Source organism: Nyctibius grandis, chromosome 4 (genome assembly GCF_013368605.1).
Source record: "Nyctibius grandis isolate bNycGra1 chromosome 4, bNycGra1.pri, whole genome shotgun sequence".
NCBI lineage: Eukaryota > Metazoa > Chordata > Aves > Nyctibiiformes > Nyctibiidae > Nyctibius > Nyctibius grandis.
In genome coordinates this window covers 6,268,290-6,340,378 of record NC_090661.1, presented here as the reverse complement: position 1 = coordinate 6,340,378, position 72,089 = coordinate 6,268,290, and the positions used below count along the sequence as shown (strand labels likewise).

The window sequence follows — 72,089 nt, the reverse complement described above, 5'->3', positions numbered from 1 at the left end:
ATGTGCTTGATCGCTCTACTTTCCAAATTCAGAACAGGTTTATAAACAAACAAGAAGCTTTTATAACCATAAGCCAAAACCCAAAGAAGGGCTTGAATACCACCACGGTGCTGACCCTGATGCGCCTGTTTGCTGAAGTGGCTTCCCCAGCCTGCAGATACCTCCTGGTGCCCAGCACAGGGGAACTCCAGGGCATGTGCAGCAGGGCCAAACAGCCATGTTTATGTCAAAAAGTCCATAATACTTCGGTGTTGTTTTAGGACAAACAATAATCTATGGGTTCATTAGAGAAAGCAAACCCATAAGCTGTTAGCTCCGTTGTTCCTGTGTCCCAGGTTCACGTATGGGAATGCATCCATCTGATTGCACTGTTTGTTGGTGGGGCATTTTTCTTGTTCCATGTTTTAGCTTGTTTTGATAGCCAGGCATCTAGTGCGCAGCCTGCTCCCAGTATAGGCCGATAGCCTGGAAGCGGAAAATGGGCCTCAAGGACCGAGTCCTGCCCAGCGTATTTTCACTCTGAGTTGACCTGGAGTTTAAGCATCTGGAACTCACATTACCATGAGCATCTTTAAAAACAAAATTAAGCAGTGCATTTTTTTTTTTCCATGTGAAGCACAGCCCTTACAAATGTTCTGGAAATATGCACCTTGGAAAGGGCTGATGCTAATGTGTCTTTTCTCTCTGGTTGCCCTCTGCCATGTCTGGTCTGGCACCATGCTTGATTGCTCTGTGGTGAGAAGACAGTGGTCTTGATCGAGACCTTTTCAGTTGTCTTTGATAACTTTACCTTGTTATTTGCAACAGTTACAGTGAGTCTTCACTCAAAACAAAAAGATCACGCCCTGAGCTCTAAAGTAATATTTTTGGGTGACGCAGAGGCTGCCCTTTTGGAAAAGAGATTAAGTTGCGCTGTGTGTAGTATGTGAATATCGGCACAGGTAAAAGAAGTAATTTATACTCTAAATGACCCTGGATGTGGTCTCTGGAAATATTGCTTTTCCAGAAAGAATTTTCTGGGTTCATCATCATTTGGTGATGGCCCAGGGAAGAGTGAGATCAGAAACTAATGCAAGCATTAGTGCAAGACGCATGAGTCTGTTGTAAACTGTGGCTGTGAGCTTAGTACATGTTGTTTAGAATTTCCCACATCTCCTTGGGTGTCACTGTACAACCAACTACCTAGAGGTTTACTATTGAACCATGCATCACTCATGAGGAATACACTTAACGTATCTGTATGAAAGAGACTTATACCATTCATGTTATTTACGTTAGTTCTCAAGTGCGCTAAGAGGTCTTCTTTCCTTCCTGATTTTGACAGTTCATTGATTTTACACTTCTGCAAATATTTTGCTCAGTTCAGCAAGCAAGTATAAAGAGACATTTTTTATTTTAGGAAATGCAATAATCTATTGGATTAAAAAAAAGCATTACCAGAGATGATAATTGAAAAGAACTGGTTATCCTGCTTTTGATTTAAATGACTTAGCAAAGTTGATAAAGATACTAAGAGTTGTATAGACCTAATCAGAGCAAAAAAAATTTTTTTAAAAGAATAATTTATTATTACTTTTTCTTTTTTTTTCTTTGAGGCTACTATTATAATACTTACAGCACATACATAAATGTATATGAACACACATAATATTACTAGAAATTCAAGACCAGAAGAAAAGAAAAACATATTTTTCTGCTTTCTTCAGATTGGTTTCCAAAGGCAATTTCCACCTTGATCCAAATGATATTTGTCTGCTGTTGAAGGCTCTCATGTTAGAAGTCAAAAAATGTTCTTCACAGGGTGCTCTGACGGAGCCCATTTCACGCTTATGGATTACAGCTGAATGGTAAGTTTTCAGTTTTCAAAGACAAGTTATAAAAGCGTGTTCATTCTGCACAACTCAAATAATACAAGTGTCAAAGAAGTAACTCCTGTTGACTTTCCTGTTGAAAACTCGTTCTCAAACTTCATCAGTCAATATTGTCTTGTGTGCCTTTGTGTGTATTGACAGTGTGTCGGGCTAAGAGGAAAACGTGAGCTCGTGTTGACACAGTGTTACTCGGAGGAAAAGATACATATCTGCTGGGCAAGTCGTCTTTAACAAGAGAAGTGGCATTCGACACCATAACTCATTTGAAATCAAGCACCGCAGTTAATTTGTTCAAACAGCAGATCCACAGCCTTATGTAAAGCCTTGCTGCACCATCAGCCTGATCTGGCTGGGCTGGGTGAAGTAGTAAAAGTAGTAAAACCAGGAATCTCTGCCTTGTGTGGTCCCAATAACCCTGTCCAGGGCCTGGCTCTGGCAGAGACATGGTGCAAAGCTTTCAGGCGGTGGCATCCCTGGAGGTCTGGACCGAGAGCCGAGCACATTTTGGCATTAACCTGTTGAGTCCCGGCTCCCAGAGCTAAGGGCTGCTCCTCTAGCAGCAATGTCCTGGTGACAGGGTTGTCCTCTCACAGATACACCTATTGCTCAGCAACACAAAGTTGCTGCAGCTGCCCGTCTTCAAATATACTGTATTCTTGTGTTCCCTGCAATGGTGATCACTGGGATTGGTAACGTCTAAGCAAGTTTTAGTGAGCACTTATCTGTATATCTAGCCAGCTTCAGGGTCGTGCTGGTACCCTGATGCCAAAGGTTATGTTGACCCAGAAAGGAACTGGAGTACATCCAAACTCCTCCGCACTGAGCTCACTGATGTATTCAAATTAATAGAGCAGCTGCGGCAATGCTGAGTTTTGAACGCAGGGCTTTTCATTCCTGGTTTAATGTTTGTGTTTAACACCGTGATAGCCATCTCTCACACAGTTTTGTCGTTGATGATGTTTCCCTTGCCCTTTACTGAGCAGTGTTGTGGCCCTTGCACAAGTCCTTGGGTCAGCGTCTACGGGCAATAGCATGCAGGGGATCTCAAGTGGCGAGAGGAGGCCTTGGTGTTTCAGGTCTTTCTTGTCCTTCATTTCTTCTCTTTTTTTTATATTCTGAAACATGCCCTGTGAAGGAAAGGAATCCATGAGCTCATGCCACTTCTACGTTCAACAACACTTTTTGAAGGCGTGCTTTTCCCCCTCCAGAAGGAGCAGCGAGGGATGTGTTTATGGGTGAGGATGGTCGTGCATGGCAGCAGAAAATCTGAGCTCATCCTGTCTCTCCTTTCCTAAACAAGAGCCCAAAAATACTGCCAAAATCACTCGCTGCAAAACATAGAATATGGCTCCTTGGCCACGTAAAAGCTGACTGGAGCTATGCCTCTGTTCAAAATGCTTTCAGATTTATAGGCCTTGTGGGCTAAATGAAAATACTTGGAAGGAAAAAGGAAGCTTTCAAGGATTATTGATTCTTCGCATTGTTCTGGACAAATAAACCTATGGGTAAAAAGAGAATAGAAATGTGTTTATAAGACATATGATCTGATAGGGAGAGGCAGTTGCAGAGCCAAACTCGCCCTACGTGCTGCCTAATCTCCAGGAGATCTGGGCTGCAGATCAAATCTATTAGTCAGTCCATAACCCCAGCGAAACCTCCTGTAGAAGGTAAAAAAGGTTGGAGAAGACTGTGGCAATGCTTACTAATCCTTAGCCTATGGTGATTTTTTTTCAAGTTGGGTTCATGATTTGGAAACCCCGTTTCTAACCTACTTAAGCCAATGCTGGTACATACCAGGTCATCAGCATCTTCAGCGGCTCTGGGCTTCTGTGTGCCCCGCAGTGGGGACCGGAGTTCTACATGGCTGAAAGGCACCAAGAGCAGAGCAACGCCGAGATGGATGCCAGAGCTCCCCCCACTTTTAATGAGAGACGGTTAGTGCCTAACATGGGTTTCTTCTCGCTGCTGGGGAGGCAGCAGCAGGTGTGGACGGCACTTTGAACATCTGCATGGGTGCCTGGTGCAGCACCTGATCCTGTTGGTGTGCACCAAGATGCTAGGGAGGTGTCCGCTGGCTTTGGCCCCTGGGATAATGCTGGTACCGCTCTGCTCAGCTCTGGGATGCTGGTGAGTCAGGAGGGGTATGGTGCCAGGGTTGCAGGCAAAAGTGGTCCTGGGCATGCAGGGGAGCTGACCTTGGGAGTTCAGCACTTGCAGGTGCCTTGGGAGTTTTGAAGTCAAACAGTGGGATGGGCGCGCCGTGGGTCTGGGCACCTTCCTGTATAGGCAGAGGTGGGGAGGTGGTTAACCAAAGCTCTGGAGTGAGATGCTGAAGGTTTCTGGTGGATTCATCTCTGGATGACACCTCGCAGTCTGTCCCCTGGTGCGTGTTTCCTGCAACTCTATGCATGGGGCTGTGCTGCAGCCCTCCAGGCACTGCATAGATGTCATTACAAGTCATGTTTGTAATGACTGAACCAGGATTGCTGTGTTAGGTCCTGGGCTGTTTGACTTTATACGTCACTTTCCCAGGATGAATAATGTTAAAAGTGGATAGTTTGATGAGGAATTGCATCCATGACATAGAATATTATTCCTGAGGTACCTAGTGCTGGGTTTCAAAGGGAGTATTTCAGTGCAGAGAAAGACACGTAGTTGTGCTTGTTCATGCGAACGAATTGCACGTGTAGAAAGCAAAGACTGATTTCTTTGCTGATCTTATGACCATTCAGTTTGGAGCTTGAGTGTGGACTAGGGCTTCCTCAGACAGCTGATGCTCAGGCGAGGTTTGATCATGCACCAGAGCATCGCGTGCAGATGTTGTGTGTTTGGCTGCTGGCGCCAGCTCAGCACAGAGCTCTCCCACAAGCAGGTGGGTGAGTAAATGTACGGGCACTGAAACCACCCTCACTGAGATGGAGATGAGCCTAGCCAAGTCTCTCTTTATCTAGCTCACAAAAATCCGGTTGCAAATGAACCGCTTGCTGTACGGGCAACAGGGTAACATAAGAGAAGTGGAATACGCTTACAGCTCCTCAGCTGCTCTGCTATGACCTGTGCCATGTGTGGAAAGAGAAATACTCTAAGTGGGCATTTGCAGTGATGTTTAAACAAGGACATAGCTGGGATAAAGAGCCCAGTGGGAACATGGGATTCTTGGATACATGCTCAAGCTGGAAGCAAGTCTCATCCTCACTGAGCGTGCTGTTTCTGAATGCCCTCCTGTGTCACACGTGAAGGAAGGCCACGCTTTCTGCTGTGGCTAACTCTGTATCTGGTTCCCCTGAGGAGCAAGCAGCACCGTGCACAGCCATTACCTTCCCCTCCAGAGCAGGGAGTGAATTGCTGGGGGAGCTCAGAGTGTAGGAGCTCCAGGAAATCAAGGACTGCAAAATGAAGCATCAGGTTGGGACCATGGTGCCAACACCCATGGGCCCAACCTCCCTATAATTCATGTTCAAGAATTATCTCAAGGGGAAATCCCTATTTGTACCCATATTCAAGCTGAGAGTGGCACTGAGCAAGCTTGGTGCACACCCCAAATCGCTACCAGAGTAGGCAGGTAACTTTGCTGCTGATGCAGCAGGTATGACCAAAGCCAACCTGCAGAGCTTGGCTCCGCAACAGAAACTGCATCCTTCATCATACTGTGATTTGGTTGACTCCTTCCAGCTATAGGTTCCTTAAAATATTAGTGGCTGAGGTTGCCTGCAGCGAGGTAATGGAGTTTCTCAACTCAAACGCATCTGGGTTGCCAAGGCTGTGGGCTTTCCCTGGAGCAGCTAGATGGAGGTCCTGTCTCATCAGCTGTAGCTAAAGCTGAGGAGGCCACCTTAGTATAGGGGAAACGAAACAAAACGGGTACTCGGACCTTGGCACATGATCCAAGCGGTATATAATATTAGTGGGAGCTTTCTCCTGGCACCGGTGGCTTTGGGTTCGGCCCCACGCAGAGGAAGTCCAAGGGTACCGGTGGGTCCTTTTTTTTTTTTTTTGTCTAATGCGTTGGTCCCAGGAGGTCTTTAAACGCGTGGTCTGGTGAAAGAATAGACTTTCAGTGCTGTGGGTAGTCCTTCCTATCAGCCAAAATAGGCCACTCCACTGCATTTTTCAGGAAAAACAAAAAGTCAAAGCTACTGAAAGCACGCATATTTCTAAGTGGCTACAGGCTTTTCATTCTTCTTTAGCTATTTTTAAGCATTTTCCCATGAGGTCATCAATAGCACTTCTTACTGATTTCTACAGTAGGTACTAAAGGCTGGTCCTGGGCTGGGCAGCCCTTTCCCTGTGGGGTAAGGGAGTGCTCCTGCTGCAGGGAGAAGCTGCTGGGAGCCGCAGCCTCTTGCTGGTCATCCCTGTCAGCAAGCAATCCTGCAAAGAGCTGTCGGTGCTAATTTGATTAAAAATCATAGCGTTATGATTAAATCAACCTGTATCCCTTCCTAACTTGGGCCTCTGCTGTTTCTGAGCTCCTTCCACCATCACAGTATGCAGCAATGATAATGGGAGGGAGACCAACCATTAGGAGGATCCTAGACCAGAGACCCAGCTGGTTGCAAAGAGATGTGCAGGACAAACTGCTCCTAAAGGGCGGCTCCCTGGGAACGCTCTAGTCATCGTTAGTTACCCCAAAGTAATTTTGCAATTTCTCTGGCTTAATCCTGTCCTTGTGATGGCAGCTGATGCCAGGAGACTTGCTCACCTGCAGAAGGCAGGATCCTGCGAGCACCTCGGGAGCTGCATTGCTGCCCGCACACCTGGGCAGCTGCATGGAGAACCCCTCACCCCGTGCGGTGTTCAGCTCTGAGGCTCTGCAGAGGATATGCACGTTGGCAGCCAGGATAAACCATCCTTTCCCCAGTGATATTTTCCATAAATGGAAAAAACCTGAGGGGAACGCAACAAATCTGTCCTAAACTTTGCTTGGTGTTCTGGCTGCCTGGATGTCCTGGGTCTGTCTCCGAGGGTACCGCCGGCAAGCCAGGGGACCGTGAAGGTTTCCCCCCCTCTGTGAACTGCTTTGAACAGTAATGTAGAAAATGTTAGGGAGGATCCCCCAGCTGGGAACATTAGTATCAAGTGGAAAACTTTCAGGGGGCTTTTCAGCTCCTTGGCACAGTAATGTGATAAATCATCCGTAAAGTGCTTTTCCAGCAGACGTGGCTGTGCAGTGTGCGATGCATCTGACAGCAAACATCTGTCCAGGCAGCAGCAACAATGTGCTCTGTTTTTCCTATCATATTGGTTTACCTTACTCATCTGATGGAGATGAAATTCCCCTGAACCTTGGCTCCCCCTTGGCTGCTCTGCTTCCCAGCTGAGCACCCTCCCTCCCATACACCGCAGCAAGGGTGGTGAGCAGACTGAGGGCCACTGCGGCCGCGTCGCTGGTCTGCTGCCGAAAGAGCCGCTGGCCGGGGCTGGCACACGGCTCCCAGCCTCGGGGGGGATTTGAAGATTAAACCTTAGTTATGAAATTTAACTTGGCTTGACTTGAATTGGGTTGCGGGCTGCATCCACAAAAGGAACGGGGCTTACTGTCTGCCTCCGGCTGGGCTAAAGCTGTAATCTCACCAGCCATGCTTATTCTCGCTGGACCTTAGTGGACCTCTCACAAGATGTTGATCTCACTACATTTCCACAAATTTCATTTGAATTCCCATAAAAGCGTCTGAACACCTGATACCCAAGGCCTCAGTTTAACCGCAGGCGTAATCCTGCACATTAGCTTTTGGCCTTCACTCAGTTCCCATACAAAGAAGATGGCTTTGTGCTTCAGCCGGTGTTTGTGTTGCTGCTGCTATGAGGTTGCAAACGCTAAAGAAATTCAAACAACCAAGTAGAAACTTGCTAGGTGGGTTAAGAGCTCCAGACTGGGAAAGGAGCTCTTCCCGCAGCCAGGTGTATCCAGAAACGAACTCTGATATATGTGGGGTTACCCCTCGGCTGCATTTTCTTATGCAGAAAGAATTAGTCTGACTGGAAAAAAAAACCCCTCAGCTCTGGAGATGAGTGAAGTGCACTAGAGGAGACCATGTTTTGCCCTCTGACACCAATGGTTCCTTTAGCTTTGACAGCTGCTCATTATGAAACAACAAATTCTGCTTTTTAAATCAATAACAATGGAAATCATGGCAATGGATAAAAAGTAAATAGTACATAAAGCATATAACTTATAAATAACAATATCCAGAGTTAAAGAATCTAGCGGATTGCATGCCTCTGGGCAAAGGGACGACGTTGTGAGGGCAGGGGAGTAATGAAGTCACAGAATCACAGAATCAACCAGGTTGGAAGAGACCTCAGGGATCATCGAGTCCAACCGTTGCCCTGATACCACCCTGTCAACTAGACCAGGGCACTAAGTGCCATGTCCACTCTTTTCTTAAACACATCCAGAGATGGTGGCTCCACCACCTCCCTGGGCAGCCCATTCCAATGTCTAATAACCCTTTCTGAAAAGAAATTCTTCCTAATGTCCAACCTGAACCTCCCCTGGCGAAGCTTGAGGCTGTGTCCTCTTGTCCTATCGCTAGTTGCCCGGGAGAAGAGGCCAACTCCCACTTCACTACAACCTCCCTTCAGGTAGTAGTAGACTGCAATAAGGTCACCTCTGAGCCTCCTCTTCTCCAGGCTAAACAACCCCAGCTCCCTCAGCCATTCCTCGTAGGTCAGACCCTCCAGACCCTTCACCGGCTTGGTCGCCCTCCTCTGGACTCGCTCCAACACCTCAACATCTTTCTTGAAGTGCGGGGCCCAGAACTGAACACAGTACTCAAGGTGCGGCCTCGCCAGTGCCGAGTACAGAGGGGCGATCACTTCCCTAGACCGGCTGGCTACGCTATTCCTAATAGAGGCCAGGATGCCATTGGCCTTCCTGGCCACCTGGGCACACTGCTGGCTCATGTTTAGCCGGCTGTCGATCAGCACCCCCAGGTCTCTTTCCGCCGGGCCGCTTTCTAACCACTCCTCCCCCAGCCTGTAGCGCTGCATGGGGTTGTTGTGGCTGAAGTGTAAGACCCGGCACTTGTTCTTGTTGAACCTCATGCCGTTGGTCTCGGCCCATCTATCTAACCTGTCCAAATCCCTCTGTAGGGCCTTCCTACCCTCCAGCAGATCGACACTCCCACCCAGCTTGGTGTCATCTGCAAATTTGCTGAGGGTGCACTCAATCCCTATGTCTAGATCGTCTATAAAGATATTGAACAGCACCGGCCCCAGAACTGAGCCCTGGGGAACACCGCTAGTGACCGGCCACCAGTTGGACTTTGCTCCATTTACCACCACTCTCTGGGCTCGGCCATCCAGCCATTTTTTAACCCATTGAAGAGTCCATCCATCCAAGCCCTGGGCAGACAGTTTGTCTAGGAGGATGCTGTGGGAGACAGTGTCGAATGCCTTACTGAAGTCTAGATAGACTACATCCACAGCCCTGCCCTCATCTACTAAGCGGGTCACTTGGTCATTGAAGGAGATCAGGTTGGTCAAGCAGGACCTGCCTTTCATGAATCCGTGTTGGCTGGCCCCGATACCCCCATTGTCCTGCATGTGCCGTGTAATGGCACTCAGGATGATCTGTTCCATCACCTTGCCTGGCACCGAGGTCAGGCTGACAGGCCTATAGTTCCCTGGATCATCCTTCCGGCCCTTCTTGTAGATGGGAGTTACATTTGCTAATTTCCAGTCAGCTGGAACTTCTCCAGTTAACCAGGACTGCCGGTAGATAATCGAGAGTGGTTTGGCAAGTTCATTTGCCAGTTCCTTCATTACTCTGGGGTGAATCCCATCCGGGCCCATAGCCTTGTGGGTGTCCAACTGGCACAGCAGGTCACTAACCATCTCCTCCTGGATTACGGGGGGTTCACACAGCCCCCCTTCCCTAACTTCAGGCTTTGGGGGCCGAGTCTCCTGAAGTCAAGGAGAAGCTGCAAACACAGCGCACAAAACTGCCTGCATTTCCTTGCAGGGCATGCCTGTAAGAGAACAGCCCCACATGGTGTTGGAAAAATGCAAAAAGATGAGGAAAGGCTCTCTCTAAATCTTTGCAGCTGCCAAAAAAAACCCCAAAAACATGTGATCTGGCTGCGTAGTGTTTGTTTTGCTTGGCAATCTTGTAGAGGAGCCAAGAAAATGAATGGGTAGTGATTTCCTCCTGCCTACCCTGGTCTGATGTGTTTACTTGTCAAAGTGAAAACAAAATTGCAAGGGAGCAGTGTGGGAAAACTCGGTGCTGAACAGGGCATTAAAGACAGCGAAGGACTGGAGACAGCTATGGACTCGGGTGGTTAGAAGCGAGAGAAGGTGTCCTGCTGATTTCCAGACGTGCTGTAGGAGTTAATCAGCTCCTCCAGCACGAGCAGCGTTTCAAAGGTACGCTGCCGCAGAGCTCGCCGCAGCAGCCTGCTCCTCGCCCACTTCCTTTCAAGGGCATTACATGGCCCTTAGCACAGTTTTGTAACAACATTCCTGTTTGGTTAAAGAAAAAAAGCAGGCCAAGATTTCAGAAATTGAGTGTGACATACCCTGAAAATTGCTCTATCTTCTCCATGTCCACTGCTCTGTGATCTTTGCTGCTTTGAATGCTTCCAAAAATAACTTGAAAGAGATGCATGGCTTGATTATTGCCAACACGAGTAGTCACTGATCTAAATGACTGCTTGGAAAGAAAGGATGATAGAGAAACCACGCTCTGCCATCCACATGTTTAGACCTCCTGTCTCATTTTGCTTGAGCTAATGGGGAGAGAGGTGTATTGTGGTATGGCAACAAAGAAAACCCTCTGCCTGCTTTAAAGATATTGGGCACTTTCACATGTTAAAGAAAAGTCATTAAAATTCATAAAACATTTTACTTTAAATGTATTTTGCTAAATAAACCAGCTCATATCCTACAAAACACCCCAAAAGCAGCTCCTAATCCTTTGGTTGACCCAGATGCCCTTGACGCAATGAGGAGCAGCCTTGGGGCCGCTCTGAATTGCTGTGGGTCTGCTGAAGATCCTTTTAAGAAGCTGGGAAAAACAGCAGCTCGTTGGTTGCTCCAGACGCTCTTCCTGTTCCCCAGCACTGTTCTGCAGGAGATGTTCCAGAGGACTGGGAGATGCGCATCTCCCCTCTCCTGTGCTCCCCGGACGAGCAGGACCGCCCTCCTGCCCACACCTTGGTCCAGCACCAGGGGGGAAAGGGTGGCTGCAAAATACCCTCTCTGCCTTCTCTTAGATCTCATCCCATGTCCGATATTGAGATCTGCATTTTTGTGCTCCTTCTCCATCTTGGTCTTTACCATCTTTTTGGTGCTACTGGACTGGCATAACAGGGTGGGGCAACCTTTTGCTGTAAGTTTAAAATGTGTGTATAAAATACATTTATTATGTGAGCTTTTACCAAAAGTTATTTCAAATTTCCAGCATGGAACTTTCAAATATGGCCTTGCCCTAAGCTGACAGTTAGCTTTATGAATGTGTAGATTAGAATAAAAACCCATTTGCCTTAGGGAGAATGTGAGACAGGATCGCTAAGTACTTTCTCTGATTTGTGTCAGAGAAAAACTCAGTACAGAATAAATACATATTTTCCAGGAGTAATATATTGCACATGTGATGAAAAGCTGTGTTTAATTTGCTGTGAATTTACTGAAGTGTGACTTTTAAGCAGCAGCATGTGCTCTATACTCTCTCAACTTGTACAAATAACTTAGAAGCTGAAGGTATTTTAGAATAAGGATGAATCAGTCACAAAGTGATCATTATTTTAATGAGTATAACTACTTCTCCAGCTTACGGTAAAAATGAATACAGCAAATAAACCTGAAGGTACCAATGGAGTTTGAGCCTAATTGCTGAATGTCCTTTTGCACAGAAATACCTGAAGGGCGTTAGGGAGCAGCTAGCGCCTGCATTTCCATCTGCTGCAGGACAGAGCCTGTTGGCTATAATGTTTTCTCGTGTTTTACCCCACCACTATCAGGGGGAACTCTGCTTCACAGATGCTGGCGTGATGCGACCCCGCGAGAGCAGCCACATCTGTTCCAGGCCTTGCTGTTGGAGATGTGCAAGCAGTATGCCCTGTGGTGTGTCAGACAGACCTGTCTATGAGGGTAAGCTGTTCAGAGGGAGCCTTCTTGACCTTATCACAGCCAGTACAGACCAAACGTGAAACAGGACTGCATCTGCCTTAATGCCTCCCGGCAACATGACTCTGTGTGTGTCTGTATACATACACATACATAACATTTTCGATATATCTGGACATATATATAGCAATATATTTCAATTTGCAAAGCTGGGCAGCTAATCCAGCTTTCTTCCCACAACAGGCATCTGGAAATCTCTCTCGACTCAGATTTACCGTCCAATCAACCAGAAGAAGTTGGCACATGCTGCAGGTAGCTCAGCAGTGGCTAAAGGGGAACTGTGCTGAAGTGATCCACGGACATGTGAGTGTACTGATATGCCCAAGACGCTCCTTGCTTTAAAAAGTAGCTGGAAATCTGATATATAAAAAATATTCTTAAAATTGTACATGGAAACGATTCCATGGGATTGGATTCAATGTCCATTGTTACAAAATGCAATGGGAGGAGGAGAAAGCTAAGACAAAAGAGAAAAGGCGTTTGCAAATAATAAAAGGGATACATATTTTTCCTGTTTCTCCACCTGTGCTGTGAGCCCACCAGATGCAGCCACTTGCTGACCACAGGCTGGATAGTTGATGTATCATGAACAGCACAAAGGTAACAGGGCGTTACAGCTTCTGGACTACAACCAGCTAAGTGAAAGCATGTCCATTATCACCCTTTGGATACAGCCCAAAGCTTCTTCAGAGTTGTCCTGCAAACACCCATTACCAGCTAATTTTTCTTGCTGCTATAAGATGGTAGAAACAGTTGGGCCTGGTGGTCTACGAAGGCTGAGGTACCCGTGCTGGGTGACCCACCCATGTCGGTATTGCAGGCACATCAGAAGCTAGACCTATCTGAAAGCTTTGCAATGTCATCCTGTGGTGTGGATTTGGAGATGAAGGGGAAAAAAACCCATCTTGGGCTTCCTCCATTATTTAGCCTGACCAGGTACCAGTATAGTCATCAGGAGATCTACTTTGCAGATAGTTACGTACGTACTCTCTATTCCCAGAACGACCCTAGTAATATGCAAATGTGTTTAATATCAAAATTTGTGATATAGATAGTAGCTGGATCCTAGAAGTTGAGCAGAGGGTTGGCAGCCAGAAACATAGGGTTTGATTGTGCATCAGATTTGGGTGGGCAGCCTGTCCCTTCCCAGTTACACTGGATATCGTGCCATAGCTCATGCAGGTGTTGCAGGGATTAGATTTTCTTTGTGCAGGACCTCACATTTCCCCTGGTGAACAGTTTCTACCATTATTTGTGCTCTATTCTGTATGAAATACTTTCTTGAATATATAGTAGCTTGAATTATGTTTATATATAATACTAAAGGATTTATATGCTGCAAATTGCACGCAAGCAGAGTGATCATGATATCGGGAACCTGGAGCCACAGCACTCCTACACCCACCCATCTTGTCTGCGTATGTGGCATGTGCCTGTGACCTGCAAAGCTGCCTTGTTTTAAAATTATTATTATGTTATTTATTTAACATTGATATGACATATTTTTGGGGAAATGTGGACAGTTCAAGGAGGTGCAGGTATATAAAGTACAACATATGTCAGGCATAAAGTATCAACTTCAGGGATCTCTTGTGTGAGTTTTTAATAGGGCACACTTCACTGACAAGAAATCCCAGCAGTGCAAAATTAAATTCATTAAGAGCCTTGATTAATTTGGGGGATTTTTTTGGTTTGTTTTTTTGTTTTCCCCACAGCTGTTCAAAGCTATGGGTTTAGTTTTATTTTAACTATATGTTAAGTATATGGGACAAACCTGAATGGATCCAGGTCTAATCCTATTTACAAACATTTGTAAATAACAATAATGACTTCATATCTGTGTGCAAGATGTTATGTGTGAGATTCCCGGTGAGCCCAAACCAGTAATCAGTTCCATAACAGCTTTTAATAAACAGAAATTTGAATAAAAGGGTTTTTAGAAAAGTACAGAATAAAAGCAGAAAATATCTCTTCCCTGTTAACCGTTGGTACAAATCCCAAGATGTCTGGTTATAAAGTTATGAATTGCAATCTTCACTACATTGTTATATGGAAAATATCACAGTTAACGTAGAGCTGGTGTCTTACAGAACATAGGTGTTAACCTTTCCTCATCCTTTCTGCCTTTCATAGCAAAGGCAAAAAATACTTTCCTCATGTTTCCAAAATTAATTATTAAAGGAGGCACCGAGAAATCAAATTACCACTAAAAGCCAGTTTTGTTATGCTATGTCTTAATGTCAAAACTTTGATAAAAACATTTCACTACTTACTAAAGAGGAATGGATTCGAATCGCACTATGCTAGGTCATGACCAAATCCTAATTTAGTTTTATTTGATTATTCAGCTGAGACATCTGTTGACTGTAAGTGATGAGTAGAAGCTATGGAAGTGTTTGCAAGCTTACGTTAGGGTCTCACTTATGTTGGGTTTTTTTTGTGTCAACAAATTTAATTCTACAGTTATTTAATTCTGTAGTTGTAGTTCTACTGTTTCAGCCTACTAGGAAGAGACAAGGATTTATTTGACTTTCAAGGAATAGTTTGAAAATAAACAGTTGAACAGAGGGTGGAGGTGTGGCTATTTTGTCAGGCTCTCAGCACGGGTGAGAGGGCGCTCTGTTAACTCTGCAGCTGTAAGGGCAGTAAAGAACAAATTCAGTGGACATATTGTTGGGTATAAAACCAAGTATTTTAAAATTCTTTGTCTTTCAGTTAGGCATCTGAATATAGGGAAAAACCCACTGCTTCGGCTGCAGTAATTTTTACATAGCGTGATCTCTCTTCAGAATACAACCCAGAGAAAAATATCCTGCAGACCAAGTCTATCAGAGGCGTGCTCTTGTATTTGGTGGAACAAAAACAGATCTGAGTTCAGTCGCCACTTCTCTGCCAGGTGTGGAGTCAATAACCGCCTCTCATGCTTTGTGATTTCTAGCTGCAAAGTGGCATCAGCATTCCTCTTCCTGGCTTTGCCCAGAAGTCTGTCTGCCCTGCAGATCTTAATTACCTCTGTGCACAGCTTCTGATGGGATTTCCAACCCTGTCTGCCACCTCTACACTGAGATTTACTTCTATTCCTAATGCAGAAGAAAATTAATACGATGCATTCTCTGGTAGCTCTGTGGTTTCTGAGCCTATGGATTTAGAAATGTAGTAGAAGTTATTTGTGGCTGTGATAGCCATCGCGTGTACGGTGGGATGTACAGAATACAGCACCTGTTGAATGAGATCTTGTGTTAAAGTGGAGTTGTACCTGGAAATGTGTGTATATAGAAATATCTCTGCAGCAATAATTGCTTATTTTGATAATGAATTTTAGTTATGATGTATGCAATAAAGAATGCCTCTCTGAAAACAGAGGAAGGTGCTGTTCATAACAGATCTTTAGTAAGTAATATTTATAAGCTCTTTTTTGATGCTTCCTTCCAAGCCTTCTAGGGAGGGCAGGTGTATTTGTAGAGGAAAATGAAGGCATTGTGATACCCAGTCAGCCCAGCGAAGTGATAATCTTTCAAGCCATTCTGCGCACTGATTTTAAAAAGAAAATGAACTGACAGAGGTAGCAATGCATTTTATAGATTCAAAGACCAGGGCACAGACAAACCTCAAATTGTTATGAACAACAGGTTTCTTAGCTTATGGACCTCAAAAATGGATTCATGATGTTAGCTTCTGAGAAGAAAACGCAATTTTAATTTTTTTTTTTTTTTGAGGTTAGACAATCTAGGTTTTGCTCGTTCTAGTTAGAAGAAAGCTCAGTCCCTATTGAAGACCCTCTTCCTGAGAAGCCGGAGCCTTGACATGACCACATCCCAGTCTGCATAGGCACCTTCCAGGTGACGAGTCACTTCTGGTCCCGACTGGTAGCTTTGGCGACCATGAAGCACGCGCCAGTTATCAAACGTCACTACGTCTCCTACAAAGAGATTGCACAAAGTTTAATATTTGGTATGTTATAGTTGATTTCTTCAAACAGATAACATGAAGGTAGATTTATACCAGCAGTTAGGGAGCAATAATTTCAAGTAGCTTGGCTGGAGATACACAGCAACGACACAGTATATTTTAATTTAGCTGGTCATTCTCAACCAGTGAGGGCAGGTCCCTTTTGACCTCTGCTGCTTTTCTTGTATAAGCAGGAGTTAAAAAGTGGAGTGGCAGGGGAGTCCACACTGAGAAAAGCAGGCCTTGAGGGGAGAGGCGACTACAGCAAATCCACAGGAAAGACAAAAAAGGTGAAAGTCACTAGGATGATTTTTATTTGATAAGTCTGGTATTATTTGTACTATACGCATCCTGCATTACTATCCCTGTTACAAGAATTTTATAAGAACAAAGTCAAGCCATTGAAAGTTAGGAAATCACTTAATTAAGGCTAGCATGCCATTTACATTTTTCTCCCTTGTGTGCCACCTTTATGATAAATCTCTCATTAAATAACTTTATAGTCTTTCTTTCCTTCTGCCCCTCCCCTCTGCTACCATTTTGGTGTGTTAATTGATGGGATGGATGGAACTAATGTAATGTGAGGTACTTTGTTTTACCATTTATTATGTGATCTTATAAATTATTTTATTGCACCTTCCCAACAGAGAGAGATTCATTTCCTCATAGACATTTTAAAGACACTATCATCACAGTACATGAGGCTGTCAGCTACACTAATGAATTTACTTTGTAACATCTCTTGAGAGATGAGGGACTATTCATATCTTTATTTTATAGCTGGGGAATGAAAGAACAGACATCAAGGCCAAAGCAGTTAAATATATGCACGGACTGGCTTTTAAAGCATAAAGAGCATTTTTACAGCATGTTTTATGTTCAAAACACAGCCCTGTACGACTCTAGCTGAAGTTTAGAGCACTTAGCACTTCTGCAAATCTGCCTCCAGATGTCTTGCATAGGCCACCCAGAAAAAGCAGCACAGCAGCAGTGGCCTTCAGTAGTTCATCCAGCATTTCACTGGCGTTTGGTGACTAAGCAAAGACGGTAACCGAATTCCCCATGGCACTGTTAGGTTCCTTCAGCGTTATGCACATACATTATGCATCTGTATCATCTTCTAGATGTTCTGCAACTCCTGCAGCCATTGGGAAGGTGCCCCACTAACAAATTAAAGTGCCATAGAGAAGGATGTATCATTTGGCTTAACGTCCGTACTCTGCATCAAATGAAGCAGAAGAAAAAGTATGTAATTGTGTATCATTTAATGAACAGACACTGAACTGGGATGGCACAGCAGTCTTACAAGCGGTATGTCCCATCTGTGGTGGTATTGATATGACAAGTTACAATTTCTTATATGGTAAGGGTTTTTGATGTAGTATAAAGATACATTGGACTAATCAATAGATAGTGTGTGTGGGGGGAAATAGAATCTTTTTTTTTTTCTTTATAGTGTAATAATGGCAAAAGAAATCCATAAGATGAATGTAAGGATGCAGTTTGAAATAAAACAGGTGATAGAAGGACTGAAATTTCCTCTCAGTACCAGTGCTAACAATGCTCAAGTGTTTTGACTGTTAGGAAAAACGTGAAAAATCATTGCGAGGAGAAGCAACTTACTGACCTGGTTTCAGCTTGTAAGTAAACTTGTGTTCTGCACTGTTTAATAAATCATCAAATTCCTTTAGAGCTGCATAAAATGGCCTCACTTTTTCAGCTGGTATGTCAAACACTGTGTCTCTTGTTGCATTATTATAATTGATGCGAACTGCTTGGCCTCTGGAATCCACGCTATAAGACAGAGAAGGAAAGGAAAAGGAATGTATTACGTTGTCACTGAAACATTTTAAGATGGTTAAACAGCAACCAAACTCCCCTGCTGGAATTTCAGTATGTTTCTATAGTGAAATTCAGGTTGTTATTGGGTTGGATTTTGATAATTAAGCCTAACTAGGAAAACAGATAATCAGGAGAAAGTGCAGACACTTGATTTCCTCAAACACCTGTACTCTATACACTTCAATTGTAGAACTGTAAACTCTTTAAATTCAGAGGAGATTATAATCATTTGCATTTGATCTTTTTATAATATATAGTTCTTAATCTAAATGCTTCAAAATAGGACCTCTCTTTGGCACAATACAGATGTACATCAGCTGGAATTTAGTAACAGACCCAGCTGCTGTTAACCTGTGTCTGTACCTAGGAGCTGCTCTAATTACCACGACTTCTTGCTGGTGTGTGGCAAAGCCAAATAAGGAAAACTATGCTGTGGTGGTACAAAGCAAAGAACAAATAACACACTGGCAAAAAACCCAACCAAACAAAAGAACAACCCCAAAATAACTACAGACCAAATTAAACCAGTGTTCTTCCCACAAGGTGGCAGGAGCAGACCTTCTCCTACCAACATGTAATGCACCATAGAACAGGGGGTTTATTTTTCAGTGTTGTTGAAACTACTCACTCTATAATCCTTTGTTTACATTGCACAGCAAAATCACAGTAGTCCACCCCAGTATCTGTATAGTCTACATCAGTAGAGGACAGGATCTGATACGCTTGAGGATTTTGTTTCTGCAGCTTGTTGGATACGTGAAATCCATCTACAAGTTCACTTTCACCTCCTACAGCTGTTTGCTTTATACAGTGGAGAAACTGAACCTGGAATGAATTAACATCTCATTACGAGAAGAATTAGCTTGCATATTTAACAGTTCATTAGTATCAGTTCCCTCATATCTGTAGTTCTGCTTTTTTGTTTGGGGTTTTTTTGGGTTTTTGGGGTTTTTTTCCCCAGCAAAAGACTGAGTTCCCATTACTGCATCTTCACAGCACCCTGCCACCACTGTCACACAGGCAGAAAACTAAAGTAGCATGTTCATAAATCCATCCCATTTGGGCTCTTCTAATGCTTACAACCTGCGAGTCAACTGCAAAGCTCTGGTCTCACTCCTTTCAGTCCCTCTTTGTGGCAGTTGTATAATTTTAAATGCATTGCAGACTTATCCCAACAAGGAGGATTAGTTTTCTCTTTCAGAAACAAAACCTACAGTGAATGATCTGCTCATAGAGGGGAAAAGGCAGCTCTCGTAGAAGGCAACAGGCCCAGTGTCTCTATCATAAAGTAGGATTAAGACAGTTCCGTTTCATTTCACAGTAAAATAGCCAAGGCATAAGATGGAGCAGAAATCCTAACCTGGGCTCTCAGTTGCACCAGTGTAAATCTGAGCTGCTGACGCAGGCAGTAAAACTCCCTGTGGCATCAGGGAGCCCAGCATCACACAAAGCACCACCGTTCATCTCAGCCAAACTACACAAAATACATCTGTCAAACCAATGGTAACAGCGATCACCTTTCCCTTCCATGATAGTGAATTATTTCTGAGACCACTAGGAGAAAAAAACAAAACAAACCAGGAGAAGAAAGAGGGGCAGAGAACAGGTATGTCCCAGAATCTTCTCACCAGCTGGACCTGCAGACCTTGATGATGGTGATGAAGGGGCAAACAATCTATTAATGAAGCCCTGTTCCATTCTTACTCCACATTAATGAACAGCATCTAAATGATTTTAATAGGTGATGTTAGTGTGAAGTATTTGGCACTTACTTGTGGATAAATAACATCATTTTTTTTGTTTAATTATAGAAACAGCTGATACAAAGTACTCCACAACATGAGAAGGGGAAGTTGTAGGTGTGAAGCTTATAGATGCAAACTTTCCCAGGATTATCTTTGTTCCTTTGTACCTGTTCCTACTACTTCTCTGTTCCCTGGTCAATGATGCGGATTAGGCTTTGATACAACAGGGATTAGGAGAAAATGTATTTTCTGTGGTTGTTGTCCAGCTTTACAAAATGCTCCTTTTTTGTCTAATTATGAAAAGGCAGATAAGGGTCTAATTTAAATCAATTTCTAGAAAAGAGAATATAACATCTTAATCATATTTCTTCTAATATGTTCTCCTTTTGAGGTGAACAGACATATCCTAAGATGTCACAACTTGACTACAGCATGTAGTCACCCAGCTTCTTCAGTACAACAAAAGCAGCCTCAAAAGCACATATGGGACTCTAATGCTTTCTCATATGGTAATATTCTCAATACTTTGTGAGTTTCCATTTAAAAATTATGGCATACATAATGGGCTTGTTATGCAGAATTTACATCATAATGTATATATTGCATACCTGTGTATATAGATTGTTATATGCAGATTAATATATTGTTATTTTTAGATTGCTCCTTTAAGACAAAATTCAGAGTCACTGAACGCTAACCATACTTCACGCTATAGGAACATTTCCCTTTCCCCTTTTGTGTTGTGAAAAAGTCAGTAGCTTCACCTTACCCCAGGTGGATGCTGCAGAACAGGGTAATCGGTGTGAAAACATAGTTTCCCGGTTGTATAAGCCACATTGTTAGCATCTGCTTTGTCTTGCACTTGCCAAGTTGGTCTTTATAATGAAAGGGAAAAGAGAAAACATGTTAAAACAGCCAGCCAGCATGCCAGACAGTACACATCAAAACTGTGAAATCACAGGACAAAAGAGTCATTCCATCCTTGAACAGGAAAATATTGTAAAATTATAAGGAAATACTTATTATGCAGTGTCCGCCCATCCCAGCAAAGAAGGCTTATTTCAGCAGTCCTAGACTCAAGCTAGACATTTAAGTGTGCCAAGGGACATCTGGCCCCAGTGTAGCATCTAGAAGAATGATGGCTTTCCAGCGGCGGTACGTTGCCGAGTGCAAACATCGGATGAAGACACTAACCAAGAGGTATCTGCTAGGATAAATCACCATCTTATCACTGAGCCTTCAGAAACAAGAGAGTGGAAGTTGGCCCATTTCTTTTTGTCAACCTTCCATTTCTCCCTGCCAGGGGGAGCACATTATCAATGAAATATGAAATTGTTAAAGGCTATGTAACTTTTCCCAAAAATGATTTTTAAAGCTTTATGATCTTAGAAAATAGAGTGTCCTTTGCAGGGGGATCTTTCCTGTAACTTGAAGACTTGTTGCTATAGGAAAATGTCTTGATGAAAGACTTTGTAATTTCTTCCCTTTCTCTGAGCTCTTTCTGAGAATTACCTCCATTAATTTTGTTACATAGTTTCTGTCTTGAAATTTGACAAAGTTCAGTAAGAAAGTTTACTGACAACTGCAGGGGGAAGGGGAAGTCTTAGTTATATGGCAAAGACACCTATACATCACGTTGCAGCACAATCAAAACCTGTTTCGAGTCACACACCATGCAGGAGAATTTAAGACCGAGAACCACAGGTTTCATTTGTACAGAGTTCACATGATTGAAGACAGTCCTGAGCAGATGCATGTTATAGATCCAGACATTTGTCTGGAAAAGTGTAAGTCACCATATGCCGTCCATGTAATCACAGGAGCATAAGTGATTTAAAAGCAAATATGAAACTCATTTTCCCTTGTGAAATACTATAGACCAAATATATTATGTTTCAGATGGTGTGTCTCTAGCATTACTTCTTAATAATAGTTTAAAAAAGAAAACAGGCTAAAAAACATGCAGACCAATATGATTTAGATACGGTATACAAACAGTTTTGTTCTAGGAGTGGTATTTAGTATAGAAACTATACAAAACGCTAAATTTCTGAAATTGCCAGGGGGAAAACCCCCTTGAACATTTGCAAATGTGTTTAACTGCCTGAGAGAAATAATTTTTATTATTTGGTACAGCACATATTCATCATACATGACTTCAGTAGTCAAGTATGATAATTTCAACCACACTTCCGTAGTTCCCAATTTTACAGCCAAAAAACAGCCTCTTATGTCATCCTTGTCGTTAGTGTTGAAGGTAGCTAGGTTCACTATATCTTTAATTTAAAAGGCTTCAATGTCACTTGATGGTTCTAAAACTATTTAACACATTTTAATTGTCTCATTTATATGCAATACATACAATTGCTGGAATAGTAGTACTTTAGAAAATCATGGTAAGGTTTTGCAAAAGGGGTCAGTGCTTTCATGCTGTTACGCTTTGCGGGGGGAGCTGGTCCCCAGGAGCTTTCCTTCTGTGCAAGGAGCTTCGGACAAAGCTCAAGTTACTGACTTGAAGTCAGTGATGCTGATAGGGAGCTCAGTGCTGACTGTGAATAAAATCAACCTTCCTTTGTCAAAGTCTCAACTGAGCTGAAGTATCAACTCAGTCACGGGGAGAGCACAGGAGAAGTAAAGGAAGAAAATGTGGGTAATGTCAGAGACTCTTGGCCCTTAGTGAGAGCAAAGCAGGGTGGAATGGTTTATGGTTTAGTAATTAGGGTCAGATTTCAACATTAATTGCTCAGGCTGTTTGACAGAGGAGGAAATTTGGCACCAGGCAGGTGTAGCAATTTTTTTGCATAGAGTGGTAATGTGGGCTCAGTCTCCCTGAGCAGAAAACTAGCCTGTCTGTTCCATCCTTAGCCTTGAAAAACTGCTGCACTAGGAACTGGAGCCACACTTGAATCATCTAGTCTTGCACTTTATTAAAAAAAAATCTACACCCCATTCATAAGAGATTTGGGACCCATGTCCTTCTCCTGCAGCTGAAGCCCTCCAGGAGCTGCAGATGGCTTGGCTATTTCAGTGGGAGTGCTGGGGCCCCGAAGGAAGCCCTTCATGCCACCCCAAGCCCTGGACAAGGCTTCAGAACAGGGGAGGAGCATGAGGTCTAGGGCACGAGAAGTTGGAAATATGAATTGTGGTGTGACTGGAGACCTTGTTAGTGGAGTTGTGCCTCTGTAATGTAAAGAAAAAGGTCAATTTAGAAGTGTGGAACCCCTTGATGTTGTGATGTGGCTGATACAGAGACTATTTCCACTTTTTACAGTAATGACATTTTAGGTAGCATGTACCAAACAGATATCTAGACAAGAAAAAAGGCTTTTGTTTTCCCACGTGTCAGGGCTATATTGATTGCTGTTACATTTCAGTTTAAAATTCATGGCCCTGTTGAGGTAATGTTTTATTTGGCAAGCTTGCCAATTCCAAATTTATCCTTTTATTTATAATATTTGGTAGGCCTTGTATTTGGCTGCTAGTGAAATAGCAAGGGAATTACCCAAAGTTATTATTTTATTACAGTTGTAAAAGCCACCTCAGAATTGGATGCCAGTAAGAAATGAACTTCTGTTTTAGAGGTGAAGAGATGGACTGTAAAATGCTGCTCTAAGTCTGTCATTAAGACTGAAAACTCAATGGAGTTTCTGCCACTGCGAAAAATACGTAAGAGCAAGACCAGGCACTACAATAACTACAGCTGAAAATTAAACAGGTTAAATTAGGAGAAAAGATACTATAAGGAAAGAAGTCTTTTCCATAATACTTTTAGGCTGGGTTCCAGTTATACGTGGTAAAAAAATAAAAAATTTGTTCCTTATGAAACACCCCCCCCACCACCACCAATATCCAAAAATAAGCCAAAACCATAAAGTATTTTTCAAGACTTCACGTGACAAATTATACGTTTAACAAACACTGGGTTATTAAGCTGTTTGAATACTGTTCTCTATTTTCTGATAAGTTTAGCATGTTACCACTTCATATGCGTCTGTATTAGAACATTTGGAACTAGTTTTGTGACTTAATTTTTTAAAAATACTTTATGGATAGTTTCTTAAACCACTAGTTGTAACAATACAAAGTTTATGTACGATCCTGCTTGCATTTTCCAGTATTTTAGGATTTCCTCCCTCCCTCTCTTTTTTTTTTTACCCCCAAGCAGAGTTCTTAAGGAGAAAACATGGTCTAAAGAGTCATTAAAAATATATATATATATATATATATATATATAAAAGCAGTAATCATTAACATCACCAGTATGGTGATGAGAGCAGCTGAATGTTGCTGAAGATGTCAGCTCTGTGGCAGAGCTGGTTTGTGTTACCTGAAATCCAGACTAGTCTGCAAAACTGGCCTTTGGATGTCAGACGCTCTTTGACCTTATGCTCTTTAATTTAATATTTTAAAATTAATTTAATATTGTAAAATTTTAATTTAATATTGTAAAATCAACCTAACCATACACAAAAATAATTAGGGACTGTCAAATGACCTAGAGTAAATCTAACCATGGTGGCTCAACTGGAATGATGCAAACCAGATTTCAAGACTTTTAAATACTACAACTGTGTTTAAAAGGAAAAAAAAAACACCACCAAAACTCAACTAAACTAAATATTCTAAGTATGTTTTCTTTTAAATGCAGAATTTGTAGTCAATTGGAAAATTTCCATAACATTGAAACCCTTTTTCTGCAGCCTAATAAATACATGAATTAGCAAATAGGTTTTGGAAAAGAAGAGACTTACAGACTTTTATCGTTCCTTTATTGTGAACCCTAATACTTAAGGAAACGTAAAAATAAGGTTTAATCAACACCAATCTGATTTAAACAGTGAAAGGAGCTCCAACCATTACTTCCTCAATTGGTGTGGACCAAGGTCACATTTCAACCTTGATCTTGTATGGAACATTAATGGGCAGGAGGTTCTTTGTAGGATGTATTAAAACACTGTCAAATATCTCTCTCTCTCTCTCTCCCCCTAAGACTCAGAACTCACCCTGACAAATTACTTTAATAAAAGTGATCCTTAAAGAGAGTAAACATTAATTCAAGCTGACTTTAAACACTGTGAAGCATTTAACAATCATTACTGTTTATAGTCATATTAGGGAAGAGTCAGTGAGGGGCAAGACTAACTTTTAATTGGAAAAACTCCATTCTGATGACACAAGTGATAAACTGGCAAGTCTCCCTAGGGCAGTTTGAATCTCTTGTTAGCTGAACTTAGACAAGGAAAGGATATCCTAACAGTTAATGCACATTTACACAGAAAGGGACCTTTCAGTCTCTCTTAAACACAGCAGAGTTATCACAAGCTGGATGTTGTAGAGAGTTTCAAGCAGACAGTTGGCAGTAGTTTTAAACAGCGAGGATGATTAAGAGCTGAGGCAAAGCACCAGGCAGAATGGTAGACTTTATTTCACAATGCTGCTGAGTTAAATATAAAAAACTTTTGAATGCTTTAGTGAAAAACATGTTACAGGGCTCAGCAGATAGACAATACGTGAAATACAGTGGGTTGCCATGTCAAGAACATCAGTCTAGAAGATTTAAAGATCATTTCCAGTTTTAGGATCTGGGAACTTCTTGTAGATCCAGTTCCTCACCCCTGAAACTTAGGAAAGCAACTAAAGCTTCTGTTGTAACCCAAGCACAAATCCCTGGTATAATATGTTGAAGGGGTTGTATGGGGTTTTTTTTTTTCCCCTCTCCCGTGAGGTATTTAGGTATTTTGGAGATATTACACATTTTCTTTTAGTGGTATGCTTTAACAAAGAACCAACATTTTTTTGTTGTTATCTGGGGCTTGCTATATTTATTCCTAACTCAAAATGCTTGTGCAGCTGCCTTGGATACAAAGAGAATGAATGTTTCATCCTTCAGATACCGAGGAAAGCTGTGAAACACCCTCAGATATGATCAGGATTGGATAGCCCTAAGAATCTCCTCGTATCTGTCATTAGGATCACGTCAAAACAGAAATAGAAAGCAGTAGTATTTTCATAATGATGCAAGTTTTAAATTGAGACCATAGTAGACTGCCAAACATAGAACTGCTTGACATTAGGAATGGTTTTAATGGTAGAAAATGTTTCGTAGCACTGGATGAGGTTTCCAAGCCAAGCAGGGGGTTCTGCTCCCGTTTATTTCAGTAGGATTAACATGACTGAATCCCAGTTAACTTTAAAAACCACTTTTGCTTCTGGCACAGTAAGCAGAAAGAGGAAACCACACCTTAATGAAAGCTCATTATCTTAACTACCCTAGTACATTTGTACATTACACCCTTTAAAGCTTTACAAATATTGTAATGGCTGCTGGAACTGACAAAAAAAGCTTCATAATACTAATGGTATTTTAAAGCAGTTATTCTCTTCATCCCCTCTTTTTGAAAGACAATAGAAAAAAGATTTTAAAATGCCGTTCTCACAGGCTGTTGTACATGCTATGCGTTCACTTGAGTTTCTGCCAATTTCTGGAAGATTTCTTGAGCCAGTTTTCCTAATTTGAAGCGTGGGGAAAAATTCTGCACAAACAGGTTGACTTTCAACATAAATGAAACAAAAATGAAGGATGGAGATGGGGTCAGAAGCAACTTACACATGTAATTTTCTGGGTATCACAGTGCTGCTTTTACCAGCCTGACCTGCATTGCATATCCCAGCATGGCTCGTATGTGCCTTCACACAGGAGGGTTAAGGGGCACAAAATCTTTCCTTCTGTCTTGCGGGAATATGGTCTTTCTGGCCAAGGTTGAAATTTTTTCCACATTTTTTTTTTTTTTTTTTTTTTTTTTAGACAAAGGAGGAGACACTGTTTATTGACCCCATGGTTTGTTTGCTTATTCTCTGAACTAGAGGTAAATCCAAGTGAAGAAGAACTATTGCCATAATTTTTATTATCTTTTATTCTATTATGAGGGAGAAGGGACCTTTTCAGATGGAAAACCCTGAATGTTCTGTTTTCGGTGGCTATTCAGGTACCAAGAAATCACAATTATGCTTAAATATTACTATCTATTTTTGTTAATTATTTTTTTTTTTAAGAATAAGCACACAACCAAGTAATAGGGTTTTTTGTTTTATTTGTAAAAAATTATACCAACAGCTGGGGGTGAGGGACAGGGCAATCAGCTAATAACACTGCTCCTTTACTTAGCTAGATGGGGGGTCACTGACTCAGCTCAGCAAGACATGAGCTACCATCATCATTTGTTTACTCACCTAGTAGGTGCTTGAGGAGGTAGAGGTTCAGTTTACCACCTCTTGGCATTCAAAGGATGATTTACAAGTTCCTGATTGCACTCCTGCAGGCTGAGCTCTTAAAAAAAAATGCTTGCTGGGACTGGCTGTGGCTTTCCAGAGCAGACTCAGCTGCAAGCAGGGAAATGGGTACTCTGCCGATCTTCTCGGTGATGTGAGACACAGTAACATCATCTAAGTCTTACCTATTCCCATGACTCAAAATCAGGCTAAGGAAAAGTTTCAGTACAGATAATTTCCTCTATTCAGAAGGGGACTGGATTAGGGATTTTTGATTTGTTTCCATGGTACAGATAAGTACGGCTATCTTGTGGTTATCTTTTATTTGACATCATCTGTTTTCAGACATTTTTCCTTCTCTCAGCAGTTAATGTTATTGCTGCTCTTCTTTACATACCCTCCCTGTGACAGCAAAACAATCCTCCTGTACAGAATATTAATTGATGCCACATTTTCTAACATGCAGAGGAAAAAAAAAAAAAAAAAAAAAAATCACATTGTTTCAATAAATTAACCCACAAAATAGGTCCACAAGCTGAAGTGAAGTACGTTAGAGGTGATTACATTGCCAGCAAAGCAAGGCTATTAAAAAACAAACTCACCCGTAAAAAGTGAGACGCAGGAACCCGATCCTGTGGCCAAGTTTAACCAACTCTCCCTGCCTAGTAGCAGCTCCTGTTAGTAGCACGATTCCTACTTTCTTCAGGGTGCACAGCCACTTATACATGCTTTCATCATTGTACATGATTTCTTCAAAAGGTATTTTGGGGAGTTGCAGGTCTGAGCCCCAGTACCGGCGTTCTGAAAGGGAAGAAATAGAGAAACAAGTGCTTAGCTGTTTTAGCATCAAAGCTCAGGACATGGTCAAAGTATGAAGTTAACGGGATTTCTATGCATTTGTGACTACGCCCTCAATCCTGCAGCCAGCCACCTGAAACTGGGTCCCTGAGTTTGCATGGATAACAAGCAATCTTTGTGATGAAACTCAGCAAAACATTGCAGTAAAGAAATTTTAGCTCAGAAGCTGAATGAAAGCCCTTTTGAAAGGGATATTTTTTTTTTTGTTAACAGTACATGAGAAATGTGCATATTCCTTTTTCTGTCTGTACTGGTGAACCACAAGAGTGAAAATTTGAAACTGAGATTGCTTTGAAAGTTTCTTGTCTAGGTGAAAATAGCATGGAGCACCCTGGGTTCTCCCTCAGAGGTATTATTGTATGGATATATAATAATGAAAACATTATATTCCTGATGCAGAACAGAAGAGACATATATCACTATAACAGCTTAGAAGCAGAGTAACTATATCAGTTGCACAAGTGACTGTTCAATTTTCTTTTGTAGATTTGTCTTCATGAAATCATATCCAGTTACGTTAAATTCTGCAGGACAGTGTCATTCCTTGTCTTTTCCTCTGCAGATTTTTTTCCTCAGCATTTATCTTATTTCAGGAAGATGCAAAGGAAAGCCCAGGATGTTCATGGATCCAAGCACTGCCAGAAGGTAAATAAAATGATGGAAAGACTGAGTGATGAGCAAGGAGTTATGTCATGCCCATTCTCAAACAAAATTGATTATAAGAGCATATGAAAATAGAGGAGTATTAGAACTTCTATTTTCTACCATAATCACCCATTTGCTTGCTGAATAGAACTTGTCATGTGCAAGATGGAAACCCACAGCCATTTGGTTCATGATCATGAAATCTAGGCAGATTTTTCATTTCATAACAGGCTACACAATCCAAATCTCATCTTCCAACACAGGTAAGTTCTAAAAGTGATGCCTACAGTATTCTGCATTCAACAAAACTGTACACACTTACAATTTTGATCTGGATTACAGTGCTGGAGGTTGCACCTGGAAGAGGCAAGGCTTGTTACATGTCTAGCCAGGCAGAGGACAAAGCCCCCAGGCACGCTGTGGGAAGGCACAGTGTCTGCTTGCAGCTTAAGTCCCACTCCGCCTACGTTAAATGCCAGGATACGTCCCTCATCTGATTAGGCTTCCCCAGAGGAGAATACACGACTCCTCTAGCACTGTTCTTGGCATCTGGTCACCACTGAAGGCAAGGTGATGATCTAGCCACAACTTCAGCTACTGTAGCCAAGGTGTTAATGCAATGCCCTTGGTTGTCCCCTCTGATCTCCAGGAGAACACACTGCCTGTAACTCCTGGCGTGTCACCACAGGTCACTTGGGTGCACGCTGGCAACTAAAACCAGCATCCTCTGAACTGCTGCACTGGAAGTGAAGAGGACGGCTCCCACCAGGCAGAGTGAAAGGAGCTCAGCTGAGGCTAGCTAGCCCTGTCTTCCCAGCAAGTATTTATTTTGCTTTGCTAAAATCCCTGTGTCTGGGCATTAAAGTGTGAGTGCACCTGGATTCTAGCTGCCCCGATCAGATTCTGGGCTGTGCACTTATTTATTACTTCTTGCTTTTATTTTTGTTCTTCTTGGTTTATTTTGTGTCCTCTTTCCTGTGCACTTCCTTCCTTCTCCATGAGGCAACCTTAGATTTTGAGACCTTGACCCAAGTAGAGATGTCAAGACTAGGATTTTCTCTCTCTCATAAGATCTTGATTACCAAGGTAAGAAGGAGGTCCTATCAGCAGGTCTAATGAAGAATCTTCTTCTTGCATGAAGTGGGTTGTCTTAGCTTACGTTGGAGGCACTCTCAATTCCAGTGTGAGCCATAGGAATGGACCAAGTGTTTACAGAGCTAGGCAGCCCCTTCACAGGCACCTAAAAACAGCTTTTCCTTTCTCACCTCTTTTCTGTCCCAGAACAGAAGTCCCACGCCTTCTACTTTGTTCCTCCCAATTTCAGGCAACAGTCACCTTTCTCCAGGAGAGATACGGACACACAGAGATGAAGAATTTAGTACTTGTCTCTCACTGCTCTTCATTTTCTGGACTTTGAATGGCTCACTGCAAATGGTGAGGGAACGTGCCCACACTCACCCAAGGGTGAGCCAAGTCTCAAGACTCCCCTTAGGAGCTCAGGAGTGCAGCTAGGAGAGAAGAGCAGGCAACCTCTTCCCCCAGCCCAGGCTTCACCAGCTCCTGTGAGACTTGCAGAGGTGTTTGGGCTCTGGCCCAGAGAGGAGAAGCATTATGCAGAAGAGCAGCCCTTCAGGTCAACAGTGCTGCTGGAGTCCTCCTTTCAGAGAGGACTCAGGAGAAGACAACAGCTGCTCTCCACTTCTTGTAGTCCACAACAGCAGAGGGCAGCTAATGAGGGAAAGCCTGTCCAGTTATTCCTGTCTGAGGACATATATAACTGAAGTAAGTCTTGGGAACCTGCTGGGGGAAAGCCTATCCAGTTACTCACATCTGAGGGCACACATGTCTAGAGTAAGTCTAAGCAACCTCCCCAGGATGATATTTTCTTGACATTTTCCCTCAAGTAAACACACAGTCCTTCAAGAGGCCTCCAACAGGGACATTCACCACTCTGGCTGAATGGCCACCCACCACAGAACAAGGTAGCTAAAGTGGTGGCTTGTTGCACACAAAAAGTAGAAGCAAGTTAAGCAAGCTATAAGGCTCGCCTTAAACACAGACATGGGCACACTAAGGTAATGTAACCAGTGCCTGTGTGTGAGCATTTTATAGCGTGGTATAAACTCTAACAGCAAAATCAGCTATTGACATATTATGAAATAGCTGAGAAAAAGCATACACAGAATAAATAAGCACAAAGGGGAAGACAAGTGCACATGTGAAATATAGGAAACAAGTACAAGTAAAGTGTGAAAGAGAGAAAAAAACCCCACACCTACTGCAGGTAGAAAAGATAACGGCTGAAGCCAAAGTAACCCCACAGGAGCATGGAAAACATGCTGGAAAAAAACCCACAAAGCAAGTCCTAATTGCAAAAATAAAACAGCTCGTTCAAGAGGACATGTGCTGTCCCCTAGCCTTTCAAAGGAAGAAGAAAAAGAATAAACCACCAATAAATAATGAGGAAAAAAAAAAAAAAAACAAGGAAAAAAGACAGTAGCCTACTTGAGGTCTGGCTTCCTTCACCAAAAAGTATTTGTGTCCCCTCACCTTAAAAGCTGTAGGAACCACAGCCCCAGCTCCAAGGCATAACTGCTGCCCCCAGCTCTCTGCTGTTTTATACTTGTGGCTAATTTAGGACAAGCTGGTTAAAGACTAATTGTTCACCAGTGTGTTGATGGTGATTAAGGCCTAAGCCTGGGCGATGTGCACTGTTAATGAATGTCAACCCAGTAGGGTATTGGGTTGAAGTTTCAAACTGTGTTGATGTCTTTTAAATGTATCACCAAATCTGTAACTGCTGTATGTAAAAATAAAGGTATGTAGGGACAGTCGTACCCAGAGACTCAGTTGCACCTGACAGAAAAGCCAGAGCTTGAGATCTTTTACGTTTCTGCTCCAAAGGCAGCAGCACCCTCATGCTCCCCAAATAAAACTGAATGAGCAAGGATCGACGGAGTGGGCAGGAGAGCAGAGCTTTAGCATTGACAAGCCCAGAAGTGGTGCAAGCAGGATGCGGGCATACCCAGTCTGAGGGGGTGGGCATGGGGATGGCTCCAAGGAGCTCTTCATGACTAAATGATGGTAGAGAGAGGAAACCAAAAACACCAGGCAGCCTAGGGACAGAGCAGGAACTACACTGCAGCCACCACAGAGACATCTGTCTGCCAGGCTATTAAAGAGTCAACAGACCAAAATAATGATGGAGTTCCTTGATGTGAGGCAGGCAAAAAAGAAAAAAGTAGCCATTACATATAAACAAGCTGAAGTACCACCTCTGGGAACTACAATGGGGTGGGGAGCAGAGGGGGGTGTGTGTGTGTCATCTGGGGTCAACCAATTAGTCCATGGGGTTACTTCAGGTCAAACTCCCTCTCTGGAGACCACTCTGGGGTCATTAGAGGTCAATCAATGAGCCCATGGGGTTACTCCAGGTCAAACTCCCTCTCTGGAGACCACTCTGGGGTCATTAGAGGTCAACCAATGAGCCCACGGGGTTACTCCAGGCCAAACTCCCTCACTGGACACCACTGTGAGGTCATTAGAGGTCAACAAATGAGCCCATGGGGTTACTTCAGGTGAAACTCCCTCTCTGGAGACCACTCTGGGGTCATGAGAGGTCAAGTGATTAGGCCATGGGCTTACTTGAGGTCAGCCTCACTCTCTGGAGACCACTCTGGGGTCATTAGAGGTCAACCAATCTGCCTTCGGCATTACTTGAGGTCAAACTCCCTCTGCAGACCACTCTGGGGTCATCTGAGGTGAACCAATGAGCCCACGGGGTTACTGCAGGTCAAACTCCCTCTCTGGAGACCACTCTGGTGTCATTAGAGGTCAAACAATTAGCCCATGGTGTTACTAGAGGTCAACATCCCTCTCTGGAGACCACTCTGGGTCATTAGAGGTCAACCAATTAGCCTGCGGGGTTACTTCTGGTCAAACTCCCTCTCTGGAGACCACTCTGGGGTCATTAGAGGTCAACCAATGAGCCCACCGGGTGACTTGGGGGGTCAAACTGATGTCTTGGTTTGATGTTGGGAGTCAACCAAGCATGTAATTACTTACCAGTTTGCTGAGCCCTCATGGCAGGGGTGCCGTGCAATCTGGCTCGTGCGCCTGCCAGGTCCTCTGGCAGCCTTTGCACCCCCAGCTCCCAGAATTAAGTTGCTGACCATGATCAGTGTCGTCGCATGAAACAACATCCATGTCTGCAGACAGCATCCCACTCCCAAGATCAACATAAAAACTTTCTCTATGTCCTGCTACGCAGAATAGAAGAGTCAGGCCTAAAATAGCTTCTAATGAGAGTTGTGAATTATGGGAAACTTCTTCCCTGCTGAAACTGATTTTTTTAACTTGTACCAAAAGGTTGCCCACCAGAAAGCCAGGCCATCTTATTGTAATGGCCAAAGAACGGTGTATGCAGAGCAGAATGAAGGTCACGGCGCTCTGCACGGCTGAGTGCCAAATGGCTCTACTGATAGAATCATTTGTCCACGTGGGGAAGCCAGGAAGAATCGAGGTGCTGCAGGAAGAACCTCTTTGTTAAGCATCTGTCTGAAACTACTCCCAACAGGTATATTTTTAAGATGTTTTGAAGACATTTGCAAAATCAAATTCATTTCCTTCAATAAAAGGCAGTGCTGTGGCTCATTAGTGCAGGCAAAAACACATACTAACCACTAAACCCCGTAATTCTTTATTTTGGCCTCAATATTCCTAGGCCAAGCTCACTTTGTTAAAACAGTCAAGATGATTCCCCACCCCTCCCCCCCCCCCATACTTTTTCCCCCAGACTAATCCTGCCAGGACCAATTTTGCTAGACACCACTGAACCAGATAGCACTGAAGTTTTAACGGCTCCAGTGCATTCAGCCAAGAACTCAAGGGATCGGTAGTGCAGACAGAAAGGGAAAAGGCAGGAAATTAATCATGGAGCCCAAAGCCCAGCTTCTCACCAGGACACTTCAGTCTGGAGCCTGCCAGTTGTTAGGGCAGTTAACTTCAATTTAATTTGTCTGTGCCACTGGCAGAGGACACTGGAAGCCACAGTTGTGGGTCACATTTGGTACTTTACAACTAACAGTAATTTAAGAATTCCAGAGAAGAACGTCCTAAAATACCGCACGGTGTCTCCTGACCGCTGAACTCATCCTGGTCTTTTGTTTACAGAATCACAGAATCAATCAGGTTGGAAGAGACCTCTGGGATCATCGAGTCCAACCATTGCCCTGACACCACCATGTCAACTAGACCATGGCACTAAGTGCCATGTCCAGTCTTTTCTTAAACACATCCAGAGATGGTGACTCCACCACCTCCCTGGGCAGCCCGTTCCAATGTCTAATGACCCTTTCTGAGAAGAAATTCTTCCTAATGTCCAACCTGAACCTCCACTGGTGAAGCTTGAGTTCAGTTGTTTATTCACGGGGATTTTAAAATAGTACAGAGAGTTTGCCCGTGCACCTGAAAAAGAAAGCTGCTACAGAGCTTTGGTAGTGATTTTAGTGTTACAAGTTGAGTTTGCAAGCGTTGTTAGTATACAAAAACTGAAATGACTGCAAGGTTTACTAGTATAAATGAATCTTAGGTCAAGATATAACTTTTATTAAGCTGCCTTGCTAGAAAGCATCCTCAGTACTTGTCTTCTCCCTTGTATTTGCACCACATCTATGTGTATTTCTGATAGCACATACGCACACCACGCGTACTGGTAGCTATAACATTGAAAGAGTTGTCAGTAATCATTGGTACTAACATTTCCTCAGAAATAATTTTTTTCTATAATAAAACTCTGTTTTTGCTTGCTTATAACTGCAGCAAAATATAGTCTTCTGGGCTGATATTTTTGTTTTATACCAAAGGTTCCCTTATATTGAATTTATGAGGAGAACCATCACCCAAGAGGATCATCTGTTTCTTAGAACAAAACTGAGCATGGGAGTACACTTTTTGCTCATATTGGAAAAAAATCCAGCAAAGGCTCCAATTCCTCTAATTTTGGTGACTGAGGCGATGTCAGAAACACCCCTTGGTGAATCTCTCTCCCCACCTAAACTTTTTGAGGGACCAAGTCCATGAGAAGACTTGGTAACAGACCTTCCTACAGCTTCACAGCTGAAAGTGTCCCCAGCGCTGTGCTGCCCAGGCAGCCAACCACCCGCTGCAGGAGGGCACCTGCGGATGCAGCCATCTGGGGAGAGAGATGAGAGGGAAGATGAGATGAGCTGTTCCTGTGCTCTCTGCTAGAGTCTCTATCTCGGGCCCCAGAGGAGGAAAGATGTGAACTGAAGGGTGGGAGCAGCTGTCAGGGAGGAGAAAGAGATGAATTACCTGGGGAAAAACTCAGGGAAACTGAAGTGGGGACTGGCTGGTAGAAAAAAAGGTGGGCCTGGAGACTGATGGCCCAGGCTCAGAGAGCCACCAGCTGCCGAGCTCCCAAGTCCCTGTAGCAGCTTTCTTTCAGGTGCACGGGGAACCATTCCACCTGGCTTTAAACCCTGTACTATTTTAAAATCCTCATGAATAAACAAATAAAAGACCTAGATGGGTCTGCCTGGTCCCATCTCCTCACACCCTGCCTGCTACCACTCGAAACATCCACACAGTGTATTCAATTCTAATATACAGGAAAAAAATCATTTTATCTTTGAACACAGAGCATGCAAGCCTTTGTAAGCCCCACCATGACAGCACTCTGTCCCCTCCACTGATTTCAGCCAGCCTGGCCGTGGCACCATGAAGTGGCAGCGTGCGACCACTGACTTCATGACTCTTTTGCTGCCAACTGCTGTGGCTTGGCTGAGTTCAGAAGTAAAATAACCCCGGTGATTGCAATGCGCCAGGCTCTTTGATAGCAACTTTGTGTCTTACATGTTTCAGACCTTTTTGGGGGGTTATTAATAATGGTACATGTTAATGTGCAGAAGGAGGAAATGAGGTGTGATCTGCTCACTCGATCCGAAACACAGTGCTGGTGGCAAATACAAAAGACCATTCGGACATATACAGCTGCCCTCCCAAATTACTGTATCACACAGGAATAGATGTGGGGTAATTTCTTTCTCCCCTGTACAAAAGAGCTATTTCAGACTTATACTCCCCAAATAGAACACTGTCTGCCTCCTTGCTCTTTTCTCACTAATTTCCACTGGCAATATCTCCTGAATTTGCCAGTTTACCAGTTTGTATGCACAAATACGCGCACACACACACACGTTCAAACCAAAGACATGGCACAGTAATCGGTAAACAAGACAAAGATGCTATTTCTTACATTTTGTTTTGCATAAATTTTGCATTGTTTCTAGTCTTTTGCAAAACTCTTAACATTAGTTTTAAGTCAAGTATTCTCTTGAATGTTGAATCAAAGCTCCTATTCTTACATTAAAGACATCGTTTTCCCTTGCTTTGATGTACTTCATCTGAAGCTGCTTATTCTTTAGAGATTTTTATCTAGATTAGAGATTTTTAAAGATTTTTATCTATTCCATAGAATAATTGTTTTGTTTAAATCACATCTAGCTTACTTGGTGTTTAGCTAATATTCAGTTAACTTGTCCAATCATCTATCAAAGAGATTGCATACTAGAAATGAGACCACAAACATTTGAAAAACGTAGATGGCATCATTTATAAAACACCTATACCTCTCCTTATTCCAACATCCTTTCAACAGACAGGACCAATAAAAACTATTATATATTTCAAGCAGCTTTCAGAGTGGGAGCTCTGGGGGATGTCACATGGTGACTGAGGGACATGCACTGCAGAGATGTAAAAAGAGACAGGTTTGTGGGTTGTTTTTTTTTTTTTCCCTCCCCTCTCTCATATCTAGGTAGCAAGTACAAAATGCAAGGTGCTCATAAAAGAGAACCCAGACACTACATAGTTACAACATTTTTCAACAGTTGCAAAGTCTGCAAATTTCCAACCACTAGTATTCCTCTCCCCTTTGGCAAAGGCTGGTTAGAGGCTGTCCAAGAAATACAACGCACATACCCAAATATAAGCTATCCACATAGACCATCTTTTATACTCTACCCTGTGTTTCAAAGAAGCTGTAGTATGATTGACAAGCTGTTGAATGTCACAACACATTCACAAAATGAAAAAAGCACAATCCTTGAGGAGGGATGTAATCTCACCTCATTAAATTCCTTTTTGAGACCACTCCATGGCCTGCTACTCACTACTCCAGTGTGTTTAACTCCATATACAGCCTTTCACACACTTGAAAGATGAGGAAAAAATAAAATATGAATGTTTTCCTTTTCCTCTATTAAAAGTTATGAAATTAAAATAGTTTTAGGTATGCTGCATAAACTGCCAAGAATATCATTTGAAAGACAAATTTAAGCTTCAGTGTTGGTGCAGGTAAATAACCATGTGAAAACTAATGGAATATTTGAGTTTCAACTTTTCCTTCCTAGTCTTTCTTGCTGTCTTGCTAATAAAAATTTTCCTAATCTTCTTGACATGAAACAAGGCATAGAGGAGTATTAGTACTTCAAGACATATACCAACAGATTTTTTTTCCCCACTTTGGGAAATAAATGGATGCAGCTGAAATTTAACTGCAGCTCCAGGAGCCCAGGCTTCCCCGAGTACTGGACTGTAAAGTCGTCTTGTTCAAATTCCCAGTTCCCACCGTGCTTCCTAGAAGTTACAGCTAACACAGGATACCCCTTCTGCAGCCAAAGGACATGGGCTGTGGTATTGGGTTTTGGGGTGGTTTTGGCTTCTGTTGCAAACACTTGCTTTGCCACAGCACTGCAAAACAGCGCACACTCAGCATACCTGTCTGGGACTCTCCTTGATTTCAGTATAACAAATCTGCCAACCCTTATAGCTAACCTGTGTTGAACATTCAAGCAACACCAACTCATTTGGTCTTCTTCCCAACCAGGCCTCCTGCAATCGAGGCAGTCATCTGGCCTCACATCTCCAACTCGATGGAGCCAAGGGAGACAAAAGCTAAATTCAAAATGCTTCTGTAAGTAACCTACAAGAGCAATCTTTTCTCTGTGTAAAAACTATCAATCAGTGATGTGAATCCCACTAAGGTACTGTGAATTTATCGCTTCCCAGACCCTGTGGTGTGTTCAGGAGCTAACATTGCCTACTGACTGAAGAGATGTTTAACCTTTACAGTACTGCTGTGATGTGGGAATTGCAAAACTTCAAGGAAACTGAACTGTTCACTGGGACTCTCCAGGCAGCTATTAAAACTGAGAAATGGTTCAAGTAAAGCAGCTTCTTAGGCTTTTTTTCGGATGTTCAGCTACTTTGTATGAAAGAAAAAGAAAACCCAAACAAAGACAGAAAGTGGTAAATATAGTTAAATCCTGCTTGGCAAGGCTATAAACTCTGTCCTCGAAGTTCCAGTTCTCTCACATGAATTCACTTCCAGTGACAAGCGCAGCCAGCATCCTTAGTGGTTTGGGTTTGCTTTTCTTTTTAAAGGTGCAGGCTGGTACACAAATGCTTATAAATCCTACCTCATGTTTCAGAGAAGAAAGGCTCCAAGTTCCCAGGCCTTCAGTGGCATCTTGATGCAGCCAAGAGTTTAGTCTTTGAGCTACTGCAGGAGTAACCTTCCCTCCCTGACTTTTGCCAATATGTACTCTGTAATGACACTGTGGTAAATACGCCAAAAGCTGACAATGCATTGTGCACAGCTCCAAGTATTACTAATCTTGGGAAACGTATGGAACGCAGCAGCAGTCGGTATCTGGGAGGCAAAAAAAAAAAAAAAAAAAAACCAGTGCAGCTTGTAAAGTTATTGCTATTAAAAACATGCCCTCGCTTTACTGTCTGAAACTCTTCCTTGTAATTTGAAACATAGTTTGTCTGAGCTCAAATTTTTACCTATTCTGAACAGCATTAAGAAAAATCTGTTCACATATGTATACATGCATTTGTATAGTGACATACCTACCATGAACATGGAAAACAGTTCCTTCTCTCTCTCTCCCTCCTCTGCCTCCGCACTTGATTTCTTAGATGCTTCTAGTTCACTAATCACGTACAGTGCTTTCCAACGAGCACCTTGTAGTCTTTCTTGATGTGCGGTGCTCAGAAATGACACACAGTACGGAAGCCTTACTCCATCAAATGGAGCAGGACTCCTTCATCTCTTTGGCAGGATAGACTTCTCTTTGGACTCAGCTGAAAGCAATGTTTGCCTTGATCCCAAACCAGTCTGCCAACATAGGGTCACATTCAGCCTGTGACCAGGACGAACCCCACCCAATCCAGATGGTTATTTCCCTACTTTGCACCCGAACGGCTGCCGAGCTGCAGGATCCTACAGGAAACTCTGATGCAATGACCATGGATGATGAAGAAATATGAAGGAAATGGACTACAGAGAGTGGCTTGGCTCAGATGCTTTTACTACGTTGCTGCTGGAGACTATTAGGCTAGATGAACAAGTCACTCAACCCATTAAGGATTTTGTATTGTTTTTACCATATCTCCTAATTGTCAACACACTTCCAGTCAACCCCTAGTTGGTGTCATCTGCAAATTTAATGTGACTATTCCTTTCCATCATAGTCAGTGATGAAAATAAGGAACAGTATTGCATACAGCACAGACCTTTGCAAAGCCTATCTTGATATATCATTCTGTCTTGATAGTAAACCATTACAGCTACTCTTTAACTATTTTTTAAAGGTGACACATTTCCTGCATATAGTAAGTTGCAGAGAGTAGATTATATGGTGACTTCCTCATCATTTTAGCACAGAATTTCCTACTGCCTTTTTAATCTTTATGCTTTACATATTAGTAATTGTGGGGCTTTTTTAAGACAAAACTTAGAGCTTAATTCAAATATACTGGTGCCAGTTTTAATCCTTCTAGTGGCTGCAATAGATCTGAGGTCTAATTTCTAACACTTATGTCTGATATACACTGAACTACTTTTAAATAACTCATATTTGTATGAAAAGCAGTGAAGGACTTCCTCTCCTGACCGGTCCCAGAGACTGTCACAGCCAGGTAAGTACAACAGTAGCAGCAGAGAGACAAGCAATAGGTCTACACTAAAATAAGCAGTATTTATAAAGACTTCCTTCTTCTCAGCCCCAGACGAACATGTTATATGTTGTCCGATATTTACAATTGGACAAAATAGCAGGTCCATAATTCTTTGGAAAAGGGACAGGAAAGCATATATCATAGAACCAAAAAAGATCCTGTGATGTGAAGATATTTAAGTTCTTCCACTTAACGATATTTTTAAAAAAGTCTATACGAAAGTCTTAGAAAATTGTGTGCCCCACAGGGCATGTTATTTTCCCATATACTGAACAGGAACTTTATTCCCATTTTAATCCACAAAACCCCTTCAGCCTGAAAATCTACCAAGAAGCTGCACAGAACAGGGACCATACTCTTTCCCACTATTTCCTGGTAGTAACTGATCCCACTCACGTTCTTCATTATTTTATCATGTCAGCATAGCACATTTTTTCCCACTGTGTAACTACAGTTAATATAGTTTCCATTGTACTATAGTAGAAATCTAAGAACATCAGCTCTAAAAGCTGAAGGGGTAAGCAAGATAGGAATGAGCCACTAGTGCCTGGGCAGCCTTAGGTCTCACTTGCACAGCACAGTTGGAGTTGCCAAATTAAAAATCTTTATGTTTACAAATGTAGCTGAACAATTCGTAAGGGATACAACCAAAGGTCTTGTAGAATTATTTTGTGTCTCTATTGACCATTTACATTATGACTAATAAAACCACAGATCTATGTGCTTTTCAAAATGTGAAGAATGAACTGCTTTTGAGAGAGTTAATGAGTCGCTGCCTCTTTCAATTTCCGAACAATGGGAGGGGGAGGGGAAGAGAAAAAAAGAATTCCATTTTTTGATCATAGCAGGTCAGTCATATAAAGCCATCTACATCAGTTTGTACAAAACGAGAAGATGGCCTTTGCCCAGTTCCTGCAGACAGCGTGCATGCATCAGCAAACACTTGGAATTATTCAGCATTTACTATGCAGGTTGGGACAGTGCTGGTCAAAACCTTCTATACTGGAGTCATGTGGGAAAGAAAGTCTAGACATCATAGATAAACTTCATCTAAAATTATTTGTCTACAATATGTATTTTAATGTTTGTTGAAGGTCAAATGTATTTTTGCTGTATTGTGAATTACGTATATGGCAGCCTAACTCATGGGGGCAGCTCTAATTAATTATTAGTACAGGATAAATTCAAATGACCAAACTCTTTTAGTAAAAAACAACTTCTAACTTCTTCCTCTCAAAATTATCATCTCTCAGGACCTAGCAGAGAAACTGAAAGCACCCTTGATGCTGTTAACATCCTGATTCAAACTTTGGTGGAGCTGGATATATATCCAATATGATATTATCACATTTTAAAGGACTGTCATCATCTGAAACCTTTAACCTTAGGTTAAAACCTTAACCTAACCTAAGGTTAAAAATATTAATTATGCAAGTAGCACCAGGTACTACCTCTGCTGAATCTTCTTCTCCTCCACCCAACAGGAAAACATCACTATGATATTATTTAAACTTTTTTTTCCCTCAAATCCTGTTGTTGGGGTGCCAGCGTCTCCGAAAATGAGCCTCAACAAATGCAATGCAATGCAGTGAGAGGCCTGATGCTGGAAAGCACCTGGTGTATTCAGTGTCTCCCACAAGCTTCCTCTACCACACACAAAACCTAAGTTACAGAGAGACTTCATGAGATGGTAAATCACTCCCGTGACATTTGTCGGGGTGAACAACACAAGCAGGAGGGAAAAAAAGAGTATCTTTGAGAAATCAGAACTGGAGAAGCGGAAGATGGCTCTTTTGCTGCTGTTTTTGGAAGTATGTCTTGTAAGCTGGGCTGAAATGAGCCTCAATGTACACAAAGAGCAGACTTTGCATAGTATGCAGATAGGATCTGGCACTGTGTTTAAAAGGGGAACCTTGACACATTGCCATAGAGCTACTTATAGTCACTTCCATCATGCAGTGAAAATCTGACCCACTCTTCTTTTTGGGTTTGACACGCGTCTGACATCTAATTTTTTGAATAAGTTTTTATAATGAAAAACTATCATAAAAGCAACATGAAAAGTAAATAATCACTTGCAAAAAAAAAAAAAAAAAAGGAAAAAAAGCGACAGCTGTAACAATGTCAGCAGTGAAGGTTAACCTTTAACTACAGCAGTCTGGTGAGCTTGCTTTTATATTTGTTGAACCAGCATGCAGGGCTGGCATTCCATATCATCATCTGTAATACTATACTGCTGGGATATGATTAGCTACTTAAGGGCATGTAATTTGCAGTGTGTAACTCTGCTGACGAGAAGGAAGCTAATTCTACACTTACCCTGATACACAATGAGAAACAGGTCTAAAACCAGCCAGCAAGCAAACTCACACGCTTTATAACTGCAGCCTGTTTTGCAACTGAAACCTGAGAAAAGCTGGGAGAATGAGCCAGATCTTCCCAGATCTGCTCTGGGAACATGAGGAAGAGCAGAATGACACTACTAAACAAACCCAAAGTTAACGCAGGCCCTCATTTAGTGAAACTTCTATAAACATATTTCTTCAGATCTACCATGGGAAACAGAATTTGCAAAAGCACTGCCCAAAGAATAAAACATATCTTTGGAGAGTTTTTTACCTAGATGGCTTTGCTGGACATCAGCAGTAGCAGAGGGGAGAAATGGCCTCCAAAACAAGCACTGTATTTAGATGCTGAGAGTAAGCACTGTGTAAACGTGTGCGTACAAAGGCAATCACAGCCAGTTAGGCTTCATAAGTGTTACATCTGAAACACTGAAATCTCAGTTATTGATACTTTTGCTAATAATCATAAACAGAGATCTAGACTAATTTGTCTGGGCATAAAGTAGAGCAACATTCAATTTACATTCATTTACATTCTCCCAAAGGCTACAACACATCTTGCTAGCTTCCACAGCACCTTCATTTTTCCAAATAAAAATTTTTACTACCCAAGAAATCAAGTCTAGTTTCCCTGAATGAGGTTTGCATCTTCACCATGTTCATTCTAGGAACATGACCAACCCTCTAAAATAGTAAACAGTGTAGTTTACTCTTGCCGAAGCCAAAGTAGACACGAACTTTCGTATCACTGGGGGAAAAAAGTTCCATTCTGAACTATGAAGAATCTCTTATATGATCCACTGAAATGAAAGGAAATATTACTCATCACGTAAGTTTTAAGCCAGATATAAAAGGCTGAATCTTAAGAACTGACTTTTGTTTAGGAGAACGGGTGCTGGGAGCTAAGGAATATTTGACCTGCAGAAACTGGGCCCCTTCAGTTGTCCCTAAAGTACCAAACAAAGCTCAGATGCAGGAGATACCTAGGGCCACGTATTTTCCCATTTCTCATCTTTCAGGGGAAAAAAAGAAAAACAAACAAACTTTCTTTTCTTTGATAGAATAAAAAACACCCCAAAAAAGGAGCATAAACCAATTGTGGAATTGCCTTTTGCTGAGCTTTGAGGAAATGGATACCTGGGTCTGAGTTTCACACCATCAGCCTGCCTCTAGTTTCTTTTTTTCTGAAGTAATATCTTGTTTTAATGCATACAACCTTGACTCTGAACACAGATCCACAACTTTCTGCAACAGCAGGTCCCACAGGAACACTGTCAAGAACAGCAGCAGAAATCTTGCAAGTTTTCACGTTTCATGCTCACAATCTGAAAGGCTGCCAACGAAACGATGATGTGCATCACAACAAACCTAGTTGGTTTATAACTATTCACTCAAAAGGGTGAGTGATTTGTAGGGTAAATGTTACACTGCTGGTTGCACAAAATGCTGAATGACCAAAAGACAGTCAACTACTGCAGTAAGTAGGGGACACAGAGCAAATGCAACCTGAACTTCAGCACTAGACACTGCTGTGCTACCCAGTTACTTTTTAACAGAAGGCCATGGAAAGGGAATTTTTAAAATCTCAGTTATAACTCCCTCACAATTCTAAATAATCTTTCTAAAAATAAAAATTTAAATAATTTAAACAGCGCACACACACTTGCATTGTCACATAGACCAGTGCTGGTCCAAAAGGCTCATTTTTGGAACCTACTAACCCTTTCTGGAAGGAAAAGGCTTTTAGGAAAGCAAATGTAGCCCAACCAGCTGAACTCCTCTCAGTTACAGAGGTTAGAAGAGGGAAAGAGTAACCATGGGTTCCTGTTGTGCATGCACAGCCCGGCACTGAGCACCAAGAGCGGTTGCCACTGCTCCAGCTGGGTAGACCTGGTCCTCACGCAGGGACCTCTACCCAGGACTGTCAGTGTCAGACCCCTCGCATTTGAAACAAGCAGGACAGGTGTGGTTTTAACTTCTACCTGGTAAAAATAAATCGTCTCGCACTTCTGCTCTGGCTTCTTCAGAGAAGCATCGTTTTTTCAACCACTCAGCTTCATATTCGCTTGCGTGTTCATCAGGCCATGTAATAGCGATCTTCCAATATAAAATAAAAGATAAATTTTAGAACAAAAAATTTCAAAAAACATCACCCAGAACAACCAAAAGAATCCTTAGAAAGTACAAAAATTGTAATATTTAGAACAATATCATAGTCAAGCCTTCCCTGTAGCATAACAGCAAACAAATAATGAAAACCCAATCTGAACATCATCCAAATTCCGACACCTTTTATAAACGGCCATTTTCACATGAACCCATGACCCAATTTGCTGGTTTCTGTGGGCTGCTTTTGCTGTGGGAGCTGTGCTTCACAGAAAGAGGAGAATCACAGAAGCTGGCACATATCTCTGGGGAGAGTGCTACACCACAGCTCAGAAGAGAGCAAAAATATCTTCCAAAGCACTGACAGCTTGTTAAAAAAGAAAAAGGACAAGACAGGCAAAAAGAAATTCTAGGAAAGAAATCCCTCTCCTCGTGTTGAAAAGTTTTCCCTCTTTCAAATAAATTTTAAAAAAGTGTGGTTTTTTAATTGCTGAAAAAAACATGGAAAGAAAGCATATGGCTTTGTTTGTCATGAATTAAAAGAGCTCAGTGCAGCACACACCCTCAGCTGAATTCTCAAGGCTGTTGAGTAGGTATCGATTCCCATTTCACATCATTCTGCCCACTCACATTCAGGTAACACACCAGTATCAGTTTAGGATTAGTGCTGTGCTTCTCTCAGTTCCTGAGTATAAACTGAAGCAAACATTCCCTTTGCTATCACAATACATTTGCATGAATTTACACGGCATTAATTTTGGTGACAATCAGCTTGGGAGCCCAGAATTCCTCAATACAGACCCCTACCCTGTGGCCAAGCCATACTCCCCCATGGGTCAGCCTCTGCAAACTCGCCCTGCAGCGAGCCTGCCCCATCTGCTACAGGGCTGACTGCTGCATCTTTAACACGTTTAGAACATCTTTAAGTGTAAAATGAAGGAAATGAGTTTGTATATCAAAGGAGCTATGTATTACTTTTAAGAAAACCTATAAAATCTAAATGATACATTAGGGTTTTATATGGCAGGAAAGATTAAAATTCATAGGGAGGGCAGTTCCTGTCCTCCCTTGCCCAATAACCCCCTTTTTTTTCATGAACGAATGTTAATGTAGAATAGGTAGATACCGATATGGATACAGACACTAGGCCAACTCTGAATATTGGGTTCAACTTTGGTTTGAGTGTTTGCTCTAAGATGAAGTCTTTTGCACATCGGAAATTAGCTAATAAACTGGCACTTTTGTTATGGATTAAGGTCATCACCACTTTGCCATTTGTTTTTCTGATTTTCAAGACATTACTTATAGAATAAAGAAGGAAAAAAAGACATGTAAAAATGTAATTAGAAGTGTGGGGAAAGTCTATATTTTCTTTTGAGCATCTGCTGATGAAGAAACATACAGCAGAATTTTAAAAAGCACAATTATATTTTAAAGTCTGAAGCCTGGCTTTCTGTGCTCTCTGTATAACATCTATAAAGAGAAATTTCACATAAAGGTGGGAAGATCTGAGTTCCCCAAATTGCAATTATTCCTAAAAGCTTTGCAAGTACGGGGTAGGGTTTGTAGATAAACAAACTGCGATTAAAGTATAACCTGGGACTGTCTCTAATTTATGGATTAACAAGGATTGTTGGGCAAGTTTCACAAGAGGGCAAATGAAGGTTTGCTTCAAATACCTTTTTTCTATCTGGCAGAGTGACTTCCTTCACCACGATGTTCACGTCCAGGTCCTTGATGACCAGCTTGCGCGCCCCGGCCGAGCGCAGGAAGCAGTGGGGACACTGGCAGTTGTCCCTCAGCCAGACACAGGGGTAGCGGCTCTCGGTTCCGTCCTCCCACTCTACGCGAACGAAATGACCCGCGTCCAAAGCTTCCACCTTCTGTATCCCCAGGTTCATGCTGAGCAGCCCGGCGGCGTGGACTCCTGGCGCAGAGCCCTGCCAGTGATGCCGAGTGGTCCCGGCGAGCAGGCTCCTGCCTTTCTGCACCGGCAGCAGGCAGCACGCCCTGCCTCCGGGGACTTTGGCCCTCGGCAGGACATTAGCCACCGCCCTCCACATTTGGGGTTCTTTAATGAAATCGTTGGACGGAGAATGCCTTTGTGGAGTTCCTAAAACACCATGAAGAGCAGCTTGTTACTGAAGGAGTCAGTATAGCAGAGACCATTTTAAGATTATTCTCTCCTCCCTTCCTGCTGCCTAAACCTTTAGGAACATTCATTATCTGGTGCTTACATTTTGTGAGGCACAGAGGGTGTATTCAGACCCAGGGGATTAAAAAATCTCTTAGTTTGGCAGGGCTTCAATTCGATTCATCATCTTGGCCATCTTTTGTTTCTGCAGTCAGTTCAATATGTATCACACAAATACTCTCTTTTAAAAAGATACCTCGAGATGAGTTCCACAAATCAAAAGCAGGAGCTACTACCAACCATGTTCAAAAGCTAAAGCTTTAAAATACACATACCTTAATTCCTGCTGTGGGTACTATGGAAAGGAGAACACAGAATCCATCTCTTGTAAACATGAGTTTAGCTATAGCAACAGAGCTCTGCAAGAGCTCCTTGCTCCTTTCACAGCCAGATTGGTTTCTATAGATATACTCCTTTATTTAAAGCTAGCTGCATACTGTACTGTAGAAAGATGATGCACACAAATCTTAAATGAGAAAATAATTTCTGCTCTGATGTTTTTCTTATTCAGAAAAATACTTGGCCTCCCCCTGAAACAATAAATCATTACATACATTTTTAATAGAGTGTTTAACCATTTCAAATATTGCATATTTATTCAGTATCTTTTTCTATTGTTTTTGTTTTTAAGCTCACTGAGCAAAATACTGATGCCCTGCCAGGACCAAAGTCTCCCCAGTTGCCCTGGTGCAGGAAAAACCTCATTGGTTTCAGTATTTTGACTCACTAAGACCTACTGGAGTTGTCAGAAGGTTTTTTTTATTTTTTCTTTTGCTACAAGTTAGAACTAGGTTGTACAGGACCCTTGGGTCTCCTTTTGTTTTTATTTCATTTGATTGAGTTTAGCAAATCAGAATATTGACTTCTACTTTCTCTTGTTTCCACACAGTAGTCCCATCAGAACCCCGTAATTACCAACCTTCACTTGCAATGCTGTTCAAGCCACAGCTAGTTTTGTGCATACAGACTTAAACTCTTTTATATCCAGATTGAGTATCTTTCCTTTGAGATGCATATATGTACACAAACATACATATGTAAATATATATATGTGTATCTCCACCTTAATTCCAAAGCATTACTCAAGTAACTCAACTTTCCTCCTAAAATAAATAAAAAATATTTACACCACAAGACTGGCTGCAGTCTTCTTCTGAGATTTCTTGGACAAAGTTTTATTGTGTGTAACTGCAAAGATGTGGTATGTTTTAGGGATTTAAACATGTGATAATTGGATACTTACTCTAATCTCCTTGAAACAAAAGACAAGTACTGGAACACAATGAAGGTTTCCAATATACTGAAACTTTAGAGTATCTTGTTACCAAAAAAAAAAAAAAAAAAGAGGATGACCATTTTAACATACTGTAAACTTCTGCTACACCTGCACTGGTTTCAGAACAGTTCTCTGTTCAAGGCAGTGGATTACCTAATGACAATGGGTCAGATCTGCAAATATGCTTAAGCAACCAAAATATAGTTTAGATGGAATTAGAACAACAAAGATGCAGGAGCTTGAGTCACAAAACAATTGCCTAATTGCTTAGGCAACTCAGAGGCTGTTGATACTTGCCCTTCTGCATACAAAGTTATCTGAATCCCTAAAATGCTAATAATACCCATATCCAGCATGATGTAGACCGAACTGAGTATCCTCACACGTACGTCTTATACAGTTAACCTAAGACTGGTGAACAGGTAGCTGCACACCAGCGATAGGATAAGTAAGATCAGAAAATCCCTGACATCTGGACAATGCTGAATTGTCCAGCACAAAGCATGGCACTCACATCCATTTGAATTTAAGAACGCTGCTAGAAAGCATATGAGCAACATAAATGGTCAGATCAATTTATTCCACCTGTCTTTCAGTGTTTAAGGAATTTAAGCACAGAGCACTCTTCCCAGAACCAACTACCCAGCTCCTTTAGGGATATGGATGCTTTTCTCTGTGTACTAAATAGTAGGTACTCCTGTAGGTATCTCTTTAAGACAAGACCATGAGAATTAGAATTTGCTTCTGAAGTTTAAGGCCACCAGAAAGCTCCTCTAGCTTACCAGAGGGGGGCAGAGGAAATTCTGACAACTGGATATACGTAATATACCCACCTAAATAGTTCATTACATAGTTTGTCCATATTTTGTTTCATATATTCATTACATCCATCCATCCAGTAGTTCATGTACTGGTTTTGTACATAATCTTCTCATCTTACTTAAGTGGCTTACCAAATAATTTAACCTAAGCAAATGCTCTTCTCCTTTTAACTTTAGCATGGAGGGTATAACTACCTGGATGTTGTATATGAATTTCTCATAAATCGTTTTCTTCAAAATGGCAAAACAAGGGGCAGGAAAAAATATTTAAGCCTTTACTTTCTGAATGTTTTTCAGGGAAGATTCATCACTAAGTTTCAAGTCCTGTGTGAAGCTTGCCAGACTCAAAGGGCTTCTAGGCATCTATTTTACCATTCAATTAAGGAATCTGAACTTGCTTCTAAGAGACTCCTCATAGCACTAGTGGTAATAGAAAAACCACATCAGAATTTTCTTTTATGATAAGACACTGAGGTGAGTTTATTGTCTTCCTATCACAGATGTTGCTTAACTGGTGTTTGTTCACTTGGTAACGGATAACTCAGTTACACAAAATGCATGTCAAGCAGAATCTCTTCTAAATCTGTGACAGTAAGTTTTGGAACAAAAGCTCAACCTAAAAAAAAAAAACATGCAATCAATCCTGCCAGACACAATTTCTAGATGAAAAAAGAATAATAAAACTTCTGGAAGCTACTGAGGTGAGTTACATGTAGTTTATATTACAATGGGAAAGGCTGTAAGCCAAATGGAAATTTTCACCTTTGCTTGGATGTGAGAAGCTTGTACAGCAGGGCTCATCTCGCCTACCTTCAGACATGCACCACAGTGATCTACACCTGAACATCATACGCACCATCCCCACACTCCTAGCAGGCACATCTGGGTAACAATTCAGCTGATCTTATCAGAAACTTGCTTTAGGATGAGAGGAACTCTTATTTCTCCCCACTGACTACAAAAAGAGCCGCAGCAACTAGCTCCAACACGGATGTTACACCACCAGTGTTTATGTTCAGCAAGACTACGTTTCATGGCATTAATTTTATGATTAACTGATGCTTCTGTTTACAGACAACCATTGCTACATACAATTCACTCAACACAATACCACTGGGAGAATCATGGATGGTGGCAGCCCTAAACTTTACTACCAGACAGAGAAAGCCTACACTGCTGTCAGTGGTACCCCTGTTCCACGACACTTTGGTTTTCAGTGTCATCAGTCAAACCTATTGTTCATCACAAAGTACTCCCCTGAAATACTCCCAGTCCTAATAGCCAGAATCTGAAACAGCACTGCATCCCACAGAGAGAGGGGAGAATCTGCTTCACAGGCTGCAGCAGGAGCCTTCAATACATTTAGGGTAGGAAAAAATTCCACTGGATGCTTTGCAGTATTAATAAAAATCGTTATATGTGGCTTTTAAAATATGCAGATCTACTTTGTCTACTGTTACTTTGCCCCAAGACTCCAGATATATTCAGCTCTTTCATTTATGTCTATTTATTGAAGTCAGTGAACTCGTACCTGCATAACACCACTGTTAATTAGGAGGGAACCAGGCCCTCCAGCTCTAGTATTATTCAGTTTGCTGGTTATGCAAGAGGAAGCCATGAAAATTATTATAGCAAAAAGATTTCCCTTGTGGTGAAGTTAAGCATTTACTCTTTAAATACATTGCAGTGTTTGCATTAAACTTCTGTTTCTGTCTTCACTGTAAAGCAATTGTTTGGGTTAGCCACCTACGGAGAGAAATCTTCTACCAATAAAAAGGCTGTTTATTGTTTTCCCTGAGTTAGTCATATCATGGTGTCATTATTAAAATGAAAACCCAGATGACGATGATTAAAAATATCTGCTACAGCACGCCCTCTAGATGTTTTTCTTCTTAGACACAAAAATTAAATAGATCTGCAAGTCTAGTTCTTGTCCCACACACACAGCATCACAGCAGAGACTTCTCCCTTCAGCAGGATTTTTTTCTGATTTGCATCAGTGAGGCAGTAAAGAATTCTGGGTTAGGTTCTCCACAGAGGCCAAGGAAAGGAAAGGTGTCCATGGACTGGTGGATTTGCCTGGAAACTCTCGCATTATTCCTGATTTCTAATTAAGTGATTTTTCTTTACATCGAGCACATATGGAACATTAAGGTGAGCCTGAAAATGGCAGTGAAGAACTTGGAACTGTTTGTGCTGATATCTTCAGAAAATTCTGCAATTGCATGCTTAAAAGTACCACACAGAAGCCAACTACTACCTTCCCACTTGATGACAAAGAAAACATTCTTCCCCCCTTACTAGTAAGCATATCTATAAATGGTGTAAACAGGCAAAACGACCACTTCCATTTCTGATCAGTGATTTGCACAACTGTAACTACTGGGTTTTACTGCTGTTTTCCCAAAACCTTTACGTTAAGATACGATACTAAATGGTAGAAAAATACAACTTTATGGCTCAAAAAACCTGGAGTCCAAGACAGTTGAGCTGCTGGTAAGACAAACAAATCCAAATGCCTTGTGCTGGTGGTGCCAGGCCACTGCAGAAAACACATCTCCTATTCTAAGGCTGTTGAAGATGCTCAATGGAATCAATCTCACAACATACGGATTCTCTTGTCATATTCAGTGTAGTTTTTCGATTCTTGACAGTTGTTTAGAGGTTTACCTTATTATTTTGTTTTTTTTTTTTCCATTTTTACATAAAAGTAGGACACTAACACCAAATTGATGGAGGCTAAATTACCAGCAAGAGTTCCAAGAGTTTTTATCCCCTTGCCCCCTCAAAATTTACAGTTATCCCTGTGCTGCTATTTTACACTTGAAATTGCATTCTGTACTAAACTAAGAGCAGAGCTCACTGGTTCACCTAGTTAGCATGGTCATAATCACAGTCAAATTGAAGCACAACTGATAATGCAAAGCACATTCTCTGCTCTCCGCATTCCTTGTCTCTGAACTACTGTTATCTACATGAACCTGGATGACACCATACATAACTCTGCTCAGTTATCAGACCTCAGATTTGCGTAGTTAATACTACCAATAGCTCCTATGAGCCACACCGTCCCATGTGAACATCGTCCCAGGCTCAAGGATTTTATGTCCACGTTGTCATTATTTACTCATAATAATGACAGCACAACGAGGGCCAGCCTGGATGCTGACAGGCAATTACGATTTAAAGCGACCCTCATCACCTGGAAGCTATGCTTTCAGTCTTGCCCGGTTCTCCAGTTAAAAGGTAATGCTCACTATTCTCTTTCTCAAAAACCAACCTCCTTCAGTCTCCTCAAACCTGTTTGCTGACTTCAGCAGTATCTTTGTTCGCTTTACCTGCACAGTTGCTTAAAAGTTAATCCTGGTTCATGGTACTTCAACAGAGCTGAGCTACTTTGGGTAACACATGCTCTCCTCACACAAGGCTAAGATGCTGCAGAGAAATGAAGGGTGTAATCAGTGTATCATAACCAAGTTTTAGCCATGCCTTAAAACCAGTTTGGTGCATCAGAAGCTGGTCAATGTAACCAGCTCTGTGTAGGATGTAGCAGATTTAACATGTAGCCACAAAAACTCAGACAACTGCAGGAAGAGCCCGAATTGGTCTCAGTTTGAACTGAGGATTTTTATCTTGTAAGCATTGCCCAAGTCAAAAAATAATGCAAACTTCAGAAAACTAATAACCCTCGACTAAATACAGCGCGTGAACCGCCTTTGATTGTGAGGCTGAATCTTGAATACAAGCGTACCAAAAAGCCTCTGCAGGAAAACGTTTACCTGGTGCTCTTACCTCAGGTTAACAACAGAAACAAAGAAGCAAATACGTACCATAAAGGGAAAAAAAACCTCTGCACGTTTACATCACTGCACGGCCACACGTAACCCCGTATGAAGGCCCAGGAAGAGATACTGCTGAAGGATTCCTCTTTGGGAGCCAGGCTTCAGTCCCGCTCCAGCGTCCTGTCTTCCGAATCAGCGTAATTAAACGACAAGGCAGCTCGTTTACACAGGCAGCTTCTGCAGAGGAGACGGGATGCAAACGCCACGTTACACACCCGGCTCGGTGCAGCGTGCGGGACGCCAGGCCCGCGGGCCCGCCGCTGCGGCCGGGAGGGGCGTTACGGCCCATGGCGCTGCCGGCCGCGCCCGCCCCGCACCCCCCGCTGCTCCCCGGCACCGGCCCGGCGGGGCCGCGCTCCCGCCCCGGCTCCCCTCACCTGCCCGCCCGGCTCCCCCCGCCGCGGGACTCCCGGGCTCGGCTCGGCCTGACAGGCCCGGCCCCGGGGAGGACTCCGCCGCCGCCGCCGCGTCCTCCCGGCGGGTAGTGCCGCCTGGCAGCAGCCCACCCGCCTGTGGGGTTTCCCAGGGAATTCAGTTCGGGGATCTCTTTCAGCCTATGGTGGCATAACACATCCGTGCTGTTTCAGACAGAGCGGCCCTTGTCTGTGTCCTCCGAGTTAATGGTGCAGATTTGTATCATCAGCAACGGTGTGGCCAGCAGGACTAGGGCAGGGACCGTGCCCCTGTACTCGGCACTGGTGAGGCTGCACCTCGAATACTGTGTTCAGTTTTGGGCCCCTCACTACAAGAAAGACATTGAGGTGCTGGAGAGAGTCCAAAGAAGGGCAACGAAGCTGGTGAAGGGTCTAGAGCACAAGTCTTGTGAGGAGCGGCTGAGGGAACTGGGGTTGTTTAGCCTGGAGAAAAGGAGCCTGAGGGGAGACCTTGTCACTGTCTACAGCTACCTGAAAGGAGGTTATAGCGAGGTGGGTATCAGCCTCTTCTCCCAGGTAACAAGCGATAGGACGAGAGGAAACAGCCTCAAGTTGTGCGAGGGGAGGTTTAGATTGGATATTCAGGAAAAATTTCTTCACTGAAAGGGTTGTCAGGCATTGGAACAAGCTGCCCAGGGAAGTAGTGGAGTCACCATCCCTGGAGGGATTTAAAAGACGTGTAGATGTGGTGCTTAGGGACATGGTTTAGTGGTGGACTTGGCAGTGCTGGGTTAATTGTTGGCCTTCATGATCTTTAAAGGTCTTTTCCAACCTAAATGATTCTATGAGATGATTTTACAGTCAGACAAATCTTGTGAGCAGTAAGCTTCAGGCAGATGAGCTTCCTAGGAATAAATTTAAAAACAGCATTAACCTCATTATTTAGTGCCCAGTGCCTTCTGTTTGGAAGTATGTTAATGCTGCATTTATTTGAACAGTGTGTTTCTCATGGATGAAGTGAGGGAGGTTCTAACAGACAGAAATATGGCTGTGTAGTTGAAGGCAATGGTGGGATGTAGCACCTACCCATTTTTGGCTGGAGTGACCCATGTTGGTCTTCAAGTTTTCAGCTCTTACTGGACTGGAATCCTCACCTTCTTCAGCATGCATAAGCTGGTGGCATGACTGACGCAAAAAGGAAGAGCTGGAACTAAAAAGGAAAAGGAAAACCTTTATTTTCCTCCTGAGGGGAAGCGTTTTCCCAGCTGTGCAAGAGGCACCTGCTCCACTGGACACTCAGTGGCCATACTGTGGTCTGCAAAGCACCCAGAAAAGTCCTGGTGCCTCAGTATAACCAATAAAGGAAAACCTTCAATGTAAATGTTGCCTAAGCAGCACTTTTCACCGACAGTAAAGTATTCACAAGGATGAAAAGTTGGCTAGTTGGATGGAAACAAGTACATGCAGAAGTGAAAATATTGAATGACTGTTTAGAGACCGTCTAAGCATTTTGGCAGTTAAAAAGAGCTAAGACTGAGTCTGCGACTTATAGAAAATTAAATATTTTTGTTGGTAGCTATCATTCAACATCTTCAATAAAAAACAATCTTCACATGCCAAAGCAGTGCTGTAATGTGTGGGGTTGGATGTATTACTTTCTTTGAAGGAAAGAGTGGTAGGAATTAGTTTCTTTCAAATGAGGTCCCAAATCCATTTTCCACCTTCCTTTCACATTCTGCCTTGCTTTTTCCCCGTTTTCTCTATGGAACACACATATTCTTGGCTGTCTTGGCCGTCTTCCTGCTTTTTTTTTTTAATTTTTATTTTTTAATAAGTAACTAATATATACCTCCCTTGCCCCCCATTTAAATACGTTATTTGAAACCTGGAGCTTGAAAATTCTAAAATATTTTCAAGGTTTGAAAGATTGGATGTCTGGCAGATAAGTGGGTTCATTTCATACATACTGTTTACAAAATATATACTGTTTACAATATTTATTCATTCATTATTAAAAAAAAAAGAAGAAAATTCCGTACCTGCAGATATTTTATAAAGAGTACATACCTTATTCCTTGTGTCAATTGCTAAGCTGCAAGTAGTAGCTCTTAGGAAAGGGCAGTGTGAACATTCTGCGTATGCCGAATGTAGATTGTTGCTTGAGCAGCCAGAGTTTTTAATTTCCTGACTCTTATGCTGTTGGCTTTGCAACCTATTACATCAACACTACATTTCTCAAGTATTTCTGCTTCTTTGTTTTCTTTTATAACCACTGCACACCCTACTAAATGCATACTGGCTGAAAGAAAACATTTCATATTGTATATGTTTATAATTAATTTCTTACTTTTATTAATTAAAGAGAGAATCAAGTGAATCAGTTTGCTTCAAGTGCAGAGAAACAAATCAAGTTGTATCTAAATATCATATTTAGAGTTTTTTAATGAGTGAAATCTGTTATTAACATAAACTAAGTATATAAGCATACATACAAATCCCCATCAGACTGAAAAAAGAGGAACCAGAAGAAGTTTTGTTTAGACCTTAGGAAAAAAAGCTGTACATAGACCAAGAATGGAGATTTTTTTTTTCCAAACCAAAAGGGGAACATTTTGCATCATTATAAGCATAATAAGGAGGGTGTGAGAATTGAAATGGTCATAAGTCTCATTCAGTAACAGCAGCAGTCCAAGGTGTTTGCAAGACTGGGTCTCTATTTTTATACGGAGCATTACATAATACACAAGTGGAAAAGTATCCTATCCGAGTGGAAATAAAAACAAACTGCCTTCAGGATGACGTAACTCAGCAAAATATGACTCATTAGTGTTGTGCCTCTATTTGCCGAGTAGCTATAAAAGAAAGCATTTTAACAGAGGTATGTCAGAAGTGCTATATAATGACAATCTAGACCTCATTTATTTTACAGTACGTTTATGTGCCTTTTTACAGTCACAGCATCGTTTTGCTGAATCCTGTAGTGCAAGATCAGTTCACTGATTCCCTTTGGGCTTTATTCTGTCACTATCATTCAGATGGGGAAGTACGATACCACGGGGTTATCCATGGGTTTCCATGTGACTGCTAGGCTATGCAGTAAGTTACTGCCCAATAAATTTAAAGTTGGCAGTGATTAGTAGGTAAAGGGCATTGCAAAATTTAAAGTCACAGACTAACATGCAAACAGCATCAGAAGCAGAACATCCTTAGGAGGCAAACTCTGATGTTTGTCCAATAAATTTGTTACCCTGACATGACAGTAAAAGGCTGCGAACTAGACCAGAATTCCCAGTGGAGTCAGACACACCAACAACAATGATGTTTTCCTGGTCCTGTGAGCTTCAGCTCTGCACGTGTGCCTGGCTTTTTGAAAACCCTAATTACCACAGAAATATAACTGTTAAAAACTAAAAGTGGGCTGGGTTGCAAATTAGCTTCTAGGATGAGCACAGGGTGAACTTGAGTTCATTCTTGACGTACACGGTCAGATTTATTTCTCTGCACTCATATCAGGAAAAATAACTGAGTGTGGTTTACCTCTTTTTCATTCACTCTTTTTTCTAGGGTTACTTTTCTGAAATTAGAGGATATGCAAGATATTATTTAGAATTACAAACCTAATAGCAGCCTGGCTTGTGTGCTGACCCAGCGGAGAACTAGCTTGTGTTTTGTTCTGCCTCTGTTATAATCCAGAGTTAATATGTGTATTACTTTGTAAGAAAGCATCAAAACGTTAAAATAATTTGCAAGACATTTAACACATGCACTCATATCACTTGGAATTTTAATACAAATCTCAGTTAAATCACATTATATTAGAAACAAATTCATATTCTTAAAAAAGGACAACGCTTGCTATTGAGAAAGGTTGGCTGCTCTTTATTAACCAAAGAGCTGCCAACACAGAAAGTGTATGGGAAAGAATTCTTTATCATTACCCAGGTAAAGGCATAACAAGCTCATAGATAAATTTAAGTAAAAAAGCTGACAACCTAAGACCAAAGGCCCACTGAACTAATTGCCTTGAATCTAGCACTGAACTGAAAGTCTTGGTCATGTTATTTTTGAGAAGAGATGATAAGTAGACAGAAAAAAACATCTTGCAGTTTGGACAGCCTGTCTATAGTAAAGTCTCTATTATTTACACTAAAACTAATTTATGTTGGTAACTCCTGTCACAGTGAAATGTTTGCAGCATGGAAAATGTATGGAAAATATGATGCAAGTACACAGCTATTTCAGTCAACCTGCACTTGCCAACATCTAGCGCTGGATAATGAATCTCTTCCCTAAGCCAACCTTCTCCAAAGACTTTCTTACCCCCAAAGAAAGTTTAGACATGAACAATTATTACTACATAGACAGTTTCTAAGCATTTAAAAGAGGTATACATACAGCCTAAGGAAGGTTGTCATCTGAGAAACTATGATACACTTGGCATTGTCTTTTCTTACGCAAGAATGCTAATGGCATGTTGGAGACTGCCAGCGATACCTCCCCAAGGTAAGTTTTCAAGGACGAATGACTCTACAAGCCATGAATGACTCTGTCCAAGCCACATCATTAAAAATGTAATGATTATGGAGACCATATGTTTTTCTTGTTACAGAATTAGTCATTAAACTCTGCCTTTTCCAGTTGTAAACTGATCTCGTAGGCAGAATGACAACTTTATGAAGAAAATAAAATAAGCACAGTTATAGTCTTTTTATACGTATATATTCTAATAAAAGCTTTTTAGAAAAGCATGGGGTCAGTATTTTTGCCAGTTTCACATACTTCAGGAATGAAATACAGACCCACAAATTGTTCAATTTTTGCTAATTGCTTGCCAAAAATCAAAGTAATAAAAATAAATACCCCAATGGGCTGTAAGTAAAAATACATTTTAAAAGATAGAAAAAAGCCAGATTGTGAACATACAGGATTACTTCAGGAATAATGGCTGTCAAATACATTTCACTCAACAAGACTTCAGTGTTAGCTGAAAACTTCTTTACCAATCACAAAAGCAATATCTGAGAAGCGTGAGCAAGAAGGTGGTAAAGTCCACATGAAGCCCAACTAAATAAGCAGCTACACTGATTTCCCCAAATATACGTTTTCTAAGTAATATTATAACAAGAGCTGATGCTTTCTCTGTAGCTCACCAGATTGTTTCTATTGACTAAGGCAGGTATATTTTTTGCTTCTGACATACACATCTTGGCAACCTGCACCTGAGCACAAGACAATCTATAGGAGCAACAACTTAGCTTCAGACAATTCATACACCCAGCTTGGCACACACAGGACTTTTGAGCTGCTTTCCATGGTTTTGTAAGCTTCCCTCGACTTCTGTTTCTCAGGATGCTCCTGGGTAGGTCAACCTGTGAAACTTTGGAAGCTGCAATTTAGAAAGCCATAATTTGCACCACCACCCCCCTGAATTCCTAGCCATTGACTTGTCACAAGGCAAGCACAGCCTTTTCTTTCACAAGCTTTTATTAGTGCTGAGGTGAGACAGCACAGTTTGCTCCGTATTCCCACTCTGAGCTGCTTCTTCTCTGTGTGTGTATCAGTAGATGTAAGAATATCCACAGCAGAGCATGGCCCTCAAAAGTAAGCTACCTGGAGAGGAGTGGAGGTGTGTCTTTTAATGCTTTGCTTTGACTTTTGATGAGTTAAATCACAGGCTAAGCGGCAAAGAAAACGGAATTACTAAGTAAGCTCTCTGACTGTTTCATCTGCATTACTTTTTTTTTCCAGAAAACATTGCCATCTGCTCTTCAGTACCATCAACTCTTTAATAAATTCAGAAAACAATGTAAAATTTTGAAAAATCTGCAGAACACCACAAAAAAAGACCAAGTCAGCTTAATCCTAGCTCCACCCTCCACAAGAAAAAGAAAAAAAGAAAAAGAGAAAAGAGAGGAGAGAGGAGAGAGGAAAGAAGAGAGAGGAGAGAGGAGAGGAGAGGAAGAAGAGAAGAGAAGAGAAGAGAAGAGAAGAGAAGAGAAGAGAAGAGAAAAGAAAAGAAAAGAAAAGAAAAGAAAAGAAAAGAAAAGAAAAGAAAAGAAAAGAAAAGAAAAGAAAAGAAAAGAAAAGAAAAGAAAAGAGAAAAGAAAGTCAAATACTGATGCAATATTTAAACACAACAGGAGGAGCTATTGGGTCAAAATAGCTGCTACAATCATCCTTTTAAAGCTCTCTACTTAAAAATCCTTACTGAGTTTTCAATGATAAAAAGGCCTTTACTATTTGAAGTAGGCTGTATAAACCCAGAGGATCTTCATCTCTTCTAATTAAATAAGTTTTATCAGAGAAAAAAGCAAAAGCAGAAAAAATTATAAGATTGCAAAGAGGATTGCAATATAGTTTTCATAGTTCTTAAAGAACTATTTTGAATTTCAAACTTTAAACTGATGGATATCACTAAACACCCAGTTCTTGAAGGCACTGCAGATTTAAAAAGGCCATTTAATGTATCAGTTCAGACTCAAAATTGATACATTTAATATATACATTTGCTTAGACCAGCCAAAATAATGTAAATCAAATTCTAGTTTTAAATGTCCTAAAAGCGTTTTGTACTGGCTTCATCAAACCCACATAAGATTGACCCATTTTACTAAACATGGGAACTTATGCATAGATCAGACTCAGACGTATACATTTTCTTTTCGAAAGAGAACACTTAAAGCCTTTTGTAATAAATGTTACAGAGCAGAATTCTGATTTTGTTTCAATTTCAAATATAAAAATGTTTATATTTTGCTGAAACATAAATCAATGGAGATATTTATCAAAATATTCATATGTATCATACAAAACATGAGCGTGGATTTTAAAGAACCATGGTTTTGTTTCATTAGATGACAACTTACAGGCAGGGGCATTGAGCGGAATGAGTTCTACTGTAAATCTGCACAGGCCACATAATCTCCTGCTTTGAAAAGTAAGTGCTCTGCAGACTCGCTTGGTATGCTGCGTACGTTGGGATAGTTTGAGCTTGACTAAAAGTTTGCTACTGCAAATAGAATAGCCAAGCTGCTCCAAGCATATTCAAGAAGCTATGTTTTACACCACCAGTACTATTTTTCTATTAGGATTTGAATACTGCTCTCCTATGGCTAAAAAACTAGCACAGCCTGCCATTTTAGTTTCTTTACTGATGTTTACAATTCATGTTATAACCAATGACTCAAAAAGTGAGTAAGCAGAGACCAAAACTCCTTTTAAGAAGCATCTGAGCACAAATGGAACCGCATGACATCTTTGGCACCTCCTTCTAAAGGGGTAAGATTGTGAGAGAGAGACTGGACATGAATCACAGAATGTTAGGGATTGGAAGGGACCTCGAAAGATCATCTAGTCCAATCCCCCTGCCGGAGCAGGATTACCTAGATCATGTCACACAGGAACGTGTCCAGAAGGGTTTTGAATGTCTCCAGAGAAGGAGACTCCACAACCTCAGGCACTTCTAGAGCTTGGTCCATCCTAGAAATGCTCTATGGCTTGCTGTGATAGTGGGCAGACAAGACTTAGCACCTCAGACTGACCGTTTTGCTCTTGTGTTGTTACATCTAACCCTAGTGGCAAGGGAAGTATCACAAATAAATTAATTTTTAATAGCTAGAACCTGTCATACCTTCTAACTTGACAACATACTTGAAAATAATGGTTGAGTAGTTCCACTAAAGTCAATCAATAAGACATCTGACTTTTTTCCAGGCAGATCTTCAAAGATACAGGGGATCTAAAGGTGCAAATTGACATCTAAAGTATCCTGCTAGGAGCTACTCACTGCCTTTAGGGAAAGCGAGCTGCCTGGACGGTCCAGAGGTTCTGTAAGCACATACCTTCAATCAGACATATCCCCATGGCTTCAGCACTCTGGTCCCAGGAGATTTACATTGACCCACAGCACTGCTGGGTAACTTACCAACTGGATGCTTTGCAGAGCAAAGTATAACTCAAAGTGAGTAGGGTTAACAAGATCAGACCTCAAATGTGCATCAAACAGCTTCTCTTCCAGTGCCATGAGGTTGCTAGTTTCTTGAAAAGGCTTACAAACTCTAAAAAACCTGCCCTACACCCTTCTGTATCATTGCTTTTAATGAAACTTGCTTACCTCTTGAGTCTGTAAATTTTTATTTGTTTTTACTAAAAAGCAAGTTATTTCATTTAGCAGGATCTACATACTTGCAATTTTTTGCTGAAAAGACATATTACAACAGCATGTTTTAAATCAAGAGTGTCTCAAGCAGAACAATAAAACCAAAAAATGTGTTTTAACATTGTTTTAAAATATTTATTAAAAAAACATATGAACTTTTTTCATCCCAACAGTGATTCTGCCTGCAGTATCTGTAACCCAGTAGCCATATTACCCCAAATTGACAATTAAATAGCAATGAGTCTAAAAACCCAAACAATCCTCCCCCTCCTTCCCACTAGGCACTTCTGCCATTGTCTAGGAGCACAAATAATTTTATTAATAGCTTAGCTAGCAAAAGTGCAAAGGCACCAACGAGAAACGTCACTGTGCTGGCAGAGACAAAACCTTTTTGTCCGCTTTACAGAACCACAGAATCAATCAGGTTGGAAGAGATCTCTGGGATCACCGAGTCCAACCATTGCCAACAAGCTCTAAGAAACCCAGCTCTCAAATTTGGGATCTGAAACTACAATCACTGCTAGGGCTCCTTCTTCCTACTATAAAAATCTGCATCAGCATTCTCAGGGTCTGACATAAGCCTTTTTGGCTGGCTCTTGGGGTTACCATAGCTTAGAGTCACAGATAAGCAAGCCTGGAAGAGTACAAATCCTGCCAGAATAGTTCCCGTCTTTCACAACGCAAATGGAAATCACAGCTTTGAGTTACGTAGTAGAACAATGTTTTATGTGCATAGAATACATACAAAAGCTTAAGTTACAAAAGTTTAAGAAAGTTAATAGAGGGCCAGAGGAAGGAGAGTAACAACAAAAGCGATTTAAGCATCTGCTACACGCGAGTCCGGAGGTGGCTGGCGAGCACCACGCTTTACCCACGCTGGTGGCAGGTGAGCCGCAGCAGAACAGGCGATATATAAACCGACGACAGGGAATCGCAGACAAGAAAGCTTACTTCGCTTTGTAACCAAAGATGAACAATATAACACGGGGTAATTTTTTAAATATGGGACATTAACTTAAACGTACCTCTAACCTCCCAGTTTATAGAAACGCGCTATTTGTTTAGGAAGTCAAATACAATAAATAAGTTTTTCCAGGATGCAGGATGTCTTTGCGCAAGGAGGTGCTCCTTCCAGGCGGACCCCGGTGCCCTCCGGCACCTCCCGGGGGGTGGCGGCGGGGCTGAGGGCGCCGCCTGAAGCCCCTCGCCCCGGCGGCGCGGAGGGTCCGGGTCCAGCCGGGGCTGGGGCGGGGGGTCCCGGCTCAGACGCGGAGATAGTCGTTCTTGAGGCGGCTGAGGCGGGCGCCGTGGCTGCGGACGGTGAGGGCGAGGAGGTCGTGCTTGTCCCGCAGCCCGCTGGAGATGTGGCGGGTCTCCCGGAGCAGGGCGCGGGCGTGCAGCAGCAGCCCCAGGAAGCTGTCGCCCAGGCGGGCCTCCTCCCGGCCCCCCTGCTCCTGCCCCTGGCGGAACTTGCCCTCCAGCTCGCTCAGCGACCGGTCGGAGCTGGAGTAGGCGTCGCTGATCTGGGCGGACTCGCGGCGCAGGTAGGTGCTGTAGCTCTCCTCCCCGTCCAGGTCGTAGGAGATGCTCTTGCCGATGCCCTCCAGCACCCGGCCCGCGTCCTCCACCTGCCGGCCCAGCACCGTCAGCTCCTCCCGCAGGCTCAGCCCGCCGCCGCCCGCCGCCGCCGCGCCGCACCGCCGCTGCTCGCTCACCCTGAAGAGCAGCTGGCAGCGCTCGGGGTCGTCGTTCTCCTCGTAGTCCCCGTCGGGGACGAAGTAATGGTGCAGGGTCCCGTTGGACATCTCGGGGTACAGCGGGCCCTCGAAGTACCCGCGGCAGAGGCTGCAGACGCAGCCCAGCCACAGCAGGCGCAGCGCTGCCGGCATGCTGCGGCCGGCGCCGGGCAGCCTAGGGCCGGGCGGCGCCGCGCTGCCCCCGGCCGCGCCGCCCACGCCCCATGGGGCTCCCCGGGCCCCGCCGCTGCCGCCCCGCGGGCACGGCCGGCTCCGGTGCGGGCCGGGCCGGGTCTGGCGGGCGGCGGCGCGGAGGCCCGGCGGCGCTCTGGGGGCGGGTGTCGGCGCACCGCCTTTAAAAAGCCGGGCAGGCAGCACGGAGGAGGAAGCGGCCCCCGCGTAACGCCGCGCCGGGCAGGGCCGGGCCGCCCCCCGCCCCGGGCATCGGCCGCAGGGCCCCGGCGGGCACCGCCCCCGGGCATCGCCCCCCTCGGGGGTTGTCCAGCGCGGGGTTGGGGAGAGGGAGACACGTACACCTTTCTCCTCTCAATAAACAAAAAAACTCCCAAGCCGGGATTGCTCAGCTTTCCTTATTTTCCCATCAGAAATGACTGTTCTGCTAATCGTCTGATTTTGACAGCAGCTCCGCGTGCCCCTCGGCAGGCACGGGGTGCGGGGCAGAGGGACACAGCAACGCCGCAAACACGCTCAGTCGCTCAGGCCACGAGGGTTTGTCACTGACGAAAAATATGAAAGGGGAAAAAGAAGCGTGTTCAAACATAACGTGTAGTGCAATAAACCTTGATAGGGTAGAGACGGGGAAATGAAATGCAAAATCTGTTCTTAAATGAAATGTCAGACGCGTTTGATGAAAATCCAAATACAGTTCATCCTGCGGGGCTGACTATGTAAAATTTTAAGCATTTCTCTTTCATGAAACTATATTCCGCATGAATCCAACAGCTGGATTACAGCAGGGTTGAACCTTGCACATAACTAGTATAAATCTGTCTTTACTATTTTTGAGTTGTTAAATCAAGGTAAGATCACAAAAAAGAAAGAGTCTGTAAAGTTTACCAGTTCCTTTCACATCATCTTTCCTTTTTTTATGAAAAAAATCACCAGCTGGCAGAGATTATACCAAATCCTGCCGTCATCCAGAGTTAAAACTCCCACTGTTGTTCATGAGGGCTTTGCACGCAAAAATATTTATATCACTTCTCTAATGTAAATATTTTAACTATCATCCTGATACTTTCTGCATGTTGTAAATAACTATGATGCTTACAGTTAAGTTCATTGGGAAATAAGCCAGACACTTAAGTTGTATCTCTGCTTTTTTTCACTATTACACTGGGCATTGGAGATTAGAGCTTTGTGGGGCTCAGGGGACTTTGGCTCTACCATTTCTTATGCTGCCATGACTTTAGACACCTACGTTTCAAACACAGAGTCTTGAGCCCCTTCCCTCACAGCGGCTTCATTCTGTAATCACAAGCTATCCTGTTTCTGGGCACACGTGAAGCAAATAGCTGCTGTAGAGACCAGCTGCTGTTCCCAAGGAGCATGCTGAGCTCCACAAGCTGCTCCTTTCTTTGCTTGCAGTTCCTTGAGAGGCTCCACCAAGGCGCCTGTCTCCATGTACCTGGGTTTGGTGGCCAGCTGCTGATTCTGTTCCCAGGTGCCCCTCCTACCAATGGGTAGGTCGGTAGGTTCCTAGGATCTCAGTGATGGGCTTCACTACGTGGCCAGGCCCTTTAAAGTACAACACAGCAGCACTGTGTGCAAGTTCTCACTGTCAGTTTGGCCTTTAGTACTTAATGATAATCTGTGCTATCAGTGTTCCCAAGTATTGACTTTGGAGCCTACTGAAGTGCTTCACGTAAGTGCAGGAGGTCATAAGACTAACAAACACCAAGAAACAAGAGCAAAAAATAAACCAACCAGTCAGCCAACTAACAAAAGCCTAACCCACAGACAGCAAGGGTAATAGCTGAACCCTTCACTCATTGAATTTCATTAAGTAGACTTTCGGAGCCCCAGAGTCAGTTAAGACCACATGCACACACACCTCAAGGTGAGCAGCGTCGGCAGGGTCCAGGCAACTTCTTTTGCACTGCTGAGAACCCAGGCCAGACAAGCTATCCAAACAGAGACACTCCACACATTTGGAAACATTTTAAATTTGTAATTAAGTTCAGAAAACACTCATATAAATAGGTTGGATTAGGCTAAGCTTTTGTGCTTCAGCTTTCTATAAAAGGTTTACAGCTTATTCAACTGAGCCTGCTTGGCATTTGTCTTTGGTCTGTGTTTGCCAACAGGGGCTCTTTCAAACAATTTTATTCCCAGGACGCCCTTCTTTCGCCTAATATTTTATTTGGTTCCCCGTTCTTTGCCAGCCATAGTACTTTATCTACATAAGTTTCCACGCAGGCTGGTGTTACTGCCAGTTGACTGGTTTGGCTGATACTTGGGTTGTGGTGGACTCCACTTTTGAGGTCTCTTCATGGAAGTACTGCGCTGTAAATCACTCAGCTATAGCTTTGTCAGCGTGGTTATGCTTTCACCAGTGCCACAGTGGGTAAAAAATTCTGCCTTAGTAAATAATTTTTCTCTGTCTCTTCATACATTAAGAGACTAAGAGATGTCTGTTGCTCCCTGCTGCAGCTGCCGACTCCCGGCCACTGCTGTTTTCAATCCAATGTGCATTATCCAAGTTTTTTTTTTAAATTTTACATCAAAAATAGTCTATCCCCAAGTAACCCACTTGGAATGTCTGCTTCTGAAGGAAGTCTGCAATATGGGATCTGCAGCCTTGGGGACTCAGTGGGCAAAGCTTTGGTAAAAGCTGGGACTTGCTGAAGGGTATGCAACAGCCTGATCCAAGGCAATATCTATGTGGTTCAGGATTACAACGCAACAGGATCCAAAGTTTTAACAGAAGATTTTAACTGAAAAGCATCAAACAATGGAAAAGATGTAGGCTCACGCTAACAGAACGATACTGTGCATGAGTAGCCATTATTCATTCCAAAATCACATCTGAGAGACAAAGTCTTAAGACTGCATTGAAATAATCTGAATACTCTTAAACTGTCCATAAAACCATGTGCATACAAATAAAAATCAGATATTTTTTTTGAAAGACACACACCAAAAGTAACATTTACCTTTACGTATCAAGAGCTGGGTTGAAGGGTCAGATATTTTCGTCACAGATAACGGCAGCAGGAACACCACAGCAATGCCTGAAATAACAACATAAAAATCCGTGTCAATGTAGAGTTTTCAAAAGTAATTTCTGGCATTATCTGGGAGGCACAGAGGGCAGTAAAACCGAAGGAGGACAGAAAGGAATTTCTCAGGAATACCAGAAACACAGGGTGGAGACAACCAGGGAGCAGAGCAAGCCATTTTCTGCTGAACGTTGCATTTTCTGCTGGGAACCCGTAGGGGTAGTCGTATGAGATCAGATATCTGGGAAGCTTTTGGGATGCATCCAAGAAACAGCTGCTCCTTGTGGCATGCTCCCATGAAGGCCCTCATTGAAATCCTGGCATTGTCAAAAGGCCCATTGATTTCAGCATGACAGTGTTTTACCCTCTGTGCCTGCTCGAACATTTAAAAATTGCTTTTGCATAAAATAAGGAAAAAAGTACTGGAAACAAAAACAAAGCATACTGATACTGATATCAAATACTGATACTGTCTTTTTACAAATACTTGGCATGATATGCTCTGCTGTGGTAAACCCATTGTTTTCCCACCGAGCAGCATTAGGTTTATCGTACTATAAAGAACTGCAGACTTTACTCTGCATAACCTCTTATGCAACAGCACCAAAATCAGCCTCCAGTCCAGAAATTGCCTATAAACTGATGGCAAATACGCAGCTCAGCACTGGATTTCAGGTGACGCTTGCATGATCTTCCTCTGCAAGCAGTGCTTTATCATTGGCGCTTGGCTCACCCGTGCTTGCTATTTCTGTCGCAGATGACGGTAAACTTTGCAGCATCAGAACGTTTCAGATGTAAATGGCCATTAATTTGGAGAACAGATACATGTTATATGGTCCTAAAGGCCCCACAGGCTTTAGGGTATAAATGTTGTTTTCTGACTACTGGCTCCTGTTTTCCTGCTGTGAACTCTTCTATAGCTTTACATAAAGATACCTTGTTCAAACATGAGACTAACAAGTATGTGTGTGTAATTTCTAATTGTAGGGTGTAGCACTAAATGCTCAAATGGCATCAAGTCAGGTGGGCATGAAATAGCCCATGAAGGAATAATGCCAGTTTTTTGTAGGAAAATTGCCATAAGAATATACCAGAAATTCTGCAGAATATAAAAAGATTTGTTGAATGAAATTTTTATAAAGCACTTAATATTAGTTACGTATAATTTTGAAATACAACAAATATTAGGAATGAATACACTGAAGCACAAACTGTACTGAATGTTCCAGGATGAGCATGCATATCTGTGGTTACACTGAAATTTTGAATTTCTCAGAAAGGTGAGTTTAATTAAAGAACAAGGGATTTCTCAAATCCAAATTTGTAGAGGAAACAACTTTGTTGTTAGCTTATGTTTAAGGCTGGTGGATTCTGATAAACTTTTCCTTCTTGACAGATTTCAGGCTGAAACCACAGCTGTGTCTGGGCATAGAGTCCCCTGAGTCCTTTAGCACTGGACCTTCTTGGATAAGAAATACAGAAAACCTAATTAAAAAACCACAAGTAGCTATAGAAAGTATTGGGTATGAGGCTTAACGTCAATACAACTAATCGAAAGAGTCTGTCAGGCTGGTTGTCTCAGAAGAATATGCAATTAGTGTTGAATCTACTTCAACTTTAGCCCACACCAAAATGAGCTCAACCTTGGCAGAAAAATACAGAAAGAGATTTTACCACAGCCCCTCTCTGTAGTTGGTGCTGGTTGACTTTATGTAAATATAATGTTCTTAAAGCAGAAAATTGAGGATGTGCTCAGGTTATTTTTGCAAAGAGAAGCGATGCATCTGGATGCTTCCTAAGAAGGGAAGAGGTTAAAAGAGAAATGAAGAGGGATGAATATTTACTGGTATTATACTAGTGCAGTTTCTGTCTGTAGATGAAAAACCTCGAACCCCAAAAGGGATATCGTTAGTATTTCTTCAGCAAAGTTTCTGAAGTGGAAATAATAACACTTCCTCGGTGGAAATTAAAACTCTTTAAAAAACATCATCATTGGCCAGCACATGGAGAAGTTTTCCCGTTGCTGTAAATGTGGTTTGTTACACAGGCAGCGTATCGTGCAGTTAAAATGTTGATTTGATTTTCAGTCCCTTCTGTGTTATATTTAATGCTCTACATGAACGTGAAAAGGCTGTATGTGAAAACATATACTTTGCAGATGTTACAGAAACATAGTTCACTAATTATTCATGATAACACAACCTGTTAGGAGTAAAATAAGCTTTATTTTAGGATTTAAATAGGCCACAACTTTCTTATCTTTCCTTCTCTCTCTGTCTTATAAAATAGAAAAAGCTAAAAACCTGACATGTTCTGCTGAGGCAGGGTTAGAAAAGAATTTGAATAAAAGCCTTGGAAGAGATCTAAGAGAGTCTGGTGGGGAAATGCTGATGTCATTTCCAGTGGGATTAATCCACTGATACAGTTTCTCAGGATTTACAGTCCTGTGATCTAATGTATTCATTTGAGGTAGGATCTTGAAAACATCTAAATTTTCTGAAAGCTGAATTTCACCAGGCCTATTCTCTAGGTCAGTTCCCCAACAATTTAAGCAGATTTTACACTATATAATTTCCACTTTTGCCACTTTTATACAGATAGCATTTTTTGATTTACACACATAATCTTAGGTATTAAGATCAGGGATGAAATCCTGAATAAAAGCTAGATCCTGACACTTTTTATACTGATTAGTCATCAAATTTCCTCTTCTCACCGATCCTTTGAAGTCCCTGCTTGTGAATTTAGAGTGGGAGCCCACATGTTCAGGCTAACCAAGTGCACACAGTTTTATTAAACATGTCTCCACAACAGTTTAGGTTTTCTATTTTCCGCCTTAGACAAAAATGAAATATTTATAATAGTATCCCTTGTGCAGATAAAGGGGAGAGAAGACGGAAAATGACAAAAAAATATCCTAGGATTTAACTGGTTTGATCTCCTCTCACCCATACCTTTCCCAATGTAGCAAATGAAGAATAAAGTAAAACATGCATCTATAGTAAAATTCACTTGTATTCCCAGATCTGTTTTTTTAGGATTTGGAAAATGTCCTTTTTGTATCCTAACACATTCACTCAGATTTTTATTTAGGTGTTTTTAACAGTGTATTAAGTTTAAAACTAGACTGACTTTGTATTTGAGCAGCATAAGACCAAGCATATGGTTTCAATTGGAATATACCAAAATCTCCCTGTTAAAAAAAAAAAAAAATCATCCCCTTTAACAAACATTCTTATAAAATTCTACTTGAAGAAGCAGGTGAAGGGGTACTATTTACAGTCAGCTCTATATTTATTTTTGTGCAGTCATGGTTGACTGTTCCCCAGGTTTTTAATGACTCGGCGCACACAGAGCACTCATTCAGCAGCCCTAACACTGCGTTATTCTCCCATGCCTGAGGTTGGTGCAGAATATCGATAGGGAATTTATACCTCCTACTACAATGTACGACTTTTATTCAGAATGGCGTGGCTCAGGAACCGGCGTTCGATGTGACTTGCTTGTGGCTCTGCGGGCCCTTCTGCAGAGGATGCGGTGGGCACTGGGAAGACTCGCCTCCGCAGCTCGACCTGGAGCCCCAGCACAGTCATTTGCTATGACAGACTTTGAACCAGAGCACATGGGGCGCTCTGCAGAGCTGCAGGAACACTACTCACCTCTTTTCCACGTTTACAGTCAAGAAGCAAAGATGTACGCCTGGCTTTAATGGAAAGAAGCTGGATTGAATAAAGTTTGCAGGCTAATTTAGGCTTAGGAAATATTACGGCTCTTCCAGCTTGGTTGACTTGGATGAGAAAGCCCCGGCCCTGCTGCTGGCATTCAGAGCCTCTGAACACCACATCTGGTCTCACAAATTGGTCCGTTCTGGTGCTTTAACCCCAGTGGGGTTTATGCTCCCAGAGCCTGTGCCACCAGATAAACCTGCTTTTCTCTAGGGACCGTCTTGTTGGAACGCTGGAAAGCCTGAGGCAGCAGCGCTGTAGTGCCGTGGCAGGCTTGGGAGGATCTCCTCCAGGGTCAGACAGATGATGCCCGAGTGTCAATGTGCTGAAGGATCTCAGTGCCCAAACCCACTGAAACACAAAGGAAAGTGGCTTCCCCCTGGTAACAGAACAAGTGCTGCTGTTTCACAGTGGGCGGCTTCGGAGGCATTCAAAACACTTGGTATTCGGGGCCTTAAGAAGGTTCAACCAACCCAAAGCAATGCCGTGACAACTGTTTGAAATTAACATTAAGAGGGTGCATTCAAAACCGAGCAGTGTCTGGGAGGCAGGGCTGGACAACCCATTCTCTCTACAGGAGCAACCCAGAGGCAGAACATCTCTGCAAGTGAAACGGCTGCAGCGTGCGCTGTTTGTTCGGTGCCAGCAGACTTCGGAGCAGAGGGAGCCTGTCTACAACTATGGGGTTGCCTTTCCTTTCCCTCCCGCCCTTCTCCCAAGAAAGAGCCTGTGTAATTAAGTTTCCAGCATTAAATCTGCAGGTAGCAATAATGGCCGACCAGAAAGGAACCGCAGGAGCGTGTGGCTTCTTTCACCTCAATTTCCAGATAGCTTAAGGCAGACACATTCAGAGGCACAAATACTGCTTTTTTTTAAAAAAAAAAATCAATGAATATTCCCCTTTCTGGCTCTTTGGTTGTACAGTGTGATATACTAGCAATAACCTCCAGGTAAAAGCTGGCCCCTGGCACTGTGCCACACCTTTGGTGGGAGGTGGGATTTCACCCCTGCTTTCAAACCTGCTCAATCACTATTTACTCAGTTGTCTTATAATATATAATGTAGGTTATGCTCCTGGAGTGGTATGGCTTTGGACTTCAAAATCACTCCCTTTTTGTAGAAAGCCTGCACATGGGATGACGCCAAGGGGTAACGTGTCCCATGTGTTCTTAACCTCTTGTTGCACTGGAGTCATTTGCATGTAAATCCGATGAAGGTGTAGTTTGCCACAAATAAAAACGCTGTGAATAGCAGCAAAGATATCTTTGGATAATGAAACCATACAGGTTCTCCCGTTTTCTAGTTATCTTCACACTTACCTCCCAAAGCGCCTTGTGCAGAGTACAATTTTGAGATGTGTTTGACCTTCCCTGCCCCAGGCAACTGCGCTTTCAGGGGGGCTGTGGGGTTGGGCTGACATCCACGCACAGTTCTGAGGATTTGCCACTCATGCTGAACGTAAGAGGCATTGCCATTAAATGTATTTATATGTTTTTATGTATTTATCTTCAAAGAACTATATTTTGCTCATTTTCTCCTATTGCTGATTTTTAAAAAAACATACATTTGAACTGATCTAACCTACAAAGTATCAGACCAAGCTCTGTAACATTACCCTCTGAGTAATGATGGATGGTAGTTTGTTAATCTTTTGATTACTTGTAAAACTTATTAATTTGGACTAACAAGGAGCTGCTGAGATGGATGCACTAACTAAAACATACTCAGACATCTATTAAAACTAACCTACCTTTTTTTTTCTTGAAGTAGTCCAGCTGGGATCATATATGGGCTGCAAACTCAACCTTGTTTTGTGGTAGTTTCTCGCATTCCTGAAAACACATGCACAGGGTTTTCAGAAGTGTTAAAGTGAGCAATGAGCATTATACTACAGCTTTTGGGAAGACTTGCAATTATAAATCATAGCTACAGCCACTAATTCTGTGGCAATAATTTGAATGGTATTATTTGCACATTATAAAATCTTTTGTTTGTTTTATTTCATCTATCAGTATAAAATCTTTTGTTTGTCTTAGTCCATCTATCAGCATTATTTCCCCTCCTTTTTTTTCTGAAAGGGATCGGTTTAATCTTAGTTCACTGCCAAGAATGTGAGCACACCTCTGAGAAGGGTTTGTGGACATTTGCTGGTGTTGCTTCTGCTGCAGTGACACAAAGGGATTCCAAACCTGCTTCTGCATAAATGGGGAGAATAACTACCTTAGTAACTAAGATACTCGGAAAGAGACATTGAGGACTGCATTTTCTAAACAAGTTATCTCTAACTCTTGCTGAAAGTCATGGAGACTTCACCCATGCCTTTGGCAGGGCAGAGTCAAAGACGAATCTTGGAAATATTTTGCTCTATATTGTAACTGGCTTGCTTGCACTTAGCTTACTTGCAAATTACTTGCAGACAGTAGCCTTTTCTCTTTTCTTTTTTTTTGGGCTGCGAGTCATCTGGGAATCAGCACAATGAATAATACAGGAACCATTAGTTGTTTCTGGAAACATAAGTTTCCAGAAATATTAGGCATTTCCAGATACGAGTAGTAATTCCTAGATTGTTCACTGTGTTAATTCCAAATGATTTACAAAAAAGAATTTGCTATTGTTAATCAAATTACAGACAACAACATGCTTTCTAACAGTTCTTTTTGGCCACCAGCTATATGGTACTAATTATTGATACGTGAAGGCTAGCCTTGGGACAAAGCTGATGCGTGAGAAAAATCATCACAGCAAAGAATACTTCTGCTACAAATTTTCAACAGAGGTTCATTTCTGCTGAGGTGTACAAAAGTTTGGTGTTCACAAATGGTTTTGGTTATCGAACATTTTCAAACAATTAGCTGAATGATTTGATTAGGAACAGCTGAACGATTAAAAATTTTCTTAACTAATGCAAAAAAAAAGAC

General features: G+C 42.3%; 2 protein-coding genes across 2 annotated transcripts; both read right to left on the bottom strand.

Annotated features, from left to right (window-relative positions):
* Positions 1-13,889: 13,889 nt before the first annotated feature.
* On the bottom strand, positions 13,890-52,439 carry BBOX1 (gamma-butyrobetaine hydroxylase 1). Its single transcript, XM_068399958.1, has 9 exons — positions 52,317-52,439; positions 51,928-52,116; positions 45,486-45,919; positions 43,683-43,797; positions 27,409-27,607; positions 20,307-20,412; positions 18,421-18,617; positions 17,578-17,744; positions 13,890-15,921 (listed from the first exon to the last, which is right to left on the bottom strand). The coding sequence occupies exons 3-9, from the start codon at positions 45,867-45,869 to the stop codon at positions 15,761-15,763; spliced, it is 1,329 nt and encodes a 442-aa protein (XP_068256059.1). The 5' UTR covers positions 45,870-45,919; positions 51,928-52,116; positions 52,317-52,439; the 3' UTR covers positions 13,890-15,760.
* Positions 52,440-59,041: 6,602 nt separating this feature from the next.
* On the bottom strand, positions 59,042-62,404 carry FIBIN (fin bud initiation factor homolog). Its single transcript, XM_068398939.1, has one exon. The coding sequence runs from the start codon at positions 62,358-62,360 to the stop codon at positions 61,734-61,736; it is 627 nt and encodes a 208-aa protein (XP_068255040.1). The 5' UTR covers positions 62,361-62,404; the 3' UTR covers positions 59,042-61,733.
* Between the last annotated feature and the right edge of the window lie 9,685 nt (positions 62,405-72,089).

Bases quoted from the DNA above. Each gene is read 5' to 3' on its own strand.
- BBOX1 (XM_068399958.1), bottom strand. From the start codon at position 45,869: ATGTGGAGGGCGGTGGCTAATGTCCTGCCGAGGGCCAAAGTCCCCGGA. The intron at 43,798-45,485 runs GTATTTGAAGCA...TTATATTGGAAG, and splicing joins CTCTGCCAGATAGAAAAAAG to ATCGCTATTACATGGCCTGA. The intron at 18,618-20,306 runs GTAAGGTGAAGC...AATTCATTCCAG, and splicing joins TTCTGCAGCATCCACCTGGG to GTTCAGTTTCTCCACTGTAT.
- FIBIN (XM_068398939.1), bottom strand. From the start codon at position 62,360: ATGCCGGCAGCGCTGCGCCTGCTGTGGCTGGGCTGCGTCTGCAGCCTC.